This window comes from Colias philodice, chromosome 10 (genome assembly GCF_061535455.1).
Source record: "Colias philodice isolate Cphi_HAF_F1 chromosome 10, ilColPhil1 Martin Lab GWU primary, whole genome shotgun sequence".
Lineage (NCBI taxonomy): Eukaryota > Metazoa > Arthropoda > Insecta > Lepidoptera > Pieridae > Colias > Colias philodice.
In genome coordinates, this window is record NC_143095.1 from 12924 (window position 1) to 64449 (window position 51526).

General features: G+C 39.3%; 3 protein-coding genes across 3 annotated transcripts; 2 read left to right on the top strand and 1 right to left on the bottom strand.

Annotated features, from left to right (window-relative positions):
* Positions 1-804: 804 nt before the first annotated feature.
* On the top strand, positions 805-3126 carry LOC149484972 (uncharacterized). The gene has a single exon (XM_089699689.1). It carries the CDS (start codon positions 855-857, stop codon positions 2817-2819), a length of 1965 nt encoding a protein of 654 aa, XP_089555815.1. The 5' UTR covers positions 805-854; the 3' UTR covers positions 2820-3126.
* A 7614-nt stretch (positions 3127-10740) lies between these two features.
* On the bottom strand, positions 10741-36502 carry LOC149484973 (uncharacterized). The gene is made up of 23 exons (XM_089699696.1): positions 36363-36502; positions 36246-36281; positions 33894-33946; positions 32460-32576; positions 32176-32242; positions 31416-31533; positions 30551-31208; positions 29920-30097; positions 22385-22509; positions 21022-21161; positions 18807-19326; positions 18407-18703; positions 18027-18193; positions 17569-17746; positions 17347-17485; positions 16148-16293; positions 15493-15616; positions 15311-15392; positions 14520-14645; positions 11993-12129; positions 11513-11721; positions 11267-11428; positions 10741-10983 (listed from the first exon to the last, which is right to left on the bottom strand). The coding sequence occupies exons 3-23, from the start codon at positions 33933-33935 to the stop codon at positions 10915-10917; spliced, it is 3801 nt and encodes a 1266-aa protein (XP_089555822.1). The 5' UTR covers positions 33936-33946; positions 36246-36281; positions 36363-36502; the 3' UTR covers positions 10741-10914.
* Positions 36503-42270: 5768 nt separating this feature from the next.
* Nurf-38 (Inorganic pyrophosphatase Nurf-38) lies at positions 42271-48831 on the top strand. Its single transcript, XM_089699709.1, has 5 exons — positions 42271-42489; positions 43661-44265; positions 47092-47153; positions 47649-47758; positions 48355-48831. The coding sequence occupies exons 1-5, from the start codon at positions 42300-42302 to the stop codon at positions 48384-48386; spliced, it is 999 nt and encodes a 332-aa protein (XP_089555835.1). The 5' UTR covers positions 42271-42299; the 3' UTR covers positions 48387-48831.
* The last annotated feature ends 2695 nt before the right edge of the window (positions 48832-51526 follow it).

Consider the following 51526-nt stretch of genomic DNA (forward strand, 5'->3'; position numbering starts at 1 on the left):
TACACAGCACACAACAAATAGATGACGCAATAGACAGATACACTGAAGCAATCACACAGACATGCAGAGACACAATGCCGACCAAAAAACACACACAGAAATTCACCCTGTCGTGGTGGAATGATGAGCTCGCGCAGATGAAGAAGCAGGTGGCCACGAGGAGACGCAGGATCCGAAACGCAGCACCTGATCGCAGAGACCGCGTGGTTGGATTGTACCTGGAAGAAAGAGAGATGTATGAAAAGGCAGTGAAAGAAGCGCAAGAGAAGAGTTGGAAGGAGTTTTGCCGGAAACAGGATAGGGAGGGGGTCTGGGAGGGCATCTACAGGGTGCTTAATAGAGCCACAGGGAGAGAGGAGGATCTGCCCCTTTCGAGGGGCGGTGAGACCCTCGATGCCCGGAGCTCGGCAGAACTGTTGGCGGAGACCTTCTACCCCGAGGACCAGGAAAGTGGTGAAAGTGAGGGACATCGTCGGGTGCGCAGGTGTGCGGAGTCCTTGGACACCGAACCACCGGCGGGCCCGGATGACCCTCCTTTCATCATGGAGGAGTTGAAGAGAGCCGTAAGGTCCTTCAACCCCAAGAAGGCCCCCGGGGCGGATGGCCTCACGGCCGACATCTGTCAGCACGCTGTGGATTGTAACCCGGGATGGTTCCTTGCCTTGCTCAACAGATGCCTCTCTGCCGCCTACTTCCCCGCACAGTGGAAGTGGGCGACCGTGGTTATACTGCGAAAGCCGGGCAGGGAATCATATCGGGTACCGAAAGCCTATCGACCGATCGGCCTCTTACCTGTTCTCGGCCGACTCAGGTTTTACCTGTTGCCCAAAATAAGCCCCCACCAGTATGGCTTTATGCCACAGAGGAGCACCGAGGACGCCCTCTATAGACTAGTGAACCACATCAGAAATATGAGGGAGGAGAAGAAGATTTCTGTTGTGGTATCGCTGGACATAGAGGGAGCCTTCGACAGCGCCTGGTGGCCAGCCATAAAGGTGCGGCTGGCTGAAGTTGGGTGCCCGGGGAACGTGAGGCGGGTGATCAGCAGCTACCTGAGTGAAAGGGGGGTGAAAGTTAGATATGCGGGCGTGGAAGTAAGTAGGGGGACCAGCAAGGGGTGCGTGCAGGGATCCATAGGTGGACCAATCCTGTGGAACCTCTTGCTGGACCCTCTGCTATGGATGTTAGAGGAGATGGGAGTATTCTGTCAAGCGTTCGCCGACGACATTGTGTTGGTCTTTGAGGGTGATACGGCCCTTGAAATAGAAGGAAAAGCGAACCGTGTCCTAAACGTAATACACGAATGGGGTAAAGATAACAAATTAAATTTTGCACCACACAAAACTTGTGCCCTCCTTTCGACGAGGAGGTTAAAATATGACGTGCCACGGCTCGCTATGGGGAGTGTGGAAATTAAATATTTTTCACATATTAAAATACTGGGCCTTACAATTGACAGCGGCCTTACTTTCAACGCCCACGTTGGGACGGTATGCCAAAAGGCAATCGCCCGGTATAAACTCTTGGCTAGGGCAGCCAGAGTTGGTTGGGGACTTAGCCCAGATATTATTAGGACTATTTATGTAGCTGTTATCGAACCGACTATTATGTATGCATCGGCAGCGTGGGCACCCACCGTGGAAAAGATGGGGGTCCAAAAAAGGCTGAACACCGTGCAACGGGGTTTTGCCCAAAAAATCTGCAGAGCATATCGGACCGTCTCCCTGAACTCAGCTATGCTGTTGGCTGGGATACTCCCCCTTGACCTCAGAATACTCGAAGTCTCGAGATTATATGGGATCAAGAAGGGGGTGTCGCACCCAGCGTTGGGAGACAGGGAGGTGGAAAGAATGGCTCCGGCGATTGAGGACCCACATCCGGCAGAGCAGGAAGGGCTGGGGTTCGGGCTGGTGGACGAGGACTCGTATTCCGACGTGGCTGATAGCCACGTACATAGGATCTACACGGACGGCAGCAAGATTGAGGGTCGAGTCGGAGCCGCCCTTTCCGTATGGGAGGGGGAGGCCGAGACGAAGGCCGTCAAGCTTGCTTTGCCGCCGTATTGCACCGTCTACCAGGCCGAACTCCTAGCGCTCCAAAGAGCAGTAATTAGAGCCTGCAAGAGTGGAGTGTCGAAGGTCGGCATCTTCAGCGACTCCAGATCGGCCCTCCAGGCAGTCACACTCGGTTCCCCCCACCCCCTTGCTGTGCAAACAAGGGCGGCCCTCCGAAAAGCTGCTTCGCAGAGGCGGGAGGTCGCTCTGTTTTGGATCAAGGCGCACGCAGGGCTAAGGGGGAACGAAAGAGTGGACCAGTTAGCCAAGGAGGCCGCTCTGGGGTCGAAGAAGAAACCCGACTACGATCTGTGTCCTGTTTCATTCGTCAAGCGTATCCTGAGACAGGATACGATCGGGGAATGGGACAGGAGATATGATGTGGGGGAGACGGCTGGAGGCACGAAGCTCTTTTTCCCAAGCGCTGCTGCTGCATACAAAATAGTACGGAAAATAGACATCACACACCACACCACACAAGCACTGACTGGACACGGTGGATTCGCCTTCTACTTGAACAGATTCAAGCTGAAGGAGAATCCATCGTGCCTGTGTCAGCCCGGAGTCGACGAGACGGTTTCTCACCTGTTGCTCGAGTGTCCGATTTTTGCAAGAGATAGATATGTTATTGAGCAAAAATTGGGCATCGCGATGACGGGTGAGAATCTGCCCGCGGCCCTGGGGGACAAAATGAGGAATGAATTCCTGGAATATTGTAAGTACATTGTTGGGGTGGTAAACAAAAGAAACTGTGATAAGCTGTGATGTTAGGGTTAAGTTTTATTGTTGTGCCGTGTTAATTTGTATATTTATTTGTATTGGTTTTATTTTTATTGTAATGTTTAAATTGTTAATTTTAAAGTGACTTTTAATTATTGTATTTTATTATTATTTTGAAAATTTTATTGTATATTGTAAATTCGTATTTTAAAATTTTATTGTATTTTAATATTATGTGCCCATATTGTAAATAAAGAAAATTGTGTTTATTATTGATTAAAGAAAATAAATGTCTCTAGACTATACTCTAGAGAAAAAGCAGACAACACCCTGCGATGGCGGGTGCTTTTAAAAAAAAAAAAAAAAAAAAAAAAAAAACCTAACCTAACCTAACCTAACCTAACCAGTCATTTGCCCGAACGCGGTCCGTTGACAGCGAAATCGCATCTCTCCTAAGTTTATTTTTATAAAAGCGGTATTTTTCCAAGTTACACATTAGTGTCATATACCAATAGATGCGCGCTTAAACAACAAATACGGACGCGAAAACAGTTTTAAAATCGAGTGTGCCTGTGAAAAGTTATTACCAAAAGAAATTTTTACTAAATTAACAGAAGTACGGCGTCGCTGGGAAGTCCCGATTTATATCGGGGACTTCGCGAACCCGAACTACAGTGTTGTGGGTATTAGTGATACGAGTGCCTGTGAAAATTTTGGGATTTTTTGGACCCATACATAAGGTAAAACAAACAATTTTCGGCAAGCCGGGCGGTGGCAATCCCCCTTAACTCAGTGCATGGTGAAAAGATACAAGTGTAAATAGACGCGGCATATTAAAACAAAGCCCGTGGTTTTTGTCCCGGGGAAATCGGTTGAAAATTGGCGAAGATAGACACCAAAGAGTGTTTTAACCTACAAATTGAAACTTTCTTCCGCCAAAACTATACTTTTCCCCTTTCCCCCCACTGTGTTTCCTACTTAAATTAGTGCTGGGATATTCCATACACCTTCCCGCACAAAGATAATAAATTATCTTAACTCCTCATAACGTTTTTTAAGAGAAAAATCTAAGTAGGTCACGAGTCAACAAAAACGAAAACAAGAAACACGTGGTGGCAAATGAATGTTTTCAATTTAATGTAAATTGTAATAGTCTGTATTTGTACATTAGTAAATTATTGTAAGTGTAGCTATATAATAGACCAGCTACATCATTTTTGGTGTAGCTGTTAGACTAAGGTTATTATATACTGAGTGCTTAGGGACCATATACCACACAACACAAATATATATATATTTATAATAATTTTATTTATAATATTATTATCTTTCATTCATTTATTTCTATTCATCATAAACAGGCGACTCCCCTATTGGGAGACCTGATAGTCTTAAGTAAAAATAATAATTATTAATTATTGACTTGAGTGGTTAGTACTGACTAGCTAGCTTTAGTAAGCTAGTGCTAGCTTAGTAGGTCGAACCGTACGATAATAATATCGTATAACTTATAGATTGACTTTTTAAACTGAACTATAGACTATAATACTTATTAGGTATTACTAATATCATATTAGTATTTGCTGCTCATTTCCATTTTTATTTTATTTTATTGTAATCACTGACAGGTGCCTCCCCTATTGGGAGACTGATTAAGTATAAGTATTGACTTTTTTATTGACTTGACTTTTTTATTGTTGACCAATTGTAATTATAACGGACGTATTAATATTTTATTAATATTTTAAATAGTGATAAGTTGACAATTTTTAACTTTCAGTGACCTATTAATATTTTATATTTTTATTTTATATTATATTTTTATATTATTATTTTATCTTATATTTATATCTGTGATATTTATTTTAATTGTAATTATTGACAGGTATCTCCCCTATTGGGAGACCTAATAGTGTTAAGTTGACCATTTTTAACTATCAGTGACCTATTAATATTTTATATTTTATATTAATATTTTATATCTTATATTTATATCTGTGATATTAATTTTTAATTGTAATTATTGACAGGTATCTCCCCTATTGGGAGACCTAATAGTGTTAAGAATAAGTATTATTATTGACAGGGTTTTTTTTTTTTTTTTTTTCTCCCCTAAGTCATCATGATCCACACTCCCCAGAGGCGTGCCAGTGACACGTTCACTATCTCCGAACCAGTGAAGAAGCCTGCAACACCTAAAAGTCGGACTGCAGAAGGGAAAGCCCTTCTGCTGAAAGGGAAAGCCCACCTGCGGGAGTCCCGAAATTTAAAGACTGATATAAAAGACGGGGTAATTACGGCGCTAGAAAGGATGTATGAAATAATAAAAGAGATTGAGTTTGAACTCACCAATGCCAGGGCTGGTAGTGGAGGGAGGGCGTAGTGGGGACCCTATACATCCCCCCCCGCCATCCGATGCTGGTCCCAGCGTAGTTGACGACGCATTCGTGAGAAATCTGGACCTAAGTGAAGGAATGAAAGAAAGTATGAAAGAGATGATGACAAGAATGGAAGATATGAGAGTAAGCATGCGGGAGAATGAAAATAAAATGGACAAATTGAGCTCGCTTTTGGAGGGCAACATGACTGTCGCCAAAACGGCGAGTTATGCGCGCGTTGTCTCGAAGGGAGTCATAGAGAAACTCCCCGAAGCAAGAGCCCTGCATTCGGTCATGGTGTCATCCAAAGACGAACAAGAGACGGGTGATGAGGTGTTAGAAATGATCAGAAAGACTGTGGATGCAAAGGACGGATGGGTGAAAGTAGAGAGGGTAAGAAAGGTGAAGAACAGGAAGGTGGTCGTCGGCTGTGCGAATGAGGAAGAAAGAATCAAGGTGAAGGAAAGGTTGAGAAAGAATGAGGGATTAGTAGTGGAAGATGTAAAAAATAAGAGCCCTCTACTAGTCTTCAGGGATGTAATGAAATGCGAAGTTGACGATTTCGTCACAGCATTCAGTAACCAAAATGCAAGCATCCTTGAGGGCCTGAAGGGGGAAGAGAGAAAGGTAGAAGTAGCGTACGTGATGGGTGAGTCCACAGGTATGGAAGAGATGCACGAGTGAGGGATACGCCCATATAGGGCTAAGTAGAGTGAAAGTGATGGATCAAAGTCCGTTAGTGCAGTGCTCGCGCTGTCTTGGGTACGGGCATACGAGACGAATGTGTAGGGAGGAGAAGGAACGATGCAGCCACTGCGCTGGTCCTCACATGAAGACTGAGTGCGACAAGTGGCTGCGGGGAGAAGTGCCTCAATGCATCAACTGCATAAAGGCTAAGAAAGGCAGCGCAGAGCACAGCGCCTTTGACAGAGAGTGTACGGAAAGAAAGAGGTGGGATGCTCTGGCCAGATCGGCGGTAGCGTATTGCTAAGGTTGCCCAAGGTGAGTCCTTCCAGTACCGAATGCTGCAGGCCAATCTCCAGCGGAGCCAAATCGCCACACGGGAGCTACTGCTCGAAGCCACCAAGCGTAAGGCATGCGTAGCATTGCTGCAAGAGCCCTACGTTGGTGGGGCGAAAAGTATGAGGACATACAATGGAGTGAGGATCTTCCAGAGCGAAGGGGAAGGGGGTGGAGCAGTAAAGGCGTGTATTGTAGTACTCGACGACACACTGGATGTCGAACTACATACACGCCTTAGCAGTAACAACATCGTTGTGGCCACTCTCAGAACCAAAGCCTGGGAGATGATTGTAGTGTCCTTCTACTTCGAGCCCGATAAACCAGTGGGGCTCTACCTGGACCATCTTAGGCGGATAGGGAGAGAGCTGGGTATCCATAGGATGGTCCTGGGAGGCGATGCGAACGCAAAAAGCCCGTGGTGGGGTGGCGAAGTGGAAGACTCGCGAGGAAGAGATGTGTCTGCTGTACTGGAAGAAATGGGAATGCACATACTCAACACCGGGGACATCCCTACGTTCGATACCATCAGAGGTGGGAAAAGGTACTCTAGCTACGTGGATGTGACAGCGTGCTCCGACGATCTGCTGAACCGAGTGGACAACTGGAGGGTTGAGGAGAGTCTCACGAGCTCGGACCACAACGGCATATCCTTCGGCATCAGACAACATAAATCCACAGGCACGAACATAATACGAACTACACGCATATTTAACACACACAAGGCAAACTGGACTCAGTTTCATGAGAAACTGACCCAGCTGATGTCGGACAGACAATTAACTATACAAGACATAGACACAATACACAGCACACAACAAATAGATGACGCAATAGACAGATACACTGAAGCAATCACACAGACATGCAGAGACACAATGCCGACCAAAAAACACACACAGAAATTCACCTTGTCGTGGTGGAATGATGAGCTCGCGCAGATGAAGAAGCAGGTGGCCACGAGGAGACGCAGGATCCGAAACGCAGCACCTGATCGCAGAGACCGCGTGGTTGGATTGTACCTGGAAGAAAGAGAGATGTATGAAAAGGCAGTGAAAGAAGCGCAAGAGAAGAGTTGGAAGGAGTTTTGCCGGAAACAGGATAGGGAGGGGGTCTGGGAGGGCATCTACAGGGTGCTTAATAGAGCCACAGGGAGAGAGGAGGATCTGCCCCTTTCGAGGGGCGGTGAGACCCTCGATGCCCGGAGCTCGGCAGAACTGTTGGCGGAGACCTTCTACCCCGAGGACCAGGAAAGTGGTGAAAGTGAGGGACATCGTCGGGTGCGCGGGTGTGCGGAGTCCTTGGACACCGAACCACCGGCGGGCCCGGATGACCCTCCTTTCATCATGGAGGAGTTGAAGAGAGCCGTAAGGTCCTTCAACCCCAAGAAGGCCCCCGGGGCGGATGGCCTCACGGCCGACATCTGTCAGCACGCTGTGGATTGTAACCCGGGATGGTTCCTTGCCTTGCTCAACAGATGCCTCTCTGCCGCCTACTTCCCCGCACAGTGGAAGTGGGCGACCGTGGTTATACTGCGAAAGCCGGGCAGGGAATCATATCGGGTACCGAAAGCCTATCGACCGATCGGCCTCTTACCTGTTCTCGGCAAAATCTTCGAAAAGATGCTGGTCGGCCGACTCAGGTTTTACCTGTTGCCCAAAATAAGCCCCCACCAGTATGGCTTTATGCCACAGAGGAGCACCGAGGACGCCCTCTATAGACTAGTGAACCACATCAGAAATATGAGGGAGGAGAAGAAGATTTCTGTTGTGGTATCGCTGGACATAGAGGGAGCCTTCGACAGCGCCTGGTGGCCAGCCATAAAGGTGCGGTTGGCTGAAGTTGGGTGCCCGGGGAACGTGAGGCGGGTGATCAGCAGCTACCTGAGTGAAAGGGGAGTGAAAGTTAGATATGCGGGCGTGGAAGTGAGTAGGGGGACCAGCAAGGGGTGCGTGCAGGGATCCATAGGTGGACCAATCCTGTGGAACCTCTTGCTGGACCCTCTGCTATGGATGTTAGAGGAGATGGGAGTATTCTGTCAGGCGTTCGCCGACGACATTGTGTTGGTCTTTGAGGGTGATACGGCCCTTGAAATAGAAGGAAAAGCGAACCGTGTCCTAAACGTAATACACGAATGGGGTAAAGATAACAAATTAAATTTTGCACCACACAAAACTTGTGCCCTCCTTTCGACGAGGAGGTTAAAATATGACGTGCCACGGCTCGCTATGGGGAGTGTGGAAATTAAATATTTTTCACATATTAAAATACTGGGCCTTACAATTGACAGCGGCCTTACTTTCAACGCCCACGTCGGGACGGTATGCCAAAAGGCAATCGCCCGGTATAAACTCTTGGCTAGGGCAGCCAGAGTTGGTTGGGGACTGAGCCCAGATATTATTAGGACTATTTATGTAGCTGTTATCGAACCGACTATTATGTATGCATCGGCAGCGTGGGCACCCACCGTGGAAAAGATGGGGGTCCAAAAAAGGCTGAACACCGTGCAACGGGGTTTTGCCCAAAAAATCTGCAGAGCATATCGGACCGTCTCCCTGAACTCAGCTATGCTGTTGGCTGGGATACTCCCCCTTGACCTCAGAATACTCGAAGTCTCGAGATTATATGGGATCAAGAAGGGGGTGTCGCACCCAGCGTTGGGAGACAGGGAGGTGGAAAGAATGGCTCCGGCGATTGAGGACCCACATCCGGCAGAGCAGGAAGGGCTGGGGTTCGGGCTGGTGGACGAGGACTCGTATTCCGACGTGGCTAATAGCCACGTACATAGGATCTACACGGACGGCAGCAAGATTGAGGGTCGAGTCGGAGCCGCCCTTTCCATATGGGAGGGGGAGGCCGAGACGAAGGCCGTCAAGCTTGCTTTGCCGCCGTATTGCACCGTCTACCAGGCCGAACTCCTAGCGCTCCAAAGAGCAGTAATTAGAGCCTGCAAGAGTGGAGTGTCGAAGGTCAGCATCTTCAGCGACTCCAGATCGGCCCTCCAGGCAGTCACACTCGGTTCCCCCCACCCCCTTGCTGTGCAAACAAGGGCGGCCCTCCGAAAAGCTGCTTCGCAGAGGCGGGAGGTCGCTCTGTTTTGGATCAAGGCGCACGCAGGGCTAAGGGGGAACGAAAGAGTGGACCAGTTAGCCAAGGAGGCCGCTCTGGGGTCGAAGAAGAAACCCGACTACGATCTGTGTCCTGTTTCATTCGTCAAGCGTATCCTGAGACAGGATACGATCGGGGAATGGGACAGGAGATATGATGTGGGGGAGACGGCTGGAGGCACGAAGCTCTTTTTCCCAAGCGCTGCTGCTGCATACAAAATAGTACGGAAAATAGACATCACACACCACACCACACAAGCACTGACTGGACACGGTGGATTCGCCTTCTACTTGAACAGATTCAAGCTGAAGGAGAATCCATCGTGCCTGTGTCAGCCCGGAGTCGACGAGACGGTTTCTCACCTGTTGCTCGAGTGTCCGATTTTTGCAAGAGATAGATATGTTATTGAGCAAAAATTGGGCATCGCGATGACGGGTGAGAATCTGCCCGCGGCCCTGGGGGACAAAATGAGGAATGAATTCCTGGAATATTGTAAGTACATTGTTGGGGTGGTAAACAAAAGAAACTGTGATAAGCTGTGATGTTAGGGTTAAGTTTTATTGTTGTGCCGTGTTAATTTGTATATTTATTTGTATTGGTTTTATTTTTATTGTAATGTTTAAATTGTTAATTTTAAAGTGACTTTTAATTATTGTATTTTATTATTATTTTGAAAATTTGATTGTATATTGTAAATTCGTATTTTAAAATTTTATTGTATTTTAATATTATGTGCCCATATTGTAAATAAAGAAAATTGTGTTTATTATTGATTAAAGAAAATAAATGTCTCTAGACTATACTCTAGAGAAAAAGCAGACAACACCCTGCGATGGCGGGTGCTTTTACAAAAAAAAAAAAAAAAAAAAAAAAAACCTAACCTAACCTAAACCAAACTTAACCTAACCTAACCTAACCTAACCTAACCTAACCTAACCTAACCTAACCTAACCCTAACCTAACCTAACCTAACCTAACTTTGCGAAAAATCTCTATTATTCTCTTTCTGTATGCAGTATTCATCATCATTATCATCACCATCAGCCAACATACATTCCCACTGCTGGGACACGGGCCTACTATGAGAGCTAGCGCGCAATAGCAACTTTTGTCTCCGCAACTATTTTGTCTCTCCCATCAACTCTATGGGCTACTGTGGGCTAGTAAGAAAGTGCGCGCACGTAGCGACGCAACTCCCCATAGAGTTGATGGGAGAGACAAAATAAAGAATACTTGGGGCGTGATCTACCGAAGGCCAAAATATAGTTTTTAGAATTTTTGTCTGTTTGTCTGTATTTATGTCCGGGATAAACTAAAAAAAGTACTGCATGGATTTACTTTACTTGTATCTCAAGCACGCAAGAATACTTAATAGTAGCTAAAGCTATCTCAAGTGACAATTCTATGAAATATTAAAAAAAAATGTTATATTTTAATGTAATTGAAAATAAACAACACAATTCATTTGTTTTTATTTTATTATAAAATAAATGCACGATATGCCATAACAATATTACACTTTTTATGAACAATTTTATCGAAGAAAGAATTATAATATCAATGTGAGGCATGCGGCTGCGCACACTGCAGTGGGAGCGGTGGATGCACACTGCGGGCAGGCGCCCGGCGCCGCGCTACCCGAACGTGGGCACCCAGCCGGCCAGCGCCTTCGACAGCCAGCGGCTGTGTCGCTCGCAGACGGGCTGCCGAACGACATTGCTCAAGTTATACTACCTTCTTCTGTTTCGATTTTAATTACAAATTCCATCTAAAAAAGGAAACTTATATTTCTTATAACCTAAAATAAACAGCTAAATTCTCTCCTCATTTAGCCGACTCTTAAGTTCTTAACTTAAGAAACTGATTTATATAAAAAATAGTTTATATTATATTTTTGTTATGTTTATTTACTCTGTGATTGACCATACGCACCGGCTCACCGGCCAATTTGCGCGTCCATCACCGAGTTTGAGAAAAGAGAAGTACCAGTTCGGCGATCGCGGTCCGCAGGGCGGCGGCGGCGGCCTCGCAGCCGCCCACGCTCCGCACCTCGGGCGGCTCCAGCGGGTGGAGCTCGCTCAGCTCCACCACCACCGCCTCTTCCTTCCACCACTTCTTGCACTCCACCGAGCGGGCCGTTTTCGTCACCTGTGAACATCGAGTCGCACGTGAGTCGCGTCGCGAGATTCTCGCTCGATGGTTTTCAACGAACGGAAGCATCGCGGGCCGGACCTTGATTCGGTACGCGGGGTACGTGGCGGGCAGACTTTTAAACTGGGCTTTGACAAAGGTCCACCCGAAGTGGAGGCGCACGAGCAGGCGCAGCAGCTCGCGGTCGGCGGGCGCCAGCGCGGGCATTGCGGCGCGCACGGGCCCGCTCGCCACGTCCACGGCGCAGCCCAGCACGATCGTCGACAGCTCCTGCGCCAGCCGATCCGGATCTGCGAACCGAATCGTACGCGTCAGACGTCGCGACCGCTGATCGAGAGAGGTCAGAATCGATGAAATGAGCGATTACATTTCCAATATTATTTAATTTAAAGTTAAAACCTTTTTTGTAAGCTTTAATTGAATTGCGCTTAAAATAAAAATGAACTTTTACATTAAAACTTTTAGGTCACTGCAATTTTTTTATTATATTATTAAAATTATGCATTTCATTTAATTTATTTCTAATGAATGAACTAAAAGCGGGATCGTGGCTCAGCGCACCGGCTATGAACATGGCGCGCGGCTCCGTGACGTTGCTGGGCACGGGGCAGGCGGCGAGCGCCTGTGCACAGCGGCGGCGCGCCGGCAGCCGCGCCAGCGCCGCGCGCACCACGTCCGCCACCAAGCCGCGGTGCCGCCTGCCGTTACATACACGCATTATTTATTACTACGCCTTCCTTTCATTTACGTTTGATTTCAGTACCTATGAAATGTATAGGGACTCTTGGGATATTTTTCCAAATAATATCTTCGATGTTACGTAGTATGGTATACATGATTTATTTTATACCTTTCATAATACGGTATAGATAGAAGGTCCGCATTGACTTTCTGGATAAACCCCGTCCGTATAAAGAGTGTGAAAAAAAATTGAAATCCGGTGGCCCCAAGTGAGGTAGATGCATTATGCATATGTCGTGGCCAAAACGTAGATATCTTGCTCATTTCATGAAATGATCGATCATTTTATGAAATGGTCGCATTCCATGAAATGGTTGAATGTCTATTGGCCATATCATGATGTGGTTTGAGCAGATCAATGATAAGAAATCGTTTATCGATATGACAAACTAAGCGCGTTTTTTTCATGAAATGACCAAAATTATTCGATCATATTATCGTATAATAATAGTTACATTATTATTGGTAGAGGCGCTGCAAGCGCTGTGTTTATGTGATAAGATGACGGCCGCTGGCGAAAGTTATATTATTCGCAGTTAAATAATTCATAATTCGTTTAATTACAATATGAAGAAAGTCATAGCAAAGAATTTACGACGAAGAGGTTCGAGTACTATGGAAACTGCGGATATCTTATATTGAAGAAAAAATGCGCGTAAAATCCTATAATATGTATTTAATATTTATAATATTTTTTTTTTTTTTTTTTATTTGGCTCACAAATCGAAGTTGTCACTCAAATAGCCTTAAAAACAATTCACCAGAACAAAACATTTGCGGTGCAACTCCTAAAACCAGTGAGCACATCGTGCCCAGTAAAACTACATAAAATAACACTACTACTACTATTTTTAGGTACTCAACGCAGAGTATATTTTACTTCTGGCTGAGGCTAGAGAACTCGAGAAAATATCGAAATCATACCTAATTCTATTATAGTACGAACAGCACCTGTATAAAGGAGAATTTTGACCTACGTTAGTACGACAATAGGGTAATTTAAAGCACTTCCTATTTTCCAAACGGCTAGCAGGACGTGGAACTTCTATTTTAATGCGCGAAAGGAGTTCAGGGCAATCCACAAGACCATGTATCAGTTTGTACAGAAACAGTATGTCCAAACCTTTGCGGCGCACACTTAGAGGCCTCATTTTGTAAAAACTCAATCTTTTTTCGTATGATACCAATGTTTTGCATTGATTATTAATGTACGACAGTTGATATACAAATCTTTTCTGAATTCTCTCCAATCTACTGGAATGCACAGCATAGCTGGGAGACCAAACACAGCTGTTATATTCCAAGACACTTTTTACAATGCAATTGTAAATAGGAATCACAACACAAGGGTCCTTAAAATATTTTAATTGCCTAGAAATGAATCCGGAAAGACTGGACGATTTACTTATTATGTGATCCATGTGATCTTTGAAATTCAGTGAACTGTCAACCATGACTCCTAAGTCTCTAATACTGTATACTTGTTTAAGATTGCTACTTTTTAAAATATATGAAAGAGGTAACGTGTTCTTCTTTTTTGTGAAGTTCATGCAATAACATTTATTTTCATTTAATAGCATTCTGTTCCTGAGACACCAATCTTCAACGTGGTATAATTCTTTTTGTAGCATATTCTTATCGTCTTCGCATTGAATTCGCATATACAATTTTAAATCGTCCGCATACATTTTAAAATTACATTTTAGATAATATATCCTACTAACTATATTATTATAATTGTTTCTTTTCTAAAAAGTGACTCGCTTCTGGCACTCGCCGGCCGCTGCCGCGGTACTAACTTAAATGACAATAAACAAATTCTTTAAATAATCTGAAATTTTTTTTAATTTTATTGACTCCCTATATTTTATACGATCTGGCCAAATATGGATGACAAAATCGTAAAACATTGACGAATTAACGATCTGGTCAAACTATGTTGGCCACATCATGAAATGCGACCATTTCACGAAATGATCAATCATTTCATGAAATGAGCAAATCTACGATATGGCCACGACACATACATCTGTTTCGCTGATCTATTTTCTAGAGATAAGTATGATCGGCCTAATGTGTCCTGCCAGACCGAGAATTTTTTTCTTCGTCTCCACCGGGAATCGAAGTTCGAACCCAGGGGCCAGGACCCCTCACGCGTTTATAACAGCTGTACCGAGGGGGCCGAGCGGTGTAACCGTATAAGGTAAGGTCATTTCATATGGTATAAGGTATTTATATTTTAAATATTTGAAGTATGAAGCGACTGAGGTACGAGAAGATTCCTCCATTTCGAGTCTTTCATCAATTGCAATAATATTACATAGACGAAAGTTGTGGATGCGCTCACCCCATGATGCGCACGAGCCGTTCGCGCAGCTTGCGCGAAGCGGCCGCGGCGCAGAGCCGCAGCGCCAGCAGCGCCGTCAGCAGGAAGCCGGCGCTCACCGCGGGCGCCGGCAGCGACTCTTCCGCGCTGCGGAACCATCGTTTGTTCTGTTTCCATCATTCATGGTCTAAGATCCGAATAGAAGTCGAAATGCAACGGCGTGATAATAGAATGAGACCAATTTTATAATAAATTTAGTGTATTAAAAAATGTATTAAAAATGGGTTGACTGGGAAAATCCTGGACAGGACATTTTTAATGAATTTAAAAAAATACATTTTTTTTTAATTAATTGCAGTAAGTATCAACATAATAAAAAAAATGTAATAGACTTAAAGTATGAAACCTACAGAATGTGCAGGCATAGTCGTTTTCTAATATTTACCGGGACAAACGGCTAGGTTGGCAGGTATAAACAGGTATGTCGGTACCAGTTACTTTCACTTGTATTGATAGGATGATGAAAAAAAAAATTATGTCAGCGCTGTTTTATTACAAAATTGTTTTATTATCTCGAAACTGCAATTAATAAAAAATGAAAATATTTTTTTTTAATAATTAATAAAAAATATCCTGTCCAGGATTTTCCCAGTCAACCCATTTTTAATACATTTTTTAATACACTAAATTTATTATAAAATTGGTCTCATTCTATTATCACGCCGTTGCATTTCGACTTATATTCGGATCTTAGACCATCATATCAAAACAACAAAACGCATTACGATTAATAATATCGACACAAGATTCACCTCACGATCGCCGGCCACTTCCGACGCATAGCGCACAACAGATCCAAGTATAACGACAGGGTTTCGGACTTCTTCAATTGAACTGCGGTTTAAATAAAATAAACAATTACGGTAACACAAATAGAAATATTAGTATCGAATATGTCTCGCTATACATTAGGGGAGCGGCGGGGCTCGCTCACCGTCCTGCTGCAGCAGGCGCGCGGCCAGCATGTCGAGCGCGCGGTAGGCGACGTGCTGCAGCGCGGGCGGCGCGCCGCCCAGCGCCGCCAGCGCCGCCGCGCGCAGCTCCGCCGGCATCGCCTCCTATCGAACCGTTTGCCTTTCTAACTTCTCAATACGACATACGCGCTCATCCCTTATAATATGTTATAAGGTACCTACGAATTATAAAACCTTTTAACGGATTTTATACGAACTATCATCGACCTGCCCTTTAATTTTTTGTGCAGCCATTTCCATACGCCATTTTGCCAATAAAACAAAGTCGTTAAGGTCTGGAGATGGTGACGGCCCCAATTTTTACTCGGGAGCCTAATCAAAAAGAATAATGAAATGAAATACGTTCGTTAAGGTTACATAAAAAAGATACAAAGAAAATGAAACAAACAGGTAGTAACTTAAATATATTATGTAGGTAAATCAAATCAAATCAAATCAAATCAAATCAGTTTATTTGCTTTGGTATGTATGTATGCCACAATATAGGCCTGCCACTGAGTGCAATTATAGGTACACTGAATGAATACGATCCGTTCCAAAATTTTAATTTCTAAAGGTATAAAATAAGACTCGTAAAAATAAAAAAAACAAGGGAGTATGTACACGATAACTTACTAAATGAGGAGACCTCTTTAGGGGCGACAGATCGGGTTCGATGGCCAGTATTTCGGCGAGTTTGAGCAGAGCGTCCGTCGTCAACGCTTCGCAGATGCATAGCTCGTCCGCTGTTCCTCCTCTTTCCTTATTCTGTGTTCCAAAACCTAGGTTTGTATTAATAGAAATAAAGAAAAATACGTTTATTATGGTATGAGTCCACATTAAAAAGCGTTTGCAAATAAATGTTACGTCTCGCTATCGATTATTATCTATATATTATGTACATATATTTTATTGGAGGGTTTTTCTAACGCCTGAAAATTAAAAGAATAAATACCTAGTTAAAATCGGTAAAAAAATAAGTACTTAAGCACTTAATTTTTAACCGACTTCAAAAAAAAGGAGGTTATCAATTCAGCCGGTATATTTTTTTTATGTCAGTGTCCAGCACTAAGCACTTAGTATTAAGCCCGTGCACCGACATCAAACCTTTTTAGTAAATAGCCATAGAAATCTAAATAACAAGACATATAGAAGTGCTATAATGTCATAATTCGTATGAAAACCGCTGTCGCCAAAGGGCGTATTCAGAAAGAAAGCTTGAAACTTATAAGCGCTTATCGGCGCTTGTCATGTTCATATATTTTCCTGTCAGTGCTGGTAACCCGCGCAGGAAAATATATGAACATGACAAGCGCCGATAAGCGCTTATAAGTTTCAAGCTTTCTTTCTGAATACGCCCTATATCAACACATTCAAACCGAAAGCTAAACAGTACACACAAGTAAACTATGCCTTTTATTGGACAGCTTGATTTTAGTGAAAACTAACTTATCTATTAAATTAAGCTTTTGAATATGTATCCTAACGCACGAATTTACGGTTTATTTTAGTTTGAAATATTATTCCTTTATAAGTATAATTACAACTTGTGGAAGAATTTCCGCAATGGGAATTGCTGAAACACACCATGTATACACTCATACGTCTCCAGAGCAACTGAACAGTGACGAATGCACTGGTGATGTGCAAATCACCTGAGTGGCGACAAGGTCACGCACGCTTACGACTTCTAGTGTCTTGTTATTTAGATTTCTATGTAAATAGCACATCTAAATAATATGTAGTAATTAATAATCTTTTTTATTTTTTACTTTTCCGTTTTTGAAGTCGGTTGTTTTTAACGTACCTACTACCTAGTTATTTTTTACACTCACGTAAAATGTTAAGGTAAACTTCGCCGACAAGTTTATACAAGTTTCGCAGCCTGGAATCTATATACGCATCTCCCTCTCTTTTAGAATGATAATACGTAGCCTTCACAATTCGAAAAGTCGGTAAAGCCAAAGTTGCGACCTGTAACAAAACGATAATCGTATGTCAGCATAACAGTCATCCGGTAAGAAAGAACGAGCTAGCTCAGGAGGCGCACCGCGCACCTTAGCGGTGATGCGCGCCGGCTCTCGCGCCAGCGCGGCCAGCGCCTGCTGCACCGCCGGCTGCGCCGCTACGGAGAACAGCAGCTGGCCCATGGACGTGCTGCGGTCTTTGTAGTACACGTACCACAGCAGGGAGCTGTGGCTCAATATCGCTTCCCACTCCATGTCCGAAGCTCGCCTGGCGGTCATAAATCATAATAAACAATTAATGTACAAAGCGATAGAGGTAGTGGTTAATAGTTAATACCCTACGGGCCACGGGCCACGGCAGAAGTGAAAACTTAATCGATGGTTATACCTTTCTCGCTCAGATACACCCGTCAGGAGTTCACCCGATCAGGCTTTTCAAGTAATAGAGTGACGAATTATTATTTATTAGATACGAATGAACTAGTCAAACCAATTGCCCAAGAAGTTGGCCACGTCATGAAATGCGATCGGTTTTATGTTTCTCGTACCCGTCGGGCAGCGCGCTGAGGCAGTCGGGATGGCGCGGGTCGTCGGGCAGGTCGGCGTCGGGCCGGCGGCGCCACAGGCGCAGCGCGGCGGTGCGCGCCGCCACCACGCGCGCGGCCCGCGCACAGCGCGTGAGTCCCGCATCCGATGCCGTGTCGGTCGCGTTCATCTGGAACGCGTCTTTGTGAATCACTTTATTTAATCTGTGTCGGTATGTCGTAATTGTATACGCGATATGCCTCGCGTTCTAAGATTCTCATTTATACTGTGACGATTCGTATGTCGCATTACTACTGTTGACGTATGATACGCTGCGTATGATCGCAGCGCATAATACGGTAGGTACGAAGTCCGAAATTACGAGTTCATTTTTATAATTTACCTGAATGCTGTGAAAATATCCATTCGATTGAATCAATTCCTTGAACTCCGATTCATCCTTGTCGTAAAACGTTCTCTGTATATACTCCTTTTTTAGAAAATCTTTTTGTGCTCTTTTGGCGACTTCGAACACTGTATGGGCGCGGGCGTATGCGTAGTAGTATCCGTACTTATTCGAAAGGTCGGTCAATAATTTAACGACCGATACGAAAAAATCTTTACAACCTTCTTTTTCTATTTTATATAAAAATCGCAACGCCCAGTTTTTTCCCTTTTCAAGAATATCATCGAACGGCATCTGAAACAAATAACATGAACCGTGTAAGTTTCGTTACAACGAAACGAATTTTCTTTTTTTCGCAAGGAATACTACAGAAAGGGATCAAGAATGCGATTCTCACCAGCGGCGTGGTGTAGGTGAAGTAGGCGCGGTCAGGATGCACCTCGTGCAGCGAGTGCAGCACGGCGAAGTCGCGCGCGAGGTCCGCGCAGGCGCGCACGAGCCGCTGCACCGCCGGCGACCACGCGCCACGCGCGAAATCTTTCGCTTTGTCTATGTTGCTCGCTGCCTTCAGCAAATACAGCCCGCGGAAAAGAACATTCCGGCTAAATATTTCGATATCCTTCTTCCTCAGGTATATTTCCTCGTTCCCGTCCAGAATTGGCATTATTCCTTCGCGACGGAAGCCGAGAGACTCGTCCTCCGCTTCCGTGGGACAGTTCAAAAGCCCTAAGATGCAGTCTTTGACGAGGGCGAAGGTTCGCACCGTAGTTGAACATTTATAATCTGTTGGATTTTCAAAAAGTAGTTCGTGGATCTCTCCTATCGTATCGTTTTCTGTGGTTCGGTTGAAATAATCCGTTATGTAGAAACTCAATTCCGCCAAATGATTCACGAAAATCTCAGGATAAGGATATTCGCTGAAAAGACAAATGCGCTCAGATAATCAATCAAAATAATAGATCGGAAAATTATTAAATTTTAGATGTGAAAAAATAACTGCGTTAAAAACAACCGACTTCAAAAACGGAAAAGTAAATAATAAAAAAGATTTGATATTATTATTTAGATGTGCTATTTACTAAAAAGGTTTGATGTCGGTGCACGGGCTTAATACTAAGTACTTTGTGTTTCAATCAAATCTTTTTTTATTTTTTACTTTTCCGTTTTTGAAGTCGGTTGTTTTTAACGCAGTTATTTTTATTTAATACTTTTTAGTGTATTTTTCAACACGCATCAAACGAGCCCAAACTCGATAAAATTGAGTCAATATTGTTTACTGTTTACTATTACTGAGTTCCTATAGCCAGTAGCCACCTTCAGATTCCATCATCAAATCAGCTCTATGTCATGATAATGTTTCATCGATATGTTACGCCATATCTCATCGAAGCAAAAATGCTCAACATGGAACGACGCAGGCGCCTTCACTTTGCTGTGATGCTTTTTGAGGTGGTGACGTCTCAAATACCAAAATACCTGCACAGGAAGCTTAGATGGGTTGGTGAGAAAAATGGCTCGCACTTTACAAGAGCATCCACTTACATGTTGGCTATGCCAAGATACCACACAACCGCTTTTAGAGGAAGTTTTGTATACAACGCAACTAAGTGTTGGAATAACCTTCCGCCGCCGCTACGTGAGTCGATTTCCAAACACTCTTTTAAGTATAAGTATAAAACACACCTGATTAGCGAATTCGTCGGGAAACCTTAGTTGCGTTGTATATTATAATTGCATTCAATATATATGTAATATAATTTATCATTATTTATTTATGTTATATAGGTATTGATGTGTATTTCATTTATTTGTAAATGTTAATATTTTATAAATACAAACACTCATTTATTTATTTAAATTTTTCTACTTACTTTTTATTTTATATTATTTTATGTTATATAACTAAATTTTATTATTAGGGACACTTTAGACTTAGACTTACGCGTCTGTTGTCTGGTTGGGCCCTGAAAACCAGCGCTATGCCAACCATACCGGTGCGGCATAGCATACGCTGAGTGGCCTTACCCCTTAGGTCACCAGTCGCCACACAAATATGTATTAGATTTTTAGCTTTTAAGTTTTTTTTTTATCTTGTTATTTTCTATAGTGTTTAAGAGTGCTTTTGTTATTGTTTTTTTTTATGTGGTGGTGGTACTTTGGTGATGCTAATAAATGTATTTTATTCTTATTCTTATTCTTATTCTTATTCTTATTCTTATTCTTATTCATCGCTATCCAATTTAACTAAATACGTATCAAAATTTCAGCTCAATCGGTTACCGGGAAATGAATCAATTATCAAAGTTACATTGCTACATTCCAATTAAGTCATGAATCGAGTACAGACAAAAACACTCATAAAATAAAAACTACTGGGCCTATCCGAATAAAATTTTTATGGGACCAATTCAACACCATCCCGCTTCGAACAAAAAAAGAATCACGTAAATCGGTTCAGAAACCTCGGAGAAATCGGTGTACATACATTAAAAAAATATACCGGCCGAATTGATAACCTCCTCCTTTTTTTTGAAGTCGGTTAAAAATGGTGTGAACCGACATTGAACAAAAGCAATTGCAAACAAAAGCCACCAAAGAAATTGGTCACTCACAGAAGTGCGAGCCGGCGCTGCAGCGCGGCAGCGGCGCCGCGCGCGAACTGGCCGGCGGCGCGGTGCGGCAACCGCGCTCGCGCCGCGCACGCCTCCGCGCACTGCTGCAGGCGTCGCGCGCTCTCATCGCTGTCCCCGACCTTTGCATCGTTTATTTAAATTCATAAGTACCTATCAAAGTTTGTTTACATTTATGAAATTAATATTAGTACCTACAGAACGAAAATATGTATAACATTAACCGCCGGCGCGGCGGCTTCACCCGTGTAGTCAAAAAAACCCGGATAGTTCCCGTTCCCGTGGGATTTTCGGGATAAAATCCTATCCTATGACCTTCCTCAGGTCTCAAGCTATCTCTGTACCAAATTTAAAGTAAATCCATGTAGTATATTTTTGAGTTTAGCCCGGCCATACATACAGATATACAGACAAACAGATAAAAATTATAAAAACTATGTTTTTGGCTTCGGGTTTCTATTGTATATCTACAGCTTACGTCAATCTCATACATTCGTAGTCTATTCTATTGAACGCTACGCTAACAGAAAACCACTTGACTAGGGCCGGGCTGAAAGCAATAATTCGAATTCGAACCCTGGCCAAAATGAAATGACCGCATCAACATACTTTTACCACAGAATACATAATAGTAGCTAAACTTTTACTATCAACACTGAAAAAGTTTCAATTTTGTCAAATTCAAAAATCCTCGTCTGAAAGAAGGTTCAGTTTGACTGACTGTTGTCGCATGTAGCATAATCCCGCAGATCACAGAAACTATGCATAATCCCCATTTGCAATATGGTCCGCTATTTAAGATCATTAACTTTACATTAACCGTCTACTTAATAGACCGAACAAAGCCTTAACATTTGGTTTGGACGTTAGTTGAATAAACAGCGTCTTTAAAGCATTGAGGGACGATTCGATCCGTACGAATGCGCCACGATTCGAAGGAAGGCATTTTATTCGATTCGACCGTTTCTATAGGAATAAGTTTCTTACAACTATAATGACACTGCTATTTATCGTCAAAAATATTAATACAGAAGTTACATCTAACAATAATAATATATTAAAAGCTATTGCATATAATATATAGTTTCTATCGCGGGCCTTGAGCGTGGAGATCAAATCCAGAAAGTTCGTAATGAAAATACACTAACACCCCCTACCTTGACCGGCAAAGCATTTGATACTTTTATGCTATGCAATTATAGCTTTACCGCGGCAGTCTCTGAGTGCCACACGTCTTTTTATATTATAAACGTTCTATAAATGTAATTTTACTCTAAGATTTATTGAAGTTGAAAAACAAAGAAATTTACAGACTAGAGTCTTGACAATATTATAGAAGTCTCACCTGAACTGTCAGGTGAAGTTCGAAAGTATGGAGAAGTAGAGACAATGCGAGGGCGGGGCAATCGGTCACCAGAGTCACGTTTGGCGATAATAACGTGTCAATAGCACTCGCAGTTAGCAGCGTTTCTGAAACATTATAGACGTATCATTCTATCCCGCCCAAGTTATAGTACTAGCTCGGCCACATATTTAACTTCGAGTTCCCATGGTTCATGGTTTTTGTTTTGCTGGAGGCTGATGATGATGAGGTTAAATCTGTGTTGATGAGTCTTAAAACAGATAGCGCACCGGGATACGATAATATTGAATGAATGAATGAATGAATGAATGAAAGCCTTTATTGCAAGAAATTTACAAGTAACAATAATTTATAGCTTAACTAGGTTTCTTCTGGGTATCTTGCTTGTCTTTCGACAAAAGCCTCCTCCAAACTCTTCCATGATTGCCTTTGAAGTGCTATTCTTCTCCAGGTCACTCCTCCTACAATTTCCTTTAAATCATCTTCCCATCTAATTTTTTGTCTCCCTCTGTTCCTTTTTCCTTCCCTGGGATACCATTCCAAGAGATCTTTAGTCCACTTTCCTTGTTTATTCCTCATTATATGCCCTGTCCAACGCCACTTTAGAGATTTGACTGTCTTCACAATGCTTTGCAATTTCGTCTTTTTTCTAATATTGGTTATTTTTACTTTGTCGCGTCTTTTAATTTTTAACATGCTTCTCTCCATTCCTTGTTGGCACACCTTTAGTTTTTGTAATTGTTTTTTGGTTAAACACCATGTTTGGCAACCATAAGTCATCACTGGGCGTATGCATGTATCAAAAACCTTACTCTTTAACGTCTGGCAGATATCGTCGTTTTTAAAAATATTTTTCAAGGACCAAAATCGTTTCCAAGAACTTGCTACCCTTTGCTCTATTTCTTTTGTCATAAGATCATTGGGAGATATGATCTGTCCCAGATAAAGATATTCTTCTACATACTCTATGTACCTGTTGTGGACTTCTATTGGAATTTTAGTTCTATTGGTCATTATTTTTGTTTTTAATGTATTCATTACAAGTCCTACTTTTGCGCTTTGGTCGGCAAGCTGTTGTAACATTTTTTGTAGAGTTTCAGGTGTTTCGGCTATTACAATGAGATCGTCTGCGAATCTTAGATGGTGTAGGCGCTGGCCATTAATGTTTATACCACAAAGGTCCCAGTCGAGATTCCGAAAAATACCTTCAAGAACAGCCGAGAATAGTTTTGGTGACATGGGATCCCCTTGTCTCACCCCTTTCTGTATTTCAAAGTCTCTTCCAACTCTCTCAAGCCTAATTTTAGCCGAAATGTGACTGTAGATGTTTTTGATGAGGTTTATATATTTTTGATGGACTCCCTGTAATTTTAATGCCACCCAAAGATAATCGTGTCTTATAGAATCAAACGCCTTGCTGTAGTCTACAAATCCTATATAGTAAGGTTGATTATATTCATTACATTTTTCTATAAGTTGTTTAATAACAAAAATATGATCAAGTGTTGAATAATTGCTTCTGAAGCCAGCTTGTTCTCGAGGTTGTGATTCATCCAAGGTGTTTGATATTCTGTTTAGGATTGTTTTAGCAAATATTTTGTATAGGTTAGGCATTAAACTTATTGGTCTGTAGTTTTCTATTAATTGTTTGTCTCCTTTCTTATGCAGTAAGATAATCGTTGTGTCGGTCCACTGTTTAGGTATTTGTTCAGTCTGATATATTTCGTTAAATAAATGGGTAATAATCGGGAGAGTCTCTGATGCAGTCTTCTTTAAAATTTCGTTGCTGATTTTATCATCGCCTGGTGCTTTGTCGTCTTTTTGGGATGATAGGGCCTTTTCTACCTCACTTACTAGAAGCGGTGGTATTTCTCCATTTTCTTCATCCATGTTATAAACTTGATTTTCTATAGGTAATGTAGCGGTGTCCTTGTATAGTGTTTCGTAGAAAATTGTAGCAGTTTCTAAAATCTTTTTTCTATTTGAGCTTGTCGTGTTAGTTTTTGTATTTTTTATTTTAGGTATCCAATTTTTGTCTTGACTTAAAAGTTTTTGTGCTTTTTTCACTCCACCCGTCTTTTCTATTTGCTCTTGTATTAGTTTAATTTTTGTTTTCTTTTTAAAGTTTCTTATGTTCCTATTGATCTGTTTACTAATGTCTTGTATTTCTTTCTTGTTGGATTTTCGATTTTTTAATAGTTCTTTCCTAGTTTCCAAAAGTTTCCTTGCTTCGTCCCCCACTTTATCTCTCTTAACTTTCACAGATATCAAGTTTTCTTTTAATTTTATAAGGTTCTTTTCTAATACGTTATATTTGAATAAGACTGATTTATCGCTATTTATCTGCATTTCGTTATTGAGTGTATGGCCAAAACTTTTCAACACATCATCTGGAATTGGTGGAATTTTCTCATAGTTTTGTTTTATGAATTTTCTTGACCTTTTTGGTTCTATTGATTTTATTGTACCTCTCAACAATCGGTGGTCTGAGTTAAAGTTAAGTGTATTAATGACTTCTACGTTTTCAAAATATTGTGGCTTATTTGTGAGTATAAAATCGATTTCGTTGCAGGTTTTGGCGTCCGGGGATATCCAAGTCCATTTTCTCTTAAATTTCTTCTTAAATAGTGTGTTCATGATTTTCAGGTTAAATTCTAATGCAAAGTTGATTAATCTTTTTCCATTATCATTTCTTTTACCGTAAGTATGAGGGCCCATAATCTCGTTTTCAGATTCTGTTTTTTGACCTAATTGACTGTTGAAGTCTCCCATTATTATTAAATTGTCGTACTGTGTTTCTTTTAATGCATTTGTTAATAATCTATAGAAACTGTCTTTTTCTTCGCTATCAGTTTGTTCGTGTGGGGCGTAGGTCTGTACAATTGTCCACATTTTGCTGTAACCTGGTATATTTATCTTTAACATGATTATTCTATCCGATATTCCTATGAATTCTACTACTTCCTTTTTAAGAGCAATATTTATTAAGAAACCAACGCCATTCCTTCCTTTTTCCTTACCTTTGTTGAAAAATATATATTTACCTTCTACTTCTAACAATTCTTCTTCGTTTCTTTTTGTTTCACAGATACCTATTATGTCCCAACGTATTTGTTCTATGGCTAGTTCAAATTCTGCTTGGCGTTCCTCAGTTCTCAAAGTGCGGACATTAAATGTGGCAATGTTGAATTTTCTATAATTTAAAGTTTTATTGTAGGATGCGGTTGATTGGTTTGGAGGGTTGTAGTCTGAAACCCCACGGTGACAAGCCGGATTGGGGAGTGCTATATTAAAAGTTCTTCTAGTTTGTAGTTGGTCTGTAACCAGCTGTCGGGGTTTTGTTAGTTTTTTGCAGAGGAGGGGATAGTGGAGAGAGAGTTGCTTCTTACTCTCATAATATCGAAAGCATTTTTCCTGTGAGACTTAGATATTTCTGTCAGTTTTTGTTTGTTGTCCGGGATGTTTTTATTTGGTGATTCTGATCGATTACGTTTACGTTTTTCATTCTTGTTTTTGTTATCACGTACTATAAGTTTATCGTATTTTATCACTGCGTATCTTCCTTTTTCCCTTTCTTCAATTAGTTGTTGTTGTAATAATTTCCTTTTATCCAAAATATCTTTTGGGTAATCCTCTACAATGTAAACGTTTTTAATCTTTTTCTTGCTCTGTATTACTTGTTCTTTTTGCCATAAACTCAAGAAAGAGATAAGAACTGGGCGAGGCTTATCACTTTGCAAATTTTTCTTACCAAGGCGGTGTACTTTGTTAATATCACTTGGTTTTAAATCAATTGCAGTTCCAGATGTTATTAAATTGATGGTTGTTTTTAATAGGTCCATACTTGAGGTTTCGTCTTCTTTTATTCCAAAAGCTATAATATTTTTCTGACGTTTTTCTCTTTCCAAATAATCTATTTTGGCTTTTAAATTTTGATTTTCCATTTTTAAATTGGTAATTTCTTGTAAAACCGGGCCGAGTTTTTCATCGATTCTGCACATTATATTCTTTGTCTGTTCCTGCATCTCCATCCTTAGTTTATCAAAAAGTTTTTCAAATTCATTCATTTTAATATTTATAAATTTGGGTAATTTTATGCAACTTGTGGCAACCCCTGTGATTGAAATCGGACAGGTGTCAAAAACAGACAACTGTCACTATTATGACTTGACTTGTCAATTGAATCAAATCAGATGTTATAACCTCTTAATTACTGTTATTATAAAATCAATATGCCATTAATAATTCTTCAATTTTATTATTTAAATTGTTCACGGGCACTTTCACTATGTTTTATATGTATTTCTTCCAAAGTTTGTGCACTTAAAACAATTGAACTGGAATTATTTATACTGGGTATGTTTTCGTACTTGTTGACACTTTGACAGCCGGTAAGTAGGTAGGTACGATAATATTACTACTAAATTTTTAAAGCAGGCCGGGGAAATAATTATATGTACCTATAATGACTCATCTCACAAACCTCTGCTTTACAACAGGAGTCTTTCCGGACGCTCTGAAATTGGCCTTAATAACGCCTGTGCACAAGGGTGGGAATAAAGACGATCCCAATAATTACAGACCCATCTCAGTCCTCCCAGTAATGGCGAAAATTCTAGAGAAATTATTAAATAACCGTTTAACTTCTTACTTACATAAATTTAATTTACTATCTCGCTCGCAATTTGGTTTCAGACATGGTCTAAGTACTGAAGACGCTGTTACAGCTCTGACTTCTTTAATCGTTAATCAAGTAGATGTAGGAAAAAAATGTATAACTGTATTTCTAGACATAAAAAAAGCATTTGATAGTGTCTCTATCCCCATCCTTGTGCAGAAGCTAGAGCAAGTCGGTATACGAGGTAATTCTTTAAACCTATTTCGGAGTTATCTCACAGATCGTAGACAAAGGGTCAAGATAGCAGAGCATTGTAGTGATGATTCTAAGGTATTTTATGGTGTTCCGCAGGGGAGTGTATTGGGACCAACTCTCTTTTCTTTACGTTAATTCATTATGTGATATGTCTTTGACAGATGGATATGTGTTTTCATATGCAGACGATACAGCTATTGTATTTTGTGGAAGAGATTGGGAAGAAGTACAAAATAGTGCTGAAATTGGTTTAGCTAAAATCGCACAGTGGTTAGAAATGCATCTCTTGACTCTTAATATAGCTAAAACCAACTACTAATCATAGACGAACGTTTGTCGTGGCATCTACATCTAGAACTCCTCATGACAAGGACTAGAAAGTTTATATGGTTCTTCAAGACCCTAAGACATGTCGCAACTACAGATTTGCTGAAAATTGTATATGTGTCACTTGTTCAATCGGTGCTTACATATTGTATTACGGTATGGGGAGGGGCTACCAAAACAAAATTTCTAGATCTAGAGAGGGCACAAAGATCTTTACTTAACGTTATCCATTTTAAACCTTATAGATTTCCGACTCAAGAATTATATTCAGTGTGTGATGTTCTTACAGTTCGAAAGCTTTACATATTAAATATTGTTCTGAAACAACACAAAAGTTTAAAATATGATCCTAAACTTGATAATAGAAGGAGGAAAGCATGTGTGGTTCCCAATGTACTTGTTAAAACCGCATAATATGCTCGAAGACAACAGGCTAAACAGTCTTCTTGCCTATACAACTTAATAAATAAAGCTTTAAATATATGTATATCCTAAAACAGCGAAGGAGTGTAAATTGCAACTAATTAAATGGTTAAAACATAAAAATTATGAGGAAATAGAAGAATTATTAAAATTAAATAAAATAAACTAAAATAAAGCAACATATTATACCTACTACCTAATATACACACTACACACACACTCTCTCACAAACACACACGCACATTCACACACACACACACAAAATACACATTTGTTCTGTTCCCTATAATAAATATATATAGTTTTTATATACATATTTCTCTTTATCTAAGAAAATGTTATTCGTGTAACACTTATGCATAATGTACTGTCGGAAGAGCGAGATGTCCTAACACAAGCATTTAATTGCTTAAAAGGATGTCTCAATGACTGTAAAATTATTGTAATCAATAATCATATTTGTTACAGAATAAATATTTTTGATTTTTTTTTTTATCACACGTTCGATATGTTAAATGAGAATAATACTACAATAATTTCCAGGCAGAATGCTTCACGTATCCGCTGTTATATATTATCTACTAGCGACTCGCCCCGGCTTCGCACGGGTGCAATGCTGATACTAAATACACTACAGAAAAACTGTGAACGTTGTAGCACAGACTAATAATAATATACTACGTATGTAATATATACATATTATAAAAACATAGCGGCCCGGCCGGCCGGTACCGCCGCAAACGCTACGTCCCGCAATTTTTAAATCTGTAATATCTTCGAAAATATCATACGGTGTAAAGGGCCATATAGATCTATATTAAATGAACAATGTATTGCACGCCTCATAAGCGAAGCGTTGAGGTGGGTACTACTGTCACTTCGCGCAAAACATCTGATTTTTCAAACTTAAAATGTCTTTATGTATCATACATTGCACTATCATACATTGCACTAGTAAGATAATACATACACACACATATTAAGAAAAAACACTATTTTTAACGTTCATGATATTTTTGATGTCATTTTTATTATTTAAACTAGTTAAAAAACAGTTTAAAAAAGTTCTGTCTTGGACGTCCGTGTGTCTGTATGTGCGGATCCTTTTTCTTGTTAACACGATAGCGACCGAAATACTTTACTAATCGAGTCTTTTTTTTTCTCTTACGCTTGAGTATGCTCAGGAATAGAACCCTTTCATTTTTCAGGGTCTGATTCGATGTGGTTTAATTGTTATTAAATAAACAAAAATAATAATTAATAAATATTTATTAAAAAAAATTATGAGGCGTGCACTTTTGGATTTTCCAAATTATTTAATAAATTTAATGTATTCAAGGTACATTTTTAATTGGTTAAGGATTAATTCTGTATTGGTTAAAATCGCTTCGAAAATTAGCCATTATTTGTCGTAAAAAATAAATGACAAAAAAAAGTTATTGTGGGTTATCCATAAGAGATAGACATATACCATCAAGGACTTTTCTGTAGACCTTTTCAATGTGTACAATACTTAGTACATTATTTTGATAAAACTCGTAGGGTTCAGGCTGCGTTTGCAATGTAAGCGGAAAAAAATGTAATTATTTATTACATCACATTAGAAACCTCAAAAATAACAGTACTTCTCCACTATTTAATGGATGTTATTATACATATAAACCTTCCTCTTGAATCACTCTATCTATTAAAAAAAACCGCATCAAAATCCGTTGCGTAGTTTCAAAGATTTAAGCGTACAAAGGGACATAGGGACATAGGGACAGAGAAAGCGACTTTGTTTTATACTATGTAGTGATAGTGATAGTGATAGTGATAGTGATAGTCACCACTGGCCAAGAGTCCAGAAATATGCAGAGCATACATTTACTTTTAAATCAAATATGATGTTTACCATCACGCGCAAGACATTCCAGAATGATTTTGATAGCTGCTAGTCCCAGGGTGCCACCTTCGGGCGCGCTGAGCGTGCGCTCGAGCAGGTCGGCGCGCAGCCACCTCGCCGCCGCGCCGCTGCAGTGCGGCAGGGATAGGCCCGCCGACGTGCACCACTGCACCACCGGTAAAGGTAACTGAAAAATATTGTACATTTTTGTTATTTAGTTAAATAAGTAAAGCTAGGTAATACTTTTGCAAAAGATTATTTATTTCGTAAGTCAAAGAGCGTTATCATAATATTATATTTCATAAAATCAATAATTATTATAACCAGTGCCGGTGTAAGGGCCACTGACACCCTGGGCGAAAATATTGTGGCGTGAAACTTGAGGTGTTCTGAAGGTTTGCACCAGGAGAGGCAAGATACTCCAGTCTCCAACTTCAGACCTTGGCGCCCCCCAGAATTTGTCGCCCTGGGCCATCGCCCCCTCTCGCCCCCTCTTAACGCCGGCACTAATTATAACAATTTATAATGTAATGGTTATCAATCAAACAATATTGATAAGTACATATACACTAAACTTGTAAGTACGTGGACTCAACTAGAGTTAAAAGTTTAAAAATGAGTCGGTCATAAAAGGGCTTACCTTTTCGAAGGATTTAAACATCAGGTCCAGTTCCTCTTCAGTGAAGAATTTCGCCATCTCAAACACAAGGTCGACGAGGCAGCGACTAGCCGCCTCGCTTTCGAGCCATGCCCGTACCACTTTATCATAAACTGAGTAAAGTGAATCTAATCCGTGATCCTTCACTTTGTTTAATAACCCGTCTATATTCTGCAAATCCACATAAAAACTAAGTAATGCTCCCAAAACGGCCGCTTCCATATTCTTGTTGTCGGATTGTAAGAAATAAGCATTGCATGTCGTATTTAAGAAGTCTTCGAAGCCAGATTTGTAATTACATATAACGATTTGATTATTGGCCTTCAAAAACTTAAGTATTAATATATGTATCTCGATGGCGTTAAAAACTTGGCCTCTATTCTGTCGCTCGGACTCAATATTATTAACAATAGCCTTAGATAAGGTTTGCCAGTAAAATTTCGTATCTTTAAAGCCCGCTTTCAATCGATCGGTCAATCTTTTGGCAATTAAATCGGAAGCACTGGCTGCTTTATTTTTGGTTCGATTATTTTCGATGAAAAACTTTTCAAAAAAGATTTTGTACTTTTTTGAGAATCTCAGAAACTCCTCTAATTTGGTGGCACTCAACTGTGAGTTTGTAAAACCTATTCCTTCAGAACTGAAATAAAAATGAATAATAATATAAGTGTGAATACTATAGACTATAGGTACTTACCTAAATAAGAATCGAATCCTAGAAAATAGATTTTTTTTATTAATTCTAATAATTTTTTTCCTACTAATTTATGTGTCTTTGTAATTGAAAATAGTAATGATAACGGATCAAACTACAAAAAATCAGGTAAAAAAATGTATCCGTACTCACACAGTAGCAAAGGCGTCAAGGTAAGTTTCGCAGTAATCACTTAGTAATAATTCAACTGATTTCTTTTCCAGAATAGATAAAAGCACCTCGGTTAAGACAGAACCGTCACCCCATATGCCTGAAAATAATAATAGTTAAAAAAAACTAAAAAACACGCTTTTTATAGAAAACCGAACTAAAAAATAGAAAATTTTATCAAATTAGTGTATTGTCATCGGTCCTCAATGAATCTACAAAGTTTGAACGAAATCTGGCCGTTTAAAGTGGGTCAAAATCGCGCCCAAAGAAGTCGGTTACAAACAAACAAACATACAGGTGAAGCTAATATAAAGCGTGTAAAAAGAGCGTGTGCGCCGCTGAACAGCACACGTGCCAGAAGTGAAACTTCTTTGGCAAGATTCAAAGATACTAAAATCGTCGCCTTACTCCATGACGTGACAGTATTGCCAGATTTTTTAGCCAGATGCGGTAAAACAGCAGCGGTCGTTCCAAATATTATTACTTTATACATATAAGCAAACCGCAACGGTTTCCGCTAGTGGGCACTGGCCTCATACGAGAACTAACAAAGAACATTTCTGTACTTTTACGACAATTACAGATTTGATACTAAAACCTGTGCTAAAGTCACTCATAAACAAACACTTGACGCAAAACATAATACAAGTAGGTAATATGTGTAAATTTAAATAATTGAAATGATAAAAACCAAAAACACTTTGAACAAATAAGTACCCTGTAAATATTATATTATACTTACCAGTTTGCAATGATTCGAGAAAGGTTTGTATAAGAAGATCTGGCTTGTCATTCCAATAAGTCGATTTCTGTAAATTTACATATAATAGGTAAGTATGTATAATTACAAAGTTGCTTTTTTTTCTTAAATTATTTTCTAGCAAAACAAAAGAAAAAACGGAACCTCTATAGAATCACTTCCTTGTCTGTCCGTCTGTCAAGTCTCTTTTGCTCAGGAACGCGAGGAGGTAAGAAGCAACGGGCACAGATTGATTTTATTATATTGCATTTAATTGGAAAGTATACCTCTGGTGAGGGGTCGGCGTGTCCGGTCACCAGGTTTAGCAGACTACGCCGCACCCAGCCCGGCAGAGCGTCTTCGACGTCCGCGGGATCACTATTCTGAACGACATTCACTAACTCCTGCAAAGCAATAATGCTATTCTTTACTAATTTTAATATATTTATATTTTATACCTTAGTAGGTGAAAACGGCAAAATGGACTGTTATCTATGAGCTATAATTGAAAATATTGAAGTTTTTTCGCACTGTAATTTCTAATATGTATTACAGAACATAATATATCTCTCCGAAATTACCATCATGAGACCATTGGGACTGCCCCGCACTCTATCAAAAGTAGACGCTATTTTTTGGGTATTATCGCCCAGAAATCGTCAGTATGCGCATTAGCGAACATTCCAGGCGCACTGCAGTAGCGAGGCAGTCCCAAGTCCCAACTCCCAACTCCCTACAGCATTCTAAACGTATTATTATAGTTTATACCACAGGTATAAACCATACCATACAACAGGTATACCTACATGCATAAAATTATGACTCGTAAGGCGATCTATCAGAATGTATAGTAGAACCTTAAGTAGAACCATAGACTACCCGTGTAGAAATTCTGACAGAAGGCTTTAAAAAGCGTGTAAATGTTGCGTGGTTTTATGAAACCACGGTAAAAGTGAAACTGTTCTAACGGTTCCGAACACTGCTTTGTGTAGCGCATGTCGCGTGACGGTCGGCTGCCGAGTAGGTATACCTACTCGGCAGCCGCGATACACGCGACATGCGCTACACAGACCAAAAAGTTTGAGACGATGTAATAAAAGTTTCACTTTAAAAGCGTGATTTTCACTGGATTACTACCTACAACGCAAATCTACGGGCCAACATATTACTTCGGATCGCCAATGCCCTACGCTCAACGCTCTACTTAATATATCTACGTCATTATCCTTTAGGTCATCAGTTAGCATGTGTCCCAGATACTTGAACTCTGTAACTCGTTCAACATATATATCAGACGCACATTTTCTATGCTTGCCAACGTCCCCAAAAACAATGCATTTAGGTACATTTAGAAACATTATAAAGCAAGCCGTGAGCAGCGACATAATAAATTATGTCTCACAGACTTTGAGCATCTCAGAAATGGCACTTGCAGCTTGCAGTCGGAGCCAGCAATACCATATCATCGGCATAGCTTATGTTGCTACTTGCTACATATACCTCCGGGCTCCGATCCAGCTACCAACACGGAACACCTAAACTAACACGCATATTGCTGAGTACGACAACAAGAAGGTCATTTACGTAAAGATGGAACAATTTAGGCGACCACAGTCCCCCTTGTCTTTAGAACTATTAAGCGATATAACAACTAGGTAGGTACCCAAAAACGACATTATCAGAAAAAGTTTGATTTATTGATATTGTCCGCCACTAATTACCTTTATCCTTAATGGTAAAACATCCGACATCACAGCATCCATAGTAGCTCAATCTGTAACATATTAATAAGTATTACTTTAAAATATGTAAACGAAACAATTAAATAAGATACGTAAAATACCTATTGAAAATGGCTAGAGCAAACCGAGGCAAACGCTATGCAAAGTCCCAGTCTAAACGAATATTTTAGTTAGTAGAAAAAAAATATTTCTTTTTAGATAATATTATTATAGGTAATCTGTAGCCTAACTCGATCAATTATTAATAGATAATGAGTATTATTTGCAATGGTGCAGTTTGTTTAATTTGTACAATTATATCATTATATTCTATGAATTAACCTTTCCAAGTATTCTGGCTAATAACAATATAACTAATCCATTATATTGTGTTATTAGCCAAAAACGATAAACCGGTTCATTCAATAGGTCATAAATCGTAAACGGTAAGTTTTACCAAAAAAGTTTACAAGATATGTATAAAAAATGCGTAATTTTATTCAGTACAAAAAAATATCAAAATAATTTTTGTCCTAAAGTAAAAGGATTTCGAGATATCTGCCAACTTTTCGCGAAGCTACTGGGCCTTAGCCTTGACCACGTAGTATATTATTATTAGTCTGTGCCTTGACCTAAAAAAATATGAAATTAGATCGGAACTTTATTTACCTACTGGGGAAAGGCGATCCGTTTTGAACCTTATTTTGAAGTTTTGAACACTTCACAGCGAGCGTGGCGCCCGCGACGGGGACGCGTGACGGGGAGCCGGGAGATCGTCATAAAATGAATCATACAATTAGCATTTAGCAAAAGTATTTATAATTTTAACTAGGTAGGTAGGTACTACCTTTCTTATTTTTCAGACGAGTCCATAAAGATACTCCATAAAAATGAAATAGGTAGGTAGGTAAGTTAGAAATTATTAACCGACTCCAAAAAAAGGAGGAGGTTATCAATTCGGCCGGTATTTTTTTTAGGGCTGGTGGGCTTTAAATCCCCTTTCCAGCTCCTGGGCTAGGTCCACGACCTAACTGGACCACTAAGAGAATATAACAATAAAACCTATTTTTTTATTATGTTGTATAGCTATAAATTTTGTTTTAGCCGTTTTTAATTTTTTCTTTATCTGTGCTATAAGACGTGCTTTTAACCAAATTTCAAGACTCGGTGTTCACTATCTGTGCCTCATGCTATAAGATGTTACTTTTACTAAATTTTAAGACTTTGTGTTAACGGGAAATACCCTGCAGGTTTTGATTCCCTTGCGAATGTCGAAATTTGCTATAATTTGCAGTATAAACGGCTGCATCTTTTGATTGCGTTGGCTTATACGTTTGATTTTTCGTATTTGTGTATTCATGAACTAACTTCGAACTGAAATCAAACTATGTACTAGCAAACGCATTGAAAAAGATACAGCCGTTTCTGCTGAAAATTTACGACATTCGCAAGTGTCGCCAGGAATCAAAACCTACGTTCACTTCCCGTGAACAGAGAATCTTGAAATTTTGTAGGAAGTTACGTCTTATTATAGCACAGATAATGGAAAAATAATTTGGAAAATCCAAAAGTGCACGCCTCATAATTTTTTTTTAATAATTAATTATTTATTAATTATTATTTTTGTTTATTTAATAACAATTAAACCACATCGAATCAGACCCTGAAAAATGAAAGGGTTCTATTCCTGAGCATACTCAAGCGTAAGAGAAAAAAAAATCCTCCGCACATACAGACACACGGACGTCCAAGACAGAACTTTTTTAAACTGTTTTTTAACTAGTTTAAATAACAAAAATGACATCAAAAATATCATGAATGTTAAAAATAGTGTTTTTTCTTAATATGTGTGTGTATGTATTATCTTACAAGTGCAATGTATGATACATAAAGACATTTTAAGTTTGAAAAATCAGATGTTTTGCGCGAAGTGACAGTAGTACCCACCTCAACGCTTCGCTTATGAGGCGTGCAATTGCAAAAAGCATAAACTTAAAGTTAAAACATATAAAAAATGTTTGTACCTACGGAACTCTTGGTGTGCGAATCCGACTCGCACTTGGCCGGTTTTTTTTATCTACTATCTGCGTATCAATTAAATTTATCAAAATATAGCTTTTGTAACTTGACCACGACTATGTGACCCCCCCGCCCCCCCCTGGCACTAAAGCGTCGTCCGTAGTCCACGCAAGCTTAAAATAATAATATTAGTAGGTAGGTAGCTAGCGCTAGCGTATAAAATAGTAGGTACGTATATGTAGGTACCTATTATAATATTATTATTTATTATAGCCTACTGACATATTATAATAAAAAGAGAGCTAATTATCAACAAAAATAGCAATTACACACCTTTGGAATGTTTGCACAAGGGCGTAGGTACATCTGCTAACAAAAAACACTGTTTAAATAACTTCCAAATCACAATAAATCTATCTACTACCTAGCCTATATTTTTGTAGACTTTACCTACACGAACTTATGAAAAGCAAGGTAAAAAAACAAACAAACACATCTACGCTCAATTCTGTAAATTGGTACTATTGCAGCTAGTGAGGTAATAGTAGTGAGAGACGAGAGTGAAGACTGAAGAGCGGGCTAAACTTGAACTTGTGTCATTCAAATCCCAAAAGGGCCTCTACCTCTAGCTAGCGCGATACATGCCCGCCCGCGTCGCGCGTCGCCCGCTGCTAGAGAAACAGTTATTCGGTTAAGTAATCGGTTTCTGTACCGAATACCGATATCACAAGTTGACCCGGACGCGGCGCGGCGGAACTGAATAATAATATTGTCCAACTTCTTCCTAACTAAGATCGATAAGTTTATATTATTAAATCTAATGTTTTTATAAACCAAAATAGTAAAAAGTAGGTAAGTATCTAAAATAACGCACAAGATAATATTTGAAATTTGTCATATTATATTGTATTAATTGGAATGTAATAATGTTATTATTAAAATGATTGCATGCCAGATCACATTGCGAATACTGTAACGCAATATTAGGTAATATAAGTTAACATCAGCTAAATGTATATAAATGAATTTGAATTTGAAATAACGAATCTCAATTCGCTATCTATAAGTATAATAATTGGTAGCTACCCAATGAAAGCTTTTTGACGTGACAACGTCTTAAATTAGGTTGCGACTGGGAGTCACTTATGAAAAAGTGTAACGCTCGGTAACGTTACGATGAGTCACCGAACGAGAGAGAGGCCCGCCGAATGCCTTGCGTCTCTCTCCCACTCAACTATGATCGAGAAAAAGACGTTGTCACGTAAAATCTTCGCCCGTAAAACCGACTTTACAGGCAACCATTTTTTTTTAAATGACATCGACACGTAAACAATTCCTCGAGACTTAACTACATACTCATATATTTTATATATTATATATATGTATATATATATATATATATATTATATATTATATTATAAAGGCGAAAGTTTGTAAGGATGTATGGATGTTTGTTACTCTTTCACGTAAAAACTACTGAACCGATTACAATGAAAATTAGCACACATATAGAGGGTAACTTGGATTAACACATAGGATAGGTTTTATCCCGGAAATCCCACGGGAACGGGAACTATGCAGGTTTTTCCTTTGAAAACGCGGGCGAAGCCGCGAGCGGAAATCTAGTATTTTACTAATTTATTAACCACCACATAAAACTCGAACAAACATATTATACTTACCAACTGAGTAGTATGTGGTAGTATTATAGTCTCTTTTTGTGAGTGTCAAAAAATAGGTATTCGTTTTTCGGTTCGGTATGGATATTCAAATTTCAAGCTCGGCCATTTGACATAGTTAGCCGAAATTCATATAACGGGGTCATGCGTACAACGTTGTTTTCGTCAGTATGTCAGTATACACGTGGTGCGGGCATCCGCCCTCCGCGCCGCAGTCGCCGCCATAGAGGCGCCTCTATGATCACTCACTACGGTGTCTTTTGATTTATTTCAAATAATAATGTGAGGTATTTATAAGGAATTCACAACATTACTTGATAGTGAGAGATCACAGCAATTTAAAGTTTCTTTTTTTTTAATTTCATGAAGTAAGTACGTAGTTAGGTAAATAATAACTTACCTGTCGTATTGTATAATCGTAGGTATTAAAATAAAAAAATTAAGATCTAAAAAGAATATCAGTAGGTACCTACGTCATCAGCACAGGTCATCAGTATCCAATATGATTATTTTTACAAAACGGTCGCGTTAAAGTATAGGCACAGAATACATAATAGTAGCTAAACGCTACAGAACGGACACTCTCCGCCTCCCGCCAAAATTAAACACTTACCTCCCCCGCACGATCACTGATCAGTCTAAAATTGGTCCATATTTTTCTACAGGGACGATACGCAACGAAGATTGACAACTTGACAACATTAATCAAATTGACTTAAAGTAATTTTATTAAAGTGAAACTTTTATTACATCGTCTCAAAGTGTCTCCAACTTTTTGGTCTGTGTAGCGCATGTCGCGTGTATCGCGGCTGCCAAGTAGGTATACCGACCGTCACGCGACATGCGCTACACCAAACACAAAGCAGTGTTCAGAACCGTTCGAACAGTTTCACTTTTACCGTGGTTTCATAAAACCACACAACATTTTTTTTATTTTGGATTTGTGATTATATATCGTTTTTCGTAGAAAATGGTTAGATATTGTGCTGTTTACGAATGTATTTCATCAGAAAAACCATTGAGATAATATTAATATGGAGACGACACTGCCTACATCACTTATGTTCCACTCAACATACGTCATGTGACGTATGTTGAGCGGTATTTTTTAATGGTTTTAAAGTGAAACGCATCAAACATGCCTTCGTGTGTGTTACGATATTGCACAAATAATACGGAAAAGTGCAAAGGAATAACTTTCATCGTTAAGTACCTAACTAGATAATAATTTTTAAAACTTAGAGCAAAAAAATGGCGCACAGATTTTGTTCGTGGTGTCTCCTCCATACGTAGTAATATTATCTCAATGAGAAAAACGCGATTTTTTTTTACGCTAGTCAAAAATGTGCCAACCATAAAGCGTTAACACACACATTTGCAGTCTCTACAGTGTGACTGTCAAAACGATGATTTTGTATGGAGTGGCCGGGGTGTGGTATAGGTATTATAATTATGTACATATTATTATTATTAGAAAACTTTTTAGTAGTGCCGAGTGCGTTATGTGAAACCTTAATTATTGCAAAAATGGTCTCTATCTCAAGGGGACTAGAAGAGCTAAACGCGAGTTTTATAATGCTTTAAAGTATGACTAACTGCAGTAAAAAATCTCAGACAAATATATGATATTCATCAGGAGATATACTAGCTATATAGTGTGTTGAAAACACAATACAACTTATTTTACTCGATAGAAAAAAATCACAAAGGTACCTCTAAAAAAATCTTTTGATGCTTAAAAACCATACTAAACTACATGCAAATTGCAATCATTCTGTTTTTTCGGCAAATAATTCTACAAGCAACATACTTACTAGAATAATAGTGTTTTATTTTTTTTAGTCCAATCAATAGATTTCGTGTAAATCACAAATTCTTATTCCCAAACCAAAAACGTACGCATATGTGTGTGAACGCCTGTGCACCGACGCGACGTCAGACAGTACCAATAAATTATTTGTAATTTTGTATTTTTAAGCTATTGCGCGGGCCTTGAGCGCGGGGACCGATCCAGAAATTTAGTAACGAAAAACCTCACGCTCACCACTCCGACGGGCGCGGACGTGTGGCTTGAAGGCATAGCATGCAATAGCTTTACCGCGGCAGTCCCCGAGTGCCACACGTCTTTTTTTTAAATAATATTAAGTATGGGAAATAAAACAAAACCCGTCAAGAGGACTAAAATCTAAAAACAAACCGTTGCAATAGGTTGCAATGTTAAAACTTAAAATCAACATTTTGAAAATCAATTCAAATAATTTTAAATAATACAGACGTATAATATTATAGACATACCTAGTCAATATTATTTTATACTAGCTGCGTTCCGCAGCTTCACTCCTGTTGGTCTTGGCGTGATGATATAATCCATACTAATATGTATTATAAATGCGAAAGTAACTCTGTCTGTCTGTCTGTTACTCAATCACGCCTAAACTACTGAACCAATTTGCATGAAATTTGGTATGGAGATATTTTGATACCCGAGAAAGGACATAGGCTACCTTTTATTGCGAAATATGTACCACGGGCAAAGCCGGGGCGGACCGCTAGTAATATATAATAGCCTATAATAACCTTCCTCGATGAATGGGCTATCTAACACCACAGAATATTAACTAGTAGCATGAGTAGCTAGCTAACGCTGAAATAATTTTTCAAATCGGAACAGTAGTTCATGAGATTAGCGCGGTCAAACAAACAAACTCCAACTATTTATATATATCTTATTATACATTTTTTTTTAATTTAGACTGACTTTAAATCATTATTATTTTTTAAGGTACCAAATATTTTAATTCATAATCCATACTAATATTATAAATGCGAAAGTAACTCTGTCCGTCTGTCTGTTACTCAATCACGCCTAAACTACTGGACCAATTTTCATGAAATTTGGTATGGAGATATTTTGATACCCGAGAAAGGACATAGGCTACTTTTTATCCCGGGAAAATGATGCAATCCCGGAAATCCCACGGGAACGGGAACTATGCGGGTTTTTCTTTGACTGCGGGGGCGAAGCCGCGGGCGGAAAGCTAGTAATACATATACATAATATATGTTTGAGGCTCTGTACATTATTTTATTACTTAGGTACCTACAAAAAAATATTTGAAAGAAAGAAAGAAAGAAAATACATTTAGTTGAACCGTTAACATATGAATACAGTTATTATAACAATAAAGTAATTATAATTAACTATAAGTACCTACAGTACAAAATGGTAATAATCAACATTTGAAAGAAATTTCCTCAGTGTGAGCGACACTAATTGGCGATACCCTAAGGCGATACCCGATAAGTATTTATTTTGTTAAAATAAGTTCAATGAAAAAATATAATTCTCCTATAATATCTAGGTACGTAGGATTGCTTTTTCCTCCTATGTGGAAGTTAGCCAAAAGTTGTTTGAGGGAGAGGTGTCGACAAATGTGAATCGAGCGGGACAGATTAAAATCTAGCGGTGTTTATATTATTTTACTTTATTTTTACAGACGATAAAATAAGAAACGTATCATCAATACATATAATATTATGTACTAACTATGACATATTTACTCATTTTTCAAGTAATATATCTCTTATTTTGTTTGGCTATGACCATCTATATTTCCGTGCCTGACAACGGGCTGGTCACCTTTACAAAAAGACGACAATTTCCCAACGGGAACGCCCTCGGGCCAGTTTTTTGCGCCATAGTGCACTGTCTAGTTAGTAGTTTAAAATATTTGTGTATTATACTATTCTTTGCTCAGACCACTTTTTATTACGATTATAAAAAAAAAAAACATTCATAATAATATGTATAAGTAACTACTGACATAGCTTAGCTTTAGTGATTAAACTATCGTTAGTCACTAGTTACGCTAGTTACTAGTTACTAGTCTGTGCGTTAGTTTATTGCTCTAAGTCTAAGGTCATACGGTCCCATAGGGTCTAAATAATTAATATATTTATTTAAAAGCGAGTAACTACCTAGTACATATAAAATTTATATATTGTGTTTCAATAAAGAAACGAATCTTCAATGGCGGCCAAAGCTGACACTGACGTATGGTAGGGTCAGCAAAAAAGAAAATAAAAATAACGTAAATGGACACAGTAAATGGATAATTATTTTATTAATTATTTCAAATTGTTTGTTGACAAACTTTTTTGTTATGGTATTTGTGTATTTATATGAATTATCATATTTACGTATACAGAATGTAACAAAATCCCCATTTTGTAATGAGCCCATAAAACTGAACAACTTTTCCCAAAGAACATATTTTGTCAAATTCCAATAAAACATTATTTACTTTCGCAAATATGCATAATTGTCATTGTAAATTTATGATTTAAATACTATTATAGGGAAAATCAAATACATTTTTGTGATTTTATTTTTCCATTTTTTTTTTTGCATGCCGTACGGCCGCCGTGTGTAAGCGAGAGGGAATGATAAGCGCCGCCATTGAAGATTCGTTTCTTTATTGAACTGCGTATACCTATTCAATTTTATAATTTAATGGTGGATTGAATAAATTTTTCATTTCATTCATATTAAAAATACATACTCGTGTTTAAATCATTCATTTACTTTCCTTTTTTCGTGCACCACGGAAATATAAGACGTGCACAGACGTGAGTGCAGTGTTCACAGTGTAGTGTTATCTGCGTATTTTTTATCTGTATTAAAAAGCGAACACGTCAAACGTTAAAAATGTCACTAACACGCGTTGCCTATGCCGTTACGAAGAATTTGGCATTCACTAAACAGCTGTGTTCGCCGGTTAACACTTTAATTTTGCAAAGTAATTTTGCGACAGTAGCCGCTCAAAAAACAAATTCTAAAATGTACATTGCCGAGGAACGAGGATCCGCATACTCACCCGACTATAGAGTCTATTTCAGTAAGTCTAGATACATAAGCACTGATAAAAACTATCTTTACGTCACGAACCTATCTTGATGTTAGAGAAAAGGTTCAATTTATATCTACTTAATTATCATATATAGGTATTTGCTACTCATAAATGTCGCTAATAGATAATCTAGGTAATAGGAATTGGTTGTTTATCATATATCATTTATTGAAGAAAAAAAGAAAGACTATTTAGACCTTTAATAATAACTTGCAGAAATATTATAGTATAAATATTTTACTATAAATTAAGCTTTAAAAATAAATTCTAATATGTAGATCTCTTGACAAAATGAAGATCATCATTTCATCATTCAACCAATTAAAAAACTAATTTTATTGTGTGAGCATAAACCCAATGAAAATGTTCTGCATTACTCATAAATGTCTATAGACACAGCTTATTTACTTACAATAATCAATATAATCTTGAAATGTTAATGCCTTCATCACAACTTCCTGATTAATTTTATTTTTATTATCTTAATGTAATACTGTGCTTAAAGTAATTTACTGATAACTGATGTAATATTACTCACATTTAATGATTTGTGCACTTTAAGAAGTGAAAAGAAGACTTTTAAATTATGTGATTTGAATTATTGATAGTTAAATTTGAACATGTGAATAAAGTACAATTATATTTTATAACTCATTATATTAACAAGAAAATTTAAGTATCTATATAATATATTAAGAATGTATATTTCTCTATGTAGGTATTAAAAGAAAAAAAATACAAAAAATTGGAAATAATTTATTTGCAGTAGGTAAATATCCTACTAATATTATAAATGCGAAAGTTTGTGAGGATGTGTGTGTGTTTGTTACTCTTTCACGCAAATACTACTGAACCGATTACAATGAAATTTAGCACACATATAGAGGGTAACTTGGATTAACACATAGGATAGGTTTCAACCCGGAAATCCCACGGGAACGGGAACTATGCGGGTTTTTCTTTCAAAACGCGGGCGAAGCTAGTAAGAACATAAAATTGCTCGTACTTATAATAATTATTATTAAAAGTGCAAATTTAATTTAAGTTTCTCGATTTTTATATATTTTTCTTCTCGATGATGTTGTTTACGACTTTAAAAATACATTATTAATATAATGTGTTTTAAATTTTAATAAACTAAGGAAATGTTCGGCCACAGAGGACGAGAGCGGCCCCATATCGCCGCTGCACGACATCCCGCTGTGGGCGGACCGCGAGCAGCGGCTGGCGCACATGGTCGTGGAGGTGCCGCGCTGGTCCAACGCCAAGATGGAGATCAGCCTCGGCGAGCCGCTCAACCCCATCAAGCAGGACGTGAAGAAGGGTGCGTTGCGGTTCGTCAGCAACGTGTTCCCGCACCACGGCTACATCTGGAACTACGGCGCGCTGCCGCAGACGTGGGAGAACCCGCAGCACGTGGACGCGGGCACGCAGGCGCGCGGCGACAACGACCCCATCGACGTGATCGAGATCGGCTCGCGCGTGGCGGCGCGCGGCGACGTGCTCACGGTGAAGATCCTCGGCACGCTGGCGCTCATCGACGAGGGCGAGACGGACTGGAAGCTGCTGGCGGTGGATGTGCGCGACCCGGCCGCCGCGCGCCTGCAAGACGTGGCCGACGTGGAGCGCGAGTGCCCGGGCCTGCTGCGCGCCACCGTGGAGTGGTTCCGCCTGTACAAGGTGCCCGACGGCAAGCCGCGCAACCAGTTCGCCTTCGACGGCGAGGCCAAGGACGCCGCCTTCGCGCACCGCGTCGTCGACGAGGTGAGCCTGCCGCCCCCCACATTTAGTGACATAGTCAGATTTAATTTATATGCAGCAAATATGCCACTTTTCAAAAAGTTTCAAAAGTGGTAACTAACTATAGAAGTTTGGAAAAAATTAATTGAAAATTGAAATGAAAGTATGTGTGTTAAAAATAATCTTCTTCAATTATATGAAGTCTTATTTATCTTTATGATAATATTATCGTGTGTTTGTTAACTGTTTGCCTCATAAATATTGATTGTGTACATATTAATTCCAATTCAATATTTATATTTACTTGTTCCTGTATTCATATCTCCTATAGAAATTTAAGTTTCAAGTACATATTATTATCTTTTACTTTAGCATTTAGTTTTAACCGACAACTTGATTGATGTTCTTTACTTTTGTCATACCGGGGCAACGCCTAGAATATTGTGATCCAGGAAATAATGGTTGAGATGGTTGTTTAATCATCTCAACAGATAGCATGTCCCTTCATCGAAGACAACACGAACAGATTCACACAATTCATCTCGTCTGTGAAAGTCCGAATATTTTTTCTTTTTATCCAAAACCCCTTAAATAAGTAACGATTTAGGGGTTTTTGGATAAAAAGACGATGTAAATCTAGGGCATGCAGAACCGAGTCTAGTTCCAAGTTTCTGAAACCCGGTTCCAAATCGAGTTCAGAACCGGGTAGAACCGGGTTACCCGGTTATTTTATAATACCTGGGAAAAAAATACAAAATAAAACAAAAGTAACTGTAAAAGTACCTGATTGGCCTTTTATTTTACGCGGCTTATGTCTTATTTTATTAAATTAATAAAGAAACAAAATTTCAATACTTCTCTTTATTTATCAGTCTTATAAAAGTACCTTGTTATCATAATATCACATGTAAACTTAAACCTTATTCATTAAATGCAAACTGTAAAGCAAAAAACCGGCCAAGAGCGAGTCGGACTCGCGCTCCGAGGGCTCCGAACGAACCTATTTTTTTTATAATGTTGTGACTTAAAAATTTATGTTTCTAGCAATTTTTCCTTTATCTGTGTTATAACTTATAAGACGTTACTTTTACCAAATTTCAAGGCTCTGTGTTCATGAGAAGTACCCTGTAGGTTTTGAGTTCCATGTAAATGTCGAAATTTGCGAAAATTTTCAGCATTTACGACTGTATCTTTTGATGCGTTGGCTTGTGAGTTTGACTTTTTCACAGCATCAAGGGACCGTAGACTTGAGTATTCGATATAAATTTCAGCTTGATACCAAAAACAAAAACATGACTGGATCATTACTTATGTGAAACAGTCAACCCAACAGCTTTTCAAATTCACGACAAATGTAATAAAAATATTTCTGTAGCCTAATTTTTGTCATTTTCGAAGCCAAATTTTTTTTTTTTTTTGGTAATACAACTAACTAGGAAACCTATAGCATCTAAGGTTAGATAACCAATCAGAGCTACGCTTGAGGCGTGGCACGAAAATTGGCGATGCACGTGAGTCTGACGTTGCCAGATAGAATAAATTTGTTAAAATAATGCAGCAAAATATAAATAATACTTTATATTTTAATATTTTGGTTGGAACCGGGACAACCGGGTTTCATATTATTCAGACCCGGTTCTCAAGATCATCAAATACCCGGGTTTACCCGGGTTTTTCGAAACCGGATAAACCCGGGTGCATACCCGTCACTTTAACTCGCGTCACTTTACCTCCTGTCACTTTAACTTGTGTCACTTTAACTCCCGCCACTTTCACTCGCGTCACTTTAACTCCCGTCACTTAAACTTCCGTCACTTTACCTCCCGCCACATTAACTCCCGTCACTACCTCCCGTCACTTTGTCATTCGTTATTTTAAACTACATTTAAAGTTTCCCTTTATTATCTATAATTCTCTATTCCCTAAATCGAAATAATTTTGACTTTAACTTTCACTTTAACTTTAACTACCGCCACTTTAACTCGCGTCACTTTACCTCCTGTCACTTTACCTCCCGTCACTAACTTCCGTCACTTTAGCTTCCGTCACTTTACCTCCCGCCACATTAACTCCCGTCACTACCTCCCGTCACTTTGTCCATTCGTTATTTTAAACTACATTTAAAGTTTCCCTTTATTATCTATAATTCTCTATTCCCTAAATCGAAATAATTTTGACTTTAACTTTCACTTTAACTTTAACTCCCGTCACTTTACCTCTCGTCACTTTAACTCGCGTCACTTTACCTCCCGTCACTTTAACTTCCGTCACTAGTCACTACCTCCCGTCACTTTTGTCATGCGTTATTTTAAACTACATTTAAAGTTTCCCTAAGTATCTATTCCCTAAATCGAAATAATTTTGACTAAATTTCACTTTAACTTTAACTCCCGCAGTCCCGCCACTTTCACTCGCGTCACTTTAACTCCCGCCGAATTAACTCCCGTCACTTTAACTCCCGTCACTTTAACTTCCGTCACTTTACCTCCCGCCACATTATCTCCCGTCACTTTAGCTCCTGTCACTTTAGATTCCGTCACTTTACCTCCCGCCGCATGAACTCCCGTCACATTAACTCCCGTCACTTTAACTCGCGTCACTTTAACTCCCGTCACTTTAACTTGCGTCACTTTACCTCCCGTCACTTTAGATTCCGTCACTTTACCTCCCGCCACATTAACGCCCGTCACTTTAACTTCCGTCACTTTACCTCCCCGTAAATCCCATCGCACGTATTCCTATGGTGCTAAATGTAACAAACTAGATTTTTTTCAAAACTTAGTGTGGTGCAGCTTGATGGTATGAAATCAACCCACATTAATTAATGTGGTATGTGTGGTACGTGTGCAGGTCCACGAGTTCTGGCGCGGGCTCGTGTCGGGCGCCGTCACCAACGCGGACGACATTAACAAGTGAGTTACCTATCATTTCGTAATGAATTGTGGCTGCGACTTGTTCGCTTGAACTTTGATTTTTGATGTGAAACACCTATAGGGCATAGGCGCACGTAAATCCGATTTCTGGCGTGGCGAAGTTGTAGATGTTTTTTGTAAAAAAAAATAGTAGGTAGTGTTTTTTATGAAATAATTTTGGCGTAGGCCAGAGACAGAGGAAACTTGATCTCAGGGCCGTGTGCAATCTCAAACACAAACATTTATTTACTCAATAAGACTTCTTTTAGAAGTACTTTTGAATCGTCACAACATAGTTTTACCATTTACCACCGATTCGGAAAGCAGTTTCTACGGTTAGCGTGAAGTCCCCTAGTGGGGTAAGGGGCGGATGGATTATTATTTATACATCTGTTTCACTGATCGATTTCGTTTAGGGACAGGCGATCAGCCTCCTTTGTCTTGCTAGACCGAGATATATATAGGCACGTAACTGAATGGTCGGTCTGTGCGCAGGATGAACGTGACGGTGGAGGGCAGCCCGTTCCGCGCGGAGCGGGCGGGCGCGGCCGCCGCGCTGGCCGCCGCGCCGCCCGCCGCGCTGCCGCAGCCCGTCCCGCACGCAGGTACACACGCACCACTCCTGATGCCTCCATTGAAATATTATGTCATTACATAAATGATGATGATGTAACTGTAGTATCATAAATAAATCCCCCTTATTATACAACATTTGTATCCGATTATGTACTTTGATAGTGACAAAACATGAATAGAAATTGTGCGCAATCAATTAAAATATGCACATTCACTTTTATTGACTTCATTGTATTGTATATTTTATAAATGGCACTGAGTTGCCCGAACGAGTTCGGTTCGGTTCGTGACCTCGCCTTTCACTCCATCGATATTATATCGTGTATTTTAGCAGGAACTTCGTTTGTTTGAACGCGCTAATCTCAGGAACGGCTTGTCCGATTTGAAAAATTATTTTGGTGTTAGATAGCCCATTCATCGAGGAAGGCTCTTTATCATTACGCTAAGACCAACCGAAACCGCGGAGCGCAGCTAGTTTCTAATAATACGTATCCATGGGGTGATCCGCCGAGCGGGCGACTCCTTGCAGGATTAAAATATGTAGTATGTGGAATGGGTTACTCAATAACCGACTGTCATATTTATTGGATGATGCGTGCGATGATTTGTTATTATTTGTTTCCAGTGGATAAGTGGCACTACATATCGAGCCTGTAAGCGCGCTGCGCTGCCGCCGCTGCGCTTTGTCTGACACTCGCCGAGCGCTGACGTCGCGTATATGTTAGAGTTTGCGTAATGCGCTACAAACATTATATTATTATACGTTTCAACGAGTAAATCATAATTATCGTTTTAGTCACAATTCAATTTAAAGTTAATTTTTATTTGGCTCTTTTACCTTCACTATTTAAACCCTGTCACTGTTTTGTGTTAAAACGGAATAGTTGTCTATGTCTTTTATAATATGCAATAAAAGCCGGTGTAGTCGGTTGTGGGTGCTGTGACGTCACTGTACATGTTTTAGCAGTAGGTAACTATTGCACGTTTGTATTTATTGTTGGGTTGTATCTTAATGAATAAGGATAATAATTAATAGAATGAGCCGATTGTCCGGTATCAATAATATAAATAGGTATGTTTTATATTAAATGGTTAGTTACAAGGAGCACTTTTTATTTCTTAAAATCCTTATCCCTTTGATGTGTTTTATAAGATAAGAAATGTTTAACTATTATATAGTATAGTTTTACATTAACTGTGGTCGACAAAAATGATTCGATGTTAGATAGATAGATAGATAGAAAACACTTTATTGTACAATGCACACAAAAACAAAATTTACAAAAACGATATTAACTTAAATGTACAATTTGGCGGCCTTATCGCTTAAAAGCGATTTCTTCCAGGCAACCTTAATTATGGCTCTAGACTCCGACATTAGCGTTTGGGACAAGTAGTCCGTTACTCGCGGCCGGTCGCGTCGAGCTCGTGTGGCCAACTGGCCAGTGGCCAGGGAGCAGCAGCGTTGCCATTTGAATTATTTTGTCACTACCTCTAGTGAATTTTAGGGATATCCATTCAGAAAAAAAATCACTGAAAAAATATTTGATGTGTTTTAGACTTGATACATAATATTTATGGAATGGTTTGTTTTGGATTTGGGTTGAAGTAAAATTCAATTTGCCAAGTAAAAGTGAGCTACTTGGAAACGCAGCTTTAAGGTACGTTCCACATAAAACTTTATTTGATTACTAGCGACCCGCCCCGGCTTCGCACGGGTGCAATGCTGATACAAAATACACTACGGAAAAACTGTGAACGTTTTATATAAAATTAAAAACATAGCGGCCCGCTCGACTCGCCCGATAATCGGGCGGCCGGCCGGTACCGCCGCAAACGCTACGTCCCGCAATTTTTAAATCTGTAATATCTTCGAAAATATTCACTTAAATCATACGGTGTAAAGGGCCATATAGATCTATATTAAATGAACAGTGTATTCAAGGTATTTAATTGGTTAAGGATTAATGCTGTATTGGTTAAAATCGCATCGAAAATTAGCCATTATTTGTCGTAAAAAGTAAATGACAAAAAAAAGTTATTGTGGGTTATCCATAAGAGATAGACATATACCATCGCGGACTTTTCTGTAGACCTTTTCAATGTGTATAATACTTAGTACATTATTTTGATAAAACTCGTAGGGTTCAGCCTGCGTTTGCAATGTAAGCGGAAAAAATGTAAAAATTTACGACATCACATTAGAAACCTCAAAAATAACAGTACTTCTCCACTATTCAATGGATGTTATTATACATATAAACCTTCCTCTTGAATCACTCTATCTATTAAAAAAAACCGCATTAAAATCCGTTGCGTAGTTTTAAAGATTTAAGCGTACAAAGGGACATAGGGACAGGGAAAGCGACTTTGTTTTATACTATGTAGTGATGCTTTTTCGACTAAAAAATCAACCCTAAAACCATTGAGATAATATAACTACGTATGGAGGAGACACCACGAACAAAATCTATGCGCCATTTTTTTGCTCTAACTAAGTTTTAAAAATTATTATCTAGTTAGGTACTTACCGATGAACGTTATTCCTTTGCACTTTTCCGTATTATTTGTACCTATTATTTGTGCAATATCGTAACACACACGAAGGCATATTTGATGCGTTTCACTTTAAAACCATTAAAAAAAACCGTATGTTGAGCGGAACATAAGTGATGTAGGCGGTGTCGTCTACATCACTTATGTATCTCAATGCCTAAAACATGATTAGTTAGTTGCTTGCATGATAGTTTTAGTTCCTGAAAGTAAGAGATACCTAACACTTATTGGCTATTGCAATTAGATTTAGATCTAGTTTTTGTGTGGATTTTCGTGGTGGAGATTTCACAGTACCATGAAGATACCACTGAGAAAAAGACTTTATTATCAAATAAGTATATCTGAAAGAATGAGAAACCCGAGAACAGCTGACTGACTTCGTTCGCGTTAATAAGACAATAGTTTTTTGGCTGCTCCCCTGCGTTACCGGGTAGGCAACTTCCAATTACTATCTTGTGCGAAAATCAAAACCAAAACATAAGCCCGAAGGCATTTCTTTAGTTGATGGGAGTTTTAGCCAGTTTACACTGTTACCGCCTTCACCGCGTGGAGGTACTCCCAGCTTATGTTTTGATATGCAGATTGTGATTGATTGTGTTGTACTCTAATAAAAGAAAATTAAATTTTCTACAACTTTATTCTACGACCTTCTCATAGAACAAGCGAACTTTGCCAATATTTTGCTTCAAACGGGAGCAAAACTAAAAATTTCAAATTTTCGGGAAAAACTGACTATCTTTGAAAGGCCACAGCTTAGTTGTTTTAAGGTTTAGAGAGCTGCGGTTAGGCTTAAATTGTTGCAAATTTAATAAGCTTCATTTATGTCGTGAATGTTACTTGTCGGACACGCATAGTTTATGACTTTTAGAGCAAAAAGTGAAAAAGTCCCAAATTATCGCAGTTTATCACGCGGTGCGCAGTGAGCACAACTTTTTCGAAGTTGCAAATTGGGATTTAAGTACATCATCTTAACTGATCCAAACAACATACCTACCAAAAATGCAGCACTACATCGTGCTTTGCGAATTAAGGGTTTTTTAGTGTCGATTTCTGGCTTATTGGCCAAATGAATGAATTTACGATACTTTTCTTTCTTTTTCCAGCAAATTCAAATATGTAATGTGGTTTTGCATTTTCTAAGACACAACTTACACCGTTACACGAACAGAAAGCACCATCTTTTTGAAAATAGCTGATATTTGAAGTTGAACGTGTGAATTTTCGATTGATAATAATAAGGA

What these genes read in the sequence shown, in the direction of transcription:
- LOC149484972 (XM_089699689.1), top strand. Translation starts at nt 855, where the DNA reads ATGCCACAGAGGAGCACCGAGGACGCCCTCTATAGACTAGTGAACCAC.
- Nurf-38 (XM_089699709.1), top strand. Translation starts at nt 42,300, where the DNA reads ATGTCACTAACACGCGTTGCCTATGCCGTTACGAAGAATTTGGCATTC. An exon ending in CGCACCGCGTCGTCGACGAG is followed by an intron (nt 44,266 to 47,091) that starts GTGAGCCTGCCG and finishes GTACGTGTGCAG; the next exon opens with GTCCACGAGTTCTGGCGCGG. An exon ending in GCAGCCCGTCCCGCACGCAG is followed by an intron (nt 47,759 to 48,354) that starts GTACACACGCAC and finishes ATTTGTTTCCAG; the next exon opens with TGGATAAGTGGCACTACATA.
- LOC149484973 (XM_089699696.1), bottom strand. Translation starts at nt 33,935, where the DNA reads ATGGATGCTGTGATGTCGGATGTTTTACCATTAAGGATAAAG. An exon ending in ACGCCGACCCCTCACCAGAG is followed by an intron (nt 32,243 to 32,459) that starts GTATACTTTCCA and finishes GTAAATTTACAG; the next exon opens with AAATCGACTTATTGGAATGA. An exon ending in AAGTGGCCGGCGATCGTGAG is followed by an intron (nt 14,646 to 15,310) that starts GTGAATCTTGTG and finishes ATGGTTCCGCAG; the next exon opens with CGCGGAAGAGTCGCTGCCGG.